Source organism: Mytilus trossulus, chromosome 11 (genome assembly GCF_036588685.1).
Source record: "Mytilus trossulus isolate FHL-02 chromosome 11, PNRI_Mtr1.1.1.hap1, whole genome shotgun sequence".
In the NCBI taxonomy this organism is placed as follows: domain Eukaryota; kingdom Metazoa; phylum Mollusca; class Bivalvia; order Mytilida; family Mytilidae; genus Mytilus; species Mytilus trossulus.
The window spans coordinates 20,339,548-20,400,495 of NC_086383.1; the positions used below are offsets into that span (position 1 = coordinate 20,339,548).

General features: G+C 32.9%; 2 protein-coding genes across 3 annotated transcripts; one reads left to right on the forward strand and one right to left on the reverse strand.

The window, feature by feature from the left end:
• Window positions 1-3,296: 3,296 nt before the first annotated feature.
• LOC134689823 (uncharacterized) lies at window positions 3,297-5,771 on the reverse strand. The gene has a single exon (XM_063549789.1). The coding sequence runs from the start codon at window positions 5,769-5,771 to the stop codon at window positions 3,297-3,299; it is 2,475 nt and encodes an 824-aa protein (XP_063405859.1).
• Window positions 5,772-11,118: 5,347 nt separating this feature from the next.
• LOC134690835 (proton-coupled zinc antiporter SLC30A2-like) lies at window positions 11,119-54,818 on the forward strand. Of its 2 annotated transcripts, XM_063550940.1 has the most exons (10): window positions 11,119-11,264; window positions 22,733-22,762; window positions 31,069-31,106; window positions 35,996-36,103; window positions 43,841-43,987; window positions 45,932-46,085; window positions 47,853-48,096; window positions 49,332-49,437; window positions 50,886-51,020; window positions 51,713-54,818. In XM_063550940.1, exons 1-10 carry the CDS (start codon window positions 11,149-11,151, stop codon window positions 51,856-51,858), a joined length of 1,224 nt encoding a protein of 407 aa, XP_063407010.1. In that variant the 5' UTR covers window positions 11,119-11,148; the 3' UTR covers window positions 51,859-54,818. The 2 variants fall into 2 exon arrangements, with proteins under 2 accessions (XP_063407010.1, XP_063407011.1); XM_063550941.1 differs by lacking the exon at window positions 22,733-22,762.
• The last annotated feature ends 6,130 nt before the right edge of the window (window positions 54,819-60,948 follow it).

Sequence of the window (60,948 nt, forward strand, 5' to 3'; positions counted from 1 at the left end):
TTATGTTGAGGAAGTTAAACCATTTTGACAGACATATTTTTTTGTTCGGATTTGTTCCGCGTTTTGAAAATTAAACAATTTTTTCAAAGATTCTGACCTAGAATTTTCATTAAATGTATTTCACGATCCGTTACCAGAGCTTTCACGATCGTCGCTCAATACTTGACCGCCATTAGATATTCTTTCACGATAATTTCTCTCGATAAACCGAATGACACCCGTGTATAATATCAATTTTTAAATTCTTCATTTATCTACTTTCACATCACCTAGTTTATAGTACATTCTAAAACTTGAATTTGAGCGTTGCTAATAACTTATTCAGTCAAAATGTTTTACAATAAGTGACTGTGTTAAAAGAGTATGTTAGAAATCCTTTATCGGATGTACTATGCCGAAATTTATTATAGACTCTCGGTTTAATTTTCGCGGGAAACTGGTACTTACGACTTCGTCATTTGCACAAGAACCAGTTTGTTGTCATTAGAAGAAAAAAAATGAGCGAGTCCGACAGTCTCCTGCCAAGAGTTACAGTAAGGACATCTCACAGATGTAGCTCTGTAGGAGTTGATAGCCTCACAGAAAGTGAACGTAAATTCATTGAACAGTCCAGGTAAATATGAATGATTTTACTTCACGTTTCGGAACGTTGAACAAACGACAGCAATGCATAGCAATGCAGCATGCATGTTCATTATGCAGTCATGTTATAATTATACTGCGCAACCACAAGTTGCCTAGCTGTTTAATGTTTGAAGTGAGTTTAAAGAACTGTGCGTAGAATAATTTTGTTGATGCAATGCCAAAATTGTTAATAGAATCCAATTTTGAATATTAAATTAATCATATGACCTGGGTCTGATGACACATATATAATTTGTGTCACTTCTTTTTCTTTATACTTTCCTCCACTGTCTGGAGTACCATATCCTATAGTCACAACCTCTATTTTACCCTAGAGGTCCTGACATTTTATTTATTATACTTTAGGGGTCCTGACATTTTTACTTATTATACTTTAGGGCAGGGGCTGATCTAGAGGGGGGTCTGGGGGTGGGGTGGGGGTTGGAACCCCCCTTTTTTCACGAGCAATGCATTTGATTGGGGACATATAGTTGGACCCCCCCCCCCCCCCCTTTTGTCCTAGGTTAAGAACCCCCCCTTTTTAAAATGACTGGATCCACCCCTGTTTAGGGGTCCTGACATTTTATTTATTTTGCTGTTGGGTCCCCCTCCATAAAACATGTCAAACTGTAAAAGGACGAGTATTATGATATTTTATTAATTTTTCCACTTTTAACCTTGGTTTACTTGGTATAGATATTGAGAATTTGAGATTAAGATTTTTTTTGTGACAAAAAACTTGGGGCGTTCTATATGATGCTTTCTTTGCATACTTGACATTAGCATGATTTAAAATAGGGCCTAAATAATTGTACATTGTACATGATATATAAAAGCCCACTTTTTTTCCGTTCTCTTAGATTTGCCTCAACCAAATGTTAGGAAACTTATACATAATACTTATTACCAAAAAACTAAAGATCACAGACAATTTTGGGTAGCATCCCTTTAACATGTTTAATCAATATTCATAAATGTACTATTATAACTTTATATGATACATGTATTCAAGCAAGGGTATCAGCTGTGTCCCATGGACACATTCCGCATTTATTTTTCTCTATCTATATATGTTCTAATTATATAATTATGATATATCATGCAAGAAGACAAGATATGCATACACATGTCCAGTGTATATAATACATGTATACCTTAAACCAACTAATGAGTTATAAATATGAGTAGACAATACCAAGAATATGAATAATCACATATGCATTGTAAATATAAAAAAGAAGATGTGGTTTGATTGCCAATGAGACAACTATCCACAAAAGACCAAAATGACACAGACATTAACAACTATTTGAACTAGATCTTACAAAGATTTATATTTTTGTTAAAATAATTGTTTCTCCAATAGCTCTTTGCACCCATGACAGCTGTTTATTCGGGACAATTATATAATTTTTAATGTAAACTTTCTTGTACCAACGTACATGACTTTTAGAACGCACCTACGCATGTGAGATTTCCGCGGGGTTTTGGTGAATGTAAACACAAAGATACTACTTATACTACCAATATAGCTTCTAGCTTTGTTAACCATGAATTAAGTTTAATGTAAACAGTAGTAAATGTATGTTTGTCTCTTGTTATTTGCACTGGATTTTTTGACAAATACAATTTTTAGGTGTCATCACAATATTCGTATATATTATAACCAGACTTAAAAAGAATTTCTTGTAGCTACATTCAGATGGAGATTTTATTAAAGAGGTCCTGCATTATTAAGTCATTGTGCTTCTGAAGGTTATCGAAATGATAGTTTTAAACATATACTCAAATTAAAATACGTCGGATATCTTTTTTAAAGATAGTTCTTGTTTGCTTTTTAGATTCTTCAATTAATTACCTATCAATAATTACTAGTGTTATGGAAAGGTACATTTTGTATTTATTTTGAAACTGAGCAGCAAACATCAGATTCCTTAAAATATCTACTGATGTGAATTGTATCATATGAGAAGAGTTCTTAAAAAAAAGGTTTTGCATTATTGTCTATGTGTGTCTTTAATTTCAGTTGCATGCTAAACGAAAGATCGTCATCTATTATGATTATCTCCTTGTAAACACAAATTCTGCGTTAACACTATATATATATATATATCATCGGCTTTGTTCCTCTCGTAAGTTCCCGGTCATTTGCCGTAATTTTATAATAGCGAACTTGTGCAAAATTCGTTCATAATCATCATAATGATCTGTGGTATTGAATGTTATGATAAAATTGAAAATGGAAATGGGGATGAACCGATGTCTGAAAGAGACAACAACCCGACTAAAAAGCAGAAAAAAACAAGTTGAAGGCATCAATGGGTCTTCAATACAGCGAGAAATTCTCGTCCCCAGAGGCGTTACCGTCTTTAGCTGGCCCTGTTGAATAATCTAAGTAAATCATGCGTTGTGTTTTCTATACGTTTAATCGTTGTGATAGCTAATGCCTATAATATAACGTCACACAGTATAGCGTTATGGTAACAACGTTACCATAACGTAATGTTAGTACTTCGCGTATTTTCCGACATTCTGGGGGCCGACAAAAGTGAAAATTTTATATGAAAATATTAAAAAATGTAAATTCACAATATAGATAAATAAATATTTAAAATTAATGTCCATCTCAAATAAAATAATCTTCCTTAACCTTAAATAAACACAATTAAAGTTTATTTCTTGGTCCATTCGTGGATGTTTTTTTTGGCACACACGGCGGCTTCACGAAACGGTAATCGTCTTTGTATGTTACTAGTTCCCGGTTGTTGAGTTTCACGTGTTTCCTTTGGGTGAATATTGTCACATATCTCTAAGGGATATAATTTGACGATCGGTCGAGAAAACCGTCCGGATTTTGTTCTCACTTCGGCTGCTCTTGTAAGTCCATCATTTCCAGTTATTAAAGAATCAACGACTCCAATTGTCCATTTGTTTCTTGGATACTTGTCTTCATGGATTTGAACAACATCTCCCACTTTAATTGTCTGGTCGTTATCTCCTGTTCGGGTGTGGTATTCACGTAGCGACGTAAGATATTCTGATTTCCATCGCGACCAAAATTGGTCAATTACGAAAGTTTGTAGTTCAGCACGCTTAGAAATGTCGCTTCTGTCTATGAAACTTGTATTTTCGTCGATGTCTTGTCGTGGATACGGTGTAGTTGTAATCCTTCTCCCATAAAGCAGGTGCGATGGTGTCAAAGGTTCCTGATCCTCTATGTCGGTGGATACATACGTTAAAGGCCGATCGTTCAACACGGCTTCAATTTCGGTGACTATTGTTTGTAAATCCTCCAATGTAATGTACGATCTTCCAAGAACTTTTCGTAAGCACATTTTTGTTAGTCCTATTAAACGCTCCCACCAACCACCATACCAGGGAGCTCGTTTTATTATGAATTTCCAAGTCGTTCCACAGACGGATAACGCATCATTTAAGGTTTCAGATTTGGTTAGTCTCTCTAAAGTCTCGGATGCGGCCATGTATGTTGACGCATTGTCAGATATCATCACTCTCGGCAAAGACTTGCGGCTTGTAAATCTTCTGAACGCTTGTAAAAAAGATCTTTCTTTAAGATCTGTGACGACCTCTAAATGCACTGCGCGGGTTGACGCACATGTAAATAAGCATATGAATACTTTGCTCCCTTGTCCGTTATTGTCTTTAACATATAACGCTCCAGTAAAATCAACACCTGTGACGGTAAACGGTGGTGCTTCCATTAGTCTTGTCTTTGGTAGAGGTGGAGGATCTGGCGCACTGTACGGTTTTCCGGTTACTTTACGACAAGTAACGCATTTACGAAGAACTTTTTTCACTTGTTGACGTATTTTAGGTATCCAATAATTTTGGCGAATCTCGGTGACTGTGGCTAATACTCCTGAATGTTTTAAATTCTTATGAACTTCCGATATAAGCAATTCAGTGAAATGATAATTATTTGGTAATAAACACGGAAATCTTGAATTTTCACTAATTGGAGCATTATGAATTCTCCCGCGGCAACGAATAATTTCTTTCTCATCTATATATAGTCGTAATTGTCGAATTAAAGTATTGGGTGTGTTCGATTGCGACTTCAAAGTCCTGATTTCTTTATCAAATGAAATACTCTGAGCACTTATTATCCATTTTTCTGTTGTATCTTGTAGTTCCTCGCATGTGATAAATTTGCTCTGTATTCTCTGTGAGCGTGATTTGCGGCAATTCGCTATGAATCGGTAAATCCACGAACTAACACGTAGTATCTTTGTTAATGTACTGTATCTCATAATATCCAGTATGCAATGAATGCCATGTGTATTATTCCCTTCAATTGTATTTGTACCTTTCTCCTCTTGATCTATATTCGTTAAAAGAATGCATGTATTAGGTGTCCACTGCGGCCAAGATTTTGAACAATTGATCCATTCCGGTCCATTAAACCACAGTTTAGCATCTGCTAGTTGTGAAGCGCTGATCCCTCTTGTCAATAGGTCTGCAGGGTTGTCATTCGTTGGACAATATTTCCACTCTGAATCCTGTGTTAAACATTTAATTTCTGTAATTCTGTTATGAAGGAATTTTTTCAAATGTTTAGTCGTTGTTAACCAGTGTAAAACTATTTGACTGTCCGACCAATACGTGACTTTGTTTATTGATAGAGCTGATTTTACGTGTGCTGCAATTCTAGCTCCTATCACAGCGGCCATTAGTTCTAATTGTGGTAATGTCAAAGTCTTTATAGGTGCAACACGGCTCTTAGCAAATACTATTGTTGACTGATGTCGATTTGTAATATAAACAGCTGATCCGTAGGCTCTCTGGCTGGCATCAACGAAAACATGTAACTGTGTTGATTCATCTGTACTCTTAGTTAAAATCTGTCTCGTTAACTCTGTGTTTGTTGAAAATTCTAAGTCTCTAGCTAATTCCATCCACTGTTGTTGTACGGTTAACGGTAGTGGTTCATCCCACTCAAATTTGTCTTTCCAGAGGTCTTGCATTAAGATTTTGGCCCTAACGGACACTGGCGAAAGTAATCCCATAGGATCGTAGATTCGAGATGATTGACTCAGTATTTCACGTTTTGTAATGTTTGGTTCCTTTATATCTGTTACATTAACTTTATGAAAAGAAATTGTATCCTTTTCAGTGTTCCATATCATTCCTAGTATTTTTACCGTTATGTTCTTTTCGGCTAAATTTTCGGTTTTTGCAATTTCAGTTAAATCACTGCAATTTGAGCTCCAAGATCGCAAATTGAATCCTCCCTTTGACATGACATTTCTCGCATCCTTGAAATATGCAATGGCTTCGTCATAAGTCTCAACGCTTGACAGAATATTGTCTACATGGATTTGAACAACATCTCCCACTTTAATTGTCTGGTCGTTATCTCCTGTTCGGGTGTGGTATTCACGTAGCGACGTAAGATATTCTGATTTCCATCGCGACCAAAATTGGTCAATTACGAAAGTTTGTAGTTCAGCACGCTTAGAAATGTCGCTTCTGTCTATGAAACTTGTATTTTCGTCGATGTCTTGTCGTGGATACGGTGTAGTTGTAATCCTTCTCCCATAAAGCAGGTGCGATGGTGTCAAAGGTTCCTGATCCTCTATGTCGGTGGATACATACGTTAAAGGCCGATCGTTCAACACGGCTTCAATTTCGGTGACTATTGTTTGTAAATCCTCCAATGTAATGTACGATCTTCCAAGAACTTTTCGATCTCTGTCTCCTCCAATTGATGGGATGAAATGACGTTTAAAAGAACTGTAGATCTTGAATGCTGGCTGATATTTCCAATAGTTGGTCCTGATAACAGATATCCTATCTTTGACTGTACAGCGGTGGGTCCTTTTCCTCTTATGATTTTGTCCTCAATAATTTCCCAGTAATAATCCGCTCCTATTAGTAGGTCGATCTCAAAACGCTCTCCACTGTGTACAGAATGTGCAAGTTTAAGTCCTCTCAAATGTGGCAGGCTCCTTGTAGTATGTGAAATACTGTTATGAATCGGGACGGCAATTTCCGGCACAATGAGTGTGTTTATACGCACATTTTCTCCCGTGTCGGTCTGTAATTGTATTGTTGCAGTTTCCAAGTTACGAACTTTCTGAGATAAATCTCCGAACGCAGACAGTTGAATGCTGACTTTCCCCGTTGTTTTAATTTCAAGTTTATCGGCTAATTTCTGAGTGATAAAGGAACGTTGCGCTCCTTCGTCAAATAAGATGTTACATTCTGTTTTTACGTCGTTATATATAACTGGTGCAGTTGCTGTTTTTAGGAGAATGTCGGGACTTACTTGTGATGCATGCAATACACTAGTTGTGTCTGATGTTTCAACCACGTTGATAGCTGTCTGCTGTATTTTCGGCTCCTGCTTCGTATCTGTAATGACCTCTTTCCCTTTACATATGCTTGTATGATGCATTCCATTACAATTTTTACACCGTTTTGTAGACTTACATGCGGCCACCCGGTGTGACCCTAAACAGTTAAAACATAGCTGTTTCTGTTTTACTATTTGATTTCTAGCGTTTGCGTCTGTTACTTCAGAGCACTCCGTTGGATAGTGCTGACCTGAACAAAAAATACATGTATGCGTATTTACCTTCTTCCCCTCAACAAAACCGTGTACTAGTTCAGTGCCGATAGACGTCAACACTAAACTCCGAAAAATATAATGAACTAAAATTCAATATCATACAAGACTAATAATGGCCAGAAGCTCCTGACTTAGGATAGGAGCAAAAAAAGCGGTGGGGTTAAACAACCATCCCTCTATACCTCTAGCCAATGTAGAAAAAACAAACACACAGTAATACGCACTGGAAAACTCAGTATTTCATTTTAGTGGCTATATTTTACTTGCGCGTTAGTCAAACTACCTTTGCAAACAAAGAAAAAATTATTAGATTTATGACAAATTGGCAACAAATATTAATCCCTTTCCACTTTGCAGGTAGCGGCATTAAACGTCTCTTTTCAAAATCTACAAGGGTGTCTTTAAATAACGTGCAAGACTGGGATATCATGGCTCTCTCTTAACACGGGTCAATCATTCATCGTCCCCTTCCGAAGGACAGTCATCGTTTCTCAAGACCATACTCGCAAATGGTGTCAAAGGAGAGCTGAAAAATCAGTCCCTGACCATTTTCTCTCCGGAACGGGGATCGAACCAGTAACTCGTTTGTGTTAGTAGTCTTACCACCATACTGGCCACGGCTCTCCTGATAATTTTCACCTTTTTGATATTTATGTACGTTTCGGCAATATATATATTTTATCGACATGTTGTTGGTTTTCCTATGGGTACCTATTGCACCTATGAATAGCATACTTGTTCTTGTACAGTCTTCTGTTATGAATCATTGTTCATGACCCAGTAAAGCACTGTCTAAATTGCACTCAACTGTTAATTGATAATTCCGACATCACACAAAAGCTCATAAAAGGTTATTTAACGGCCGCATTGGCGGATCCAGGGGGGGGGGTCCGGGGGTTGGAATGGGAGCATATAGCTGGAACCCCCCTTTAAAATGGCTGGATCCGCGCCTGACCCGGCAAAGTTTAAGCAGATTATTGCCAGCCGTAAACTTTTAACTTTCTCTTTCTTTCAAGTTGAATTGAGACCAAATTAAGTAATACCAATACAATAAAAGGTAAATGTCAGCCTTTTCTTGTCATATCTTAAAGATCAAATATCTCGAAAAAGAGCTCGATGAACTACCAATATTTTTAAGCTTATTTTGCTCTGTCGGCTTATGATCGCTTATGATCGCAGTTATAACACGGGTGTCATTCGGTTTATCGAGAGAAATGAGCGTGAAAGAATATTTAACGGCGGTCAAGTATTGAGCGACGATCGTGAAAGTTCTGGTAACGGATCGTGAAAGACATTTAATCGAGAAGACATATGAAAGGTCAATACATATTCTAATTTAATTAATTACACAGACAAATTTACGACACAATTAAACTGTCTGTCAAAATGGTTCAACATTATGATCGGTATGTGGGAATATCCAGTTTTAAAAGTACATAGTTATTACAAAACAACAAAAGGCAGATTGCTTCTCGACATTTCAATGACATAAAAAATGTAAACAAACATGATTTTTTCACAAATTCGACTAGAAAACCTACTTTAATACGAAAAAGGGCATTCTTTTTAAATTAATCAAATGGTTCTTATAGTTATTTTGTATAAACATAATCTGAAACTTGGTAAATAAAGAACTATTTACACAAAAATAGATTTTTTGTATCGTGAAAGATCATGTACCGCATTTGTGAAGATCGTGAAAAGGGTCGTGAAAGATCTGATGCTACGAAGACGTTCAAATTATTCTTCAATTATACCATAGTTAATATTTGTTATTAGTATTGAGAAAAGCTATATAGTTCAACATCCTCAATAGTTTTAAGTATTTATATAAAAATATTTTCAGAAAATAAAATGTAAAATGGTTGAATGATTGTAGGATGAAGCTTTCTACTGTCATGTGAAGTACTCACTTATCACGAGTTATAGGATACCCACATTTTGTATATTGTAAAGAATATGTCTGTCAGACAGGATTCACCTGACCCCGAATTTGCCTTATTTCATGGATGAAGATTCATTTTTGTGGTCAAGTCCGTATCGCGGATTCGTTAAGCTTTAGGATAACTGTCTGTTGTTATGATTGTGAGGTATATATTTTCGACTTCTGCAAGGTTTCAAATAACATCGAACTCATTATAATGCATCATTCGGCAATGCTCGTTTTATGTTTTCTAGCCTTTGGATATATACCTGTATGCTATAGCGCTATGATATTTCGTGTATGGTGTACATGTCTGTTTGCATGTTTCATATATGACCATGATGACGCCAATTGTATTTGCTATATTGAATGATAGTAAGATGTCTATGTCTGGCTGTTGGTCAGGGTATATATACTTTTGACCTTATGTTTCGAATTAATTGGCCAAGCATAACTTTTATATTTATCCGTTTCTAAGGCACTGTAAGGATCGAAACACATTTATTTGGTCTACGGGATATTTGTAGAGATTTGTATGTCATGGTTCATCTGACATTGCACTCTTTTTAAGAAACATTGACAATCATAATTAAAAAAAAATGATGTGGTATGATAACCAAAAGGGACAACTATCCACAAGAGACCAAAGTGACTCAACGGCCTTCAACAAAAATACATGAAGTGCATTTGACACTATTAGTAAAACCCTTGATATTATAGACGTCCCATAAATGGAATATCATTAGTTAATCAGACGAGACATTACAGCATTTGCGCTCTGGTATTCTATAGTCTGTAGTATATAGTTAAATCAATCCACATCTGCGTTGTATATACAGAACTTAAGAAAGTACTGTTGCACAAAATCTTGGTTATCATTCAATCTCAAATTACTCATGAAAGATGCTGTTTTGCTGTATCTGTTTGTTTGATGGATATCATTTTGGTTTAAACGTTGCATATCCATATTATTGGCTAAATAGTGTCGGTGTGCCTGAATTGCACTTGACCGATTCTCAGAGCTGAATCTTTCAAACCTATTTAGAAATGTTTTAGTTGTTGTTTTCTTAACTTTCGAGGTAAAGTGTTGAATAAAAAAAATAGTTTTAATGTTCATCCTTTTCAAAATAGTTAAGGCTTCAACCAGTTGCAGGTTTATCAAATGGTAAAAGAAATACTGATTTCTGATATTTAGTAATAAGTCTAGTCACGCATTATCTTTCACGATAAAAATAATGCGTTGCCTGATCTTTCACGATCAAGTTTGATGGATATTCAACAAATTCAAGGTTTTCATATACAAATTAATGCTTTTAAGAAAAGAACACACCTTAATTTTACTGTACTATCAGATACACTAAAGATTAAATTTCAAATATATCACGATGAACTGAAATATGACCATTATTGTAACAAAAAGCGTGTTATTTGTAATTAATTTCATAGACATGCATTGCGCCTCTTGTGTTTTTTCATAAAGTACTGCATATTTTCTCTTTCTTATTTCACAGTTATGTTGAGGAAGTTAAACCATTTTGACAGACATATTTTTTTGTTCGGATTTGTTCCGCGTTTTGAAAATTAAACAATTTTTTCAAAGATTCTGACCTAGAATTTTCATTAAATGTATTTCACGATCCGTTACCAGAGCTTTCACGATCGTCGCTCAATACTTGACCGCCATTAGATATTCTTTCACGATAATTTCTCTCGATAAACCGAATGACACCCGTGTATAATATCAATTTTTAAATTCTTCATTTATCTACTTTCACATCACCTAGTTTATAGTACATTCTAAAACTTGAATTTGAGCGTTGCTAATAACTTATTCAGTCAAAATGTTTTACAATAAGTGACTGTGTTAAAAGAGTATGTTAGAAATCCTTTATCGGATGTACTATGCCGAAATTTATTATAGACTCTCGGTTTAATTTTCGCGGGAAACTGGTACTTACGACTTCGTCATTTGCACAAGAACCAGTTTGTTGTCATTAGAAGAAAAAAAATGAGCGAGTCCGACAGTCTCCTGCCAAGAGTTACAGTAAGGACATCTCACAGATGTAGCTCTGTAGGAGTTGATAGCCTCACAGAAAGTGAACGTAAATTCATTGAACAGTCCAGGTAAATATGAATGATTTTACTTCACGTTTCGGAACGTTGAACAAACGACAGCAATGCATAGCAATGCAGCATGCATGTTCATTATGCAGTCATGTTATAATTATACTGCGCAACCACAAGTTGCCTAGCTGTTTAATGTTTGAAGTGAGTTTAAAGAACTGTGCGTAGAATAATTTTGTTGATGCAATGCCAAAATTGTTAATAGAATCCAATTTTGAATATTAAATTAATCATATGACCTGGGTCTGATGACACATATATAATTTGTGTCACTTCTTTTTCTTTATACTTTCCTCCACTGTCTGGAGTACCATATCCTATAGTCACAACCTCTATTTTACCCTAGAGGTCCTGACATTTTATTTATTATACTTTAGGGGTCCTGACATTTTTACTTATTATACTTTAGGGCAGGGGCTGATCTAGAGGGGGGTCTGGGGGTGGGGTGGGGGTTGGAACCCCCCTTTTTTCACGAGCAATGCATTTGATTGGGGACATATAGTTGGACCCCCCCCCCCCTTTTGTCCTAGGTTAAGAACCCCCCCTTTTTAAAATGACTGGATCCACCCCTGTTTAGGGGTCCTGACATTTTATTTATTTTGCTGTTGGGTCCCCCTCCATAAAACATGTCAAACTGTAAAAGGACGAGTATTATGATATTTTATTAATTTTTCCACTTTTAACCTTGGTTTACTTGGTATAGATATTGAGAATTTGAGATTAAGATTTTTTTTGTGACAAAAAACTTGGGGCGTTCTATATGATGCTTTCTTTGCATACTTGACATTAGCATGATTTAAAATAGGGCCTAAATAATTGTACATTGTACATGATATATAAAAGCCCACTTTTTTTCCGTTCTCTTAGATTTGCCTCAACCAAATGTTAGGAAACTTATACATAATACTTATTACCAAAAAACTAAAGATCACAGACAATTTTGGGTAGCATCCCTTTAACATGTTTAATCAATATTCATAAATGTACTATTATAACTTTATATGATACATGTATTCAAGCAAGGGTATCAGCTGTGTCCCATGGACACATTCCGCATTTATTTTTCTCTATCTATATATGTTCTAATTATATAATTATGATATATCATGCAAGAAGACAAGATATGCATACACATGTCCAGTGTATATAATACATGTATACCTTAAACCAACTAATGAGTTATAAATATGAGTAGACAATACCAAGAATATGAATAATCACATATGCATTGTAAATATAAAAAAGAAGATGTGGTTTGATTGCCAATGAGACAACTATCCACAAAAGACCAAAATGACACAGACATTAACAACTATAGGTCACTGTACCGCCTTCAACAATGAGCAAAGCCCATTAGGCATAGTCAGCTATAAAAGGGCTATAAGACAATGTAAAACAATTCAAACGAGAAAACTAACAGCCTTATTTATGTAAAAAAAAATGAACGAAAAACAAATAAACAACCACTAAATTACAGGCTCCTGACTTGGGACAGGCACATTCATGAATAAAGTGGCAGGGTGTACACTACATCTGAGAATAGGCAGAATTCGCTTTGTCTTCAAATTCCTACTGAAAGTGGGTGTGGGCACCACTCAGGTAAACATAATATCTGGCTACCCATTTGAGTGGGCAGCTTATTTCTCTTTGTTGAATTAAAAGACTTGCAAGTACAATCAATCGTAAAAAGCAAATAAGATTATTCTATAAATCTAATATGACGGCCTATTATCGTCAACCAGTATAATCATAATATATCTACCTTGAGCGCAAACACAGTAATACACAAAAACAGCTGTTCCCCGTTAAGAGTAAGACCAACTTATATATATCTTACATTAATTTGTAGGATCCTTTACTATAGATAATTTAGCTGATCTGTAACAATAACATCTTCATGCCTTATATATCATGTACTGTAGTACGCCGCTAGATTAAAACTGACGTGGAAAGGTAACACATGGCCAGCGAAAGCTCTTTTTTTGAGAGCCCAGGTAGTCGTGTGGTCTAGCGGGACGGCTGCAGTGCAGGCGATTTGGTGTCACGATATCACAGTAGCATGGGTTCGAATCCCGGCGAGGGAAGAACCAAAAATTTGTGAAAGCAAATTTACAGATCTAACATTGTTGGGTTGATGTTTAGACGAGTTGTATATATATATATATATATACTACCAGATATTCTCAGTTTTCGACATCCCCTCAGTTAACGTAGGCCAAGATTCATATAAAATGTATTTATCTCTATCATGTCTATTCTACAGCAAAATATGCAATTCAGTCCATTTCAATTTGTTTTTCATGGAAAAACAGCATAAAACTAAAATTCTGTGAAATAGTGTTATTTTCTTTGCATGGCAACAAAACAAGGTGATGTAGCAAATCAAAACAAAAAAATCAAATGTAAATACAGGGCGTTTTAAACTGCTTTGTGTACACTTAATTCAGAACAAATAAAATTCTATTGAAAGAAAATATATCATGTATATGAGAGAAAAATGCGATTAAAAAAATAGTCTCTGAATTATATAATAATATGAGGCAGGCATTACACATGGGGACCAAGTCTGTATGAATTATTTTTTTGTAACTTAATAAATATTTGTTTATATATATATAAAAAAGAAAGAAACGGAAATACTGTAACATTTCCGATTTTGGTTCTGTTGTTAGGGATTTTAGTTATGACGTTATTTAAGTTATGACGTCTATAACAAGATGGTATTTTGCTATAAGTTTATTAACGTTCCTAGACCGATGTGTCCAATACAATAAAATACACAAGTATATATACAGAATATAAACAGCGTCAAGGTTTCTATTAATTTGACCATCATAGTCTTAAATCAAAAGATGCAGGGATGAATATCTATTAAGTTGACTCTAATTGACATGTTTTGACCAACCTGGAAATTGATGTTCGAAGAATACACGTATGTCCAGTGTTATAACTAATTGTTATTGCTATATGTCACCACCTGGTCTGCATGTAAACATGTTATATGCAACCCAGCGGTCAATTGAACAACCTTTTACAAGGTCATGTTTTTCTTAATAGATATTCCCCTGTATTTATTTTATTCAATTTAATAAACATTTTGAGAATATATAATCATCAATATAAATATAAATATATTTTATATATATTTATATATATATTTTTAGCCTATCATATTGTCACATTCCTCCCTTTCTTAAGAAATATAATTTATATTTTAGTTAAAATCGGTGACAATATGAATGCTTGCAATTTTCCTAAAAACAACAAAAATATTCATAAATAAAATCATATCAAAAGTTCAACAACATCTAAATGTTCAGCAATGTATAGTTCATACAATTCTTGTGTGAATAACTAAGTTCGTAACATCAACTATCGGAACTTCTTATTTCCAGAAAAAGGCGCAACCATCAATTACGGACCGTCTTCATAACCCCGACTCCAGTGAACTGCTCCTCTGATCGTCGTTGTCAACTCCAACAATCCATCTGTTTATCTGCAACGCCAATTCCCGTCATTTAGAAGTTCTGCAACCATTCCAACTTCATGTGATCCACCATCCGTCCTTCATGTGATCCACCATCCGTCCTTCATGTGATCCACCATCCGTCCTTCATGTGATCCACCATCCGTCCTTCATGTGATCCACCATTCGTTGTTGATTTACTCCTAACTGACCTAGCTTACCTACTCTGTTAATTCAGAGTCCCTGACTAGGTTGCTCAGTTATCACCGGCTGAAACATTACAGGAAAATCTACCTGTGATGCTGTAGAACGATTCCCTCTACCAATAAAAAGTTATGTGATCGTATAGTTTTATGTACATCTTAACGTCTGCGTTGTGTCCAATGATCAAAGCCAATATCCAATACTGGATAATGATTCTTAGTGGCTGGTTCTCAGTAATGGTGCAGAAGCTATTTTAACATCTCTGTAGGCAGTACCATCGCCCTCAACATCAGTTGACACCATTTGATCGCCACCAAGGTATCGTGTGACTATTTGAATCTCTCTATTACTAAATTCTCTTGGCTAAACACCTATTATTAAACTTAAGAATATATTAATAACAAAATATCTATAAATATAGCATTAACATAAATCAATGCATTCACTAAATTTTATAGTTCAAAGTCGTCCTCAAGTTTTAACTGCTACAATTTTGAAAAAATAAAGTATCGATATGTTATCTATTTAAAATAAGAATAAAAAATTTAAACTCAAATACAAAAACAATAAACTAATAAGATAAACTTTTCTCTAGTATTAGTACTGAAAAATTGTTTAATAAAGGTTTGACATTCAACCAACACTTTCCTTCCTTTTTCATAAACAAAGCTGTGATTCAGAGATTACTGATATTTATAGGATTTCTAAACAATCAAAATTTTTCAGTAGTCCATCTGAAGCGAGAATTAGAATGATTAATCAAAACAAAATTATTTTATATACACATATATTTATTTCAAAACAATTAATCATCACGAAGCCTACGTCTACGACATGTTAGTCGTTCATTTTATTAAGATAACTAGAAATGTTTGAGAGAAAACTTAAAATTAATTCGTCTTTCTTTTCAGACTTTTTAACAGTTCGTTTAGTTTTCTTTGGTATTCTTACTTCATCAACAGACATTTTTTGACTGCGTTCTGAATTGTACCCATCGGAACTATTATTATCCGACATTTCGCTTGAACCGGAAGTGACAGAAGATTTGTCTTCCTCGTTTTCACATCGGTTTCTATTTGCTATTTTTTGTTTAAGTTCAGCGAGTGGAATATCATCCTCGTCGGAAGATGTTTCTCGTTCTTGTCGGTAACGATTTATGAGTCTTTCTCGTGGATTAGCAACCGGAAGTTCACTATCACTACCGTCACTATCATCGGGAGGTACAACATAATTTGTTTTCCTTAATTGCCTACCTTCTAGATTTGTGGGAATAACCCATTCATCAATCTTAGCTTTTTTAAGGTGTTCTAAATGGACTTTCTTAGCGACAGACCCATCTAATTGGTTTTTAAGGACAAATGTTACCGGAGAAGTTTTTTCAATGATTCTGTAATAAGGTTTCCACTTAGTATCTAATTTACTTTTTCTTAAATGATTTTTGAAATATACCGGATCCCCAATTTCTAAATTAATTTCTTGTCTATTTTTATCTGCGTTTTGTTTTTGTTTTTCTTTAGACTTTTTCAAATTTCTGTGAACTAAAATGAATGATTTGTGTTGTTGTTCTAACAAAATCTTGTGCGGATCTTCACCTACATACTTTCTTCTAGGTTTCAACAGGTTATCAATTGGAAGAACTGGGTCTCTATTGTATAAAAGAAAAAATGGAGAAAATTTAGTTGATTCATTTTTTTGAAATCTAATAGCTGCTATTGTTTGATTTAAGCATACGTCCCAAGTAGACGCATCACTTTGCAATTTCTTTGCCATGACGTCATGAAGCGTCCTGTGAAATCTTTCTACTTTCGCGTTTCCCTGTGGATGATAAAAAGAAGTTGTTATGTGACTGATATTTAATTCTTTTAAAGTTTCTTCAAATATTTTAGAGGTGAATTCACCGCCATTGTCTGACACTATAACTAAAGGTACAGAAAAGTTTGGGATTATTTCCTCAATTAATAAATGAACAACATTTTCCGAAGTTTTATTTGGAACAGGAAAAGCCAAAGGCCACCCACTGTAATGACAAACAAAGCTAACAATATACTTATTTCCTGACAATGATGTAGGATAAGGTCCAGATAAATCTACCCCTATCTTAGCAAATGGAAATGGTGGTATATCAGATATCTGTAATAAAGGTTTTGTTTTACCTGCACTTTGAGATTGACAAATAACACAGGAATTAATATAGGAATTAAGTTCTTTATATAACTTTGGCCAAAAATATTTTTGCCTAATTGAATCGTGACATTTGTCAATTCCTAAATGACTTAGATTATCATGATAACTTTTGATGACCTCATTTCGTAATTGTAATGGAATATAAAGCCTTAACTTTAAATCATCATCAGGGTGAGAAATGTAATAAAGTATATCATTGATAATAATATGTTTATTATCAACACTTTTTGAAGCCTTACCAGTGTTTATTTGATTAATAATTTCCGAAAGTTCTATGTCTAAAGATTGTTCAATTTTCATGTCATAACCAGGAATCGTGCATTCCTTAACGCTAAGTTGATCATCTTCTTTATAGTCACAACTTGCAAAATCTTTTGGATTGAACTCATTTGAATTCAAAGTATTGATTTGAAAAGCCTTGTCACTTATATCTACTTCAATTGTTTCACTTTGATTTTGATTGCCTTCTTGACCCGGAGGTCTTCTTGAAAGATAGTCAGCAATAGTATTATCAGTCCCCGCTAGCCATTCAATCTTACAATTGTAACTTGCAATCCCTAAAGCCCAAAGCTGTAATTTTTTGTTACATTGTGGCGAAAGCAATAAGTACTTTAAAGGCTTGTGGTCAGTTCTGATAATAAATTCAGCTCCATGAAGATAATGATCTAATTTTTGTAATGCATAATGAATGCTAAAGGCTTCTTTTTCAATAGTAGACCACCTAGTCTGTGTATCTGATAATTTATGAGATAAAAAGTAAATAGGTTTTTCTTTTCTTAAACATGATAAATGAGTCTCTTCTTCTTCGCAAGGTTGCGTAAGACATGCACCTATGGTATCATTAGAAGCGTCAGTATATAAAACATAAGGTTTCTTCAAATCTGGATATGCTAATAAAGGAGTTACAGTTAAACTATCTTTCAAAAAATCAAAAGCTCTTTGACACTCATCATCCCATTGAAATTTAGCATATTTTTTAGTTAAAGCAACTAAAGGTATAGAAATCTTTGAAAAATTAGGGATAAATCGTCTATAGTATGAACACGCCCCTATAAAACTTCTTACCTCCTTAACAGTAACAGGGTTTGGTAATGTTTTTATTGCCTCAACTTTGGCATCGTCCGGTTTTACACCGTCGATATTGATTTTAAAACCTAGATAATTAGTTTCTTCCTGCAAAAATTGACATTTCTTTAATTTCAATTTCAAATTATGTTGTCTCAATCTGTCAAATACTTGTTGAATGTGATCAAAATGTTCTTCTAAAGTTTCAGAAAATATCAAAATATCGTCAATATAAGAGATAGCAAAACTTAGATCTTGTAAAACTATTTCCATCAATTGACTAAATACAGCAGGACTATTTTGCAATCCAAATGGCATAACATTAAATTCAAAAAGTCCCTTATGACAAACAAATGCTGTTTTTGATTTATCTTCTTCCGCCATCTTAATTTGCCAGAAGCCTGCCCTTAAATCAATTAATGTGTAAAACTTGGCAGCCCCTAAAAGTGTCAATATATCATCGATAACCGGAAGTGGATATCGGATTGCTAAAGTAGAAGAATTCAGGGATCTGAAATCTATGCAGAAACGTGTAGTTTTATCTTTCTTATCAACTAAAACAACTGGTGAGGAATAGTTACTGTTTGATCTTCTTATAATGTTTGCTTCTAACATGTCAGTTATTGCTTTATTGACTATTTCTCTTTTGTGTAATGGAGTTCGATAAGGTTTCAATTGAACCGGAGGATTATCCCCTGTATCTATTCTCATTTTCACAGTGTCAGTTTGACCTAATTCAGTATCCTTGAAAGCAAAAACATCTCTATTGTTATTTAACATTTGTAACACCCGACCCCTATGAACATCAGGCACATTAAGATCAGTTTCAAAAACATTTTCAATTTCAGAGTGCTCTTGAGTAGATTCAAGTGAGACAACATTTTCTTCTAAAACTGGTGAAGCCCTTCCTATTGCTATGCCCCTTCTAAACTTATAAGTTTTATTCGTAGTATTTACTATAAGAACTGGCATATGACGTTTTTCATTAAAGTTTGCAACTGAATTAGCAACCATTAACCCTGGTTGATAACTCAAATGCCCCTTAGTAATTGGTGAAATTTCAAAAGATTTAGAACTTGAAGTTGTATAATTTTTATTACCTTTTACATAACAGATATTACTTGTCTGAGGTTTAATTACAGTGGTTTGAGCAAGCCTAACAATTGAAGCTATATGAATATCTTCCACTAGTGGTACATAAGTTTTATTTATCCTTAAACATCCCAAATCAAAATAAACTCTAACACCAAATTTTACTAACCAATCACGACCCAAAATTGCATTTCTGTTCATGTCAGATACTACATAAAAGGTATGATTCATTTTACCCTTTCATGTTAAAGTCTAAATTTATACTTCCTAAAACATTTAAAGAAGCCCCATTAACTCCTTGTAAATTGACTTTCTTTTTTTCTAATTTTGGTAATCCCTTAATTGAATTGTAAATCTTATTATGCAATAAAGATACTGAAGCTCCACTGTCAATTAAACTTCTAACTTTCATATGTGCAATTTTAATCAAACAAGAATTTGGATTTCCCGCTAAATTAATTTCAAATGTTTCTACTTGTTCAGATTCATTTTCAATTTTGCTTTCTGATACATTTTTAAATGATTTTCGTTCTTGATAAGTTTCAATATTTCTAGTTTGTATATTTGAATTTCGCGCTCTAACCTTTTTATTTCCGCTGAATTTTGAATTTCGCGCCATTTTTTCTTTGTTTACTTCCGGTTTTGATTTGAAATTTCGCGCCATTTTTTCTTTGTTTGCTTCCGGTTTTGAATTACGATTGTTAGATCTTTTATAATAATTTTTATTCCAGTGATAGGTAGAATTGTTAGAACATGCATTGTTAAAGTCTGTTGATTTGTTATTTATTTTTTTAAACCATGATTCATATATATTATATACAGGTTTTGTATATCCATAATTAATTTTTCTCTCAAACATCTTATTTCCCTTAATTCCCTTAAAAGTCTCCCTATTGGCTTCAGCATAAAGAGACCGCCCTAGTTTAAATTTTCCCTTGGTTTCCTAAATTGTTCATTTGATCTTGCTCTACAATTTCTTTCATAATGACCTGGTTTACCACAGTTCCAACAGAAGAATGTTCTTCTTTGTTGTCCTGTTATTAAGTCAGACTTGTTTTGTACAGAATTAAACCTTCTAGGATATGTATTTGCATTATGCCTTATCGTGTTGTCATTAAAATTGTGTTGTACTGAATTAAACCTTCTAGGATTTGTATTTGCATTATTACTTATCGTATTGTCATTAGAATTGCCTCGGGGTACATGTAATTCGGCACGCGAACTTACTACATTTACATGAAATTTCGGTTTATCCCTGCAATATTTTGCCTTATGGCCGAATCTGTTGCAATTGTTACATTTCACACCTATTTCTCGGTAATGCGATATGTCCATTGGTGTTATATTACGCTCATTACCGTTATTTTTTTTCAAATCAAATTTTCTTCGTAATTGTGTTTCAGCCATTGCCGAATTTACTGCTTGAGCCAAAGTTTGTGGATTTTCACGCATTATTTTCATTCTCAAATAATCCTGATACAACCCATTTATGAAAAAGTTAACTAATTGAAGTTGAACTATTGGTTGATTGATATCTTGTCCTCTAAAAGCATCTGTTGCCAAAGTTAAAATTCGTTCTCCAAATATTGGAACATTTTCGCCAATTTTTTGATTAACCTTATTCAGAAGTTCAAATGCATATGATGCATCAGGAATATGCCCATAACGAAAATTCAATTGAGTTTTTAGATTTTCCCAATTATTATTCTCCTGATCGGTTTCTCTTAACCACCTAGCAATGAAATCACTTACTGGCCCTACAGATGTTTGATAACATATCATTTTACAATCATTTGGACTTACATTTGTAATCATTGCATATTTTTCTATTGAACGAATCCATTGAGAAAATATTTCTGAATTTGAACCATCAAAACCTTCTACTATCGTATTGACACCGTTTGCAGTTAACTTTTGAGTAAGACTTTGAACTTGTGTTGCTAAATTTTGAAAAACTAACCCTACATTAAATTCTTGTTCAGCCATTTTTGAGAATATAATAATTAAGATTATCAAATAAAATATCACACGTACCTTAGTATTTCAGAATTCGTCCTGGCACGGTTCACCAAAAAGAGTCTTATAACAAGATGGTATTTTGCTATAAGTTTATTAACGTTCCTAGACCGATGTGTCCAATACAATAAAATACACAAGTATATATACAGAATATAAACAGCGTCAAGGTTTCTATTAATTTGACCATCATAGTCTTAAATCAAAAGATGCAGGGATGAATATCTATTAAGTTGACTCTAATTGACATGTTTTGACCAACCTGGAAATTGATGTTCGAAGAATACACGTATGTCCAGTGTTATAACTAATTGTTATTGCTATATGTCACCACCTGGTCTGCATGTAAACATGTTATATGCAACCCAGCGGTCAATTGAACAACCTTTTACAAGGTCATGTTTTTCTTAATAGATATTCCCCTGTATTTATTTTATTCAATTTAATAAACATTTTGAGAATATATAATCATCAATATAAATATAAATATATTTTATATATATTTATATATATATTTTTAGCCTATCATATTGTCACACGTCATATGTAATGTAAACAAAAAACATTATCATCAGGTAAAGTTTTTTCATATCAAGGAATTATTAAAAATGAAATTGGTATTGTGTTCCTTCCTATTTTATACTAGACTGATAAATATATATTTTACTCACAGTTTCTTACAAACGAAACGGGAAAAAGGAATTACATTGTAGATTTCTGCGCAGATGTGGGAATTCAAAACATGACATAAAAAAAATTGAATGATTTTGAGTTCATTAGTACAATGAAAATTTTGGGAAAATTTCCCGATTTTTATAAATTTTTATTGTTTTTTCTACTGTTATTGGGGACTTCGTCCCCATATTAATTACTAATAATATCCAATTGGGTAAAACAGAACAGGGAAAACAGTATTGTATACATAGGAGCTTTCACGGTTAACAAAATTACCGAATTTGTCTTATTAGAATCGAAATAATTTATGGCAGCCATAGATTTGTTTTCAGTTAACAATTATTTCTTAAGTAATCAATATTTTTATAAATAAGAGAATATAGCCAGAGTGGGCACAGGCATGACAGGTGGACTGTCAACTGTGCACAGTGCAGGTGAAAAAAAGCAAAATCAAAAAGTGATGTTGAATAAATGTAAATCCTCCATCTAGAACTTCTCTTCTAACACATATGTCTAAATAATTAAATTTTGTTTAGAAAATAACAAAAAAATGAATCACAACAAAGAGAGAAAAGGTTAAACTTGAAATAAAATAAAACATGAAATAAAATAATACATGAAATAAAATAAAACATGACATGCATGAAATAAAATAATACATGAAATAAAATAAAACATGAAATAAATACATTGTACCTGCAAAAATCAGTTGGTTTAATTTTACAGTAATTGTCTGTGTATAAACATATTTGCTATATTGATAAAGGAATGACCAAGAACTTCAAGTACAACTGAGGTAAAATATTAACAATTGCTTAAGTTTGTATTCCTAACCTCAGCAAATAAGATGTCCCATTTGTATTCCTAGCCTCAGCAAATAAGATGTCCTGTGTGTATTCCTAGCCTCAACATAAAAGATATCCTGTTTATATTCCTTGCCTCAGCAAATATGATGTTCTGTTTGTATTCCTAGCCTCAACAAATAAGATGTCCTGTTTGTATTCCTAGCCTCAACAAAAAAGATATCCTGTTTATATTCCTTGCCTCAGCAAATATGATGTTCTGTTTGTATTCCTAGCCTCAGCAAATAAGATGTCCTGTTTGTATTCCAAGCCTCAGCCAATAAGATGTTCTGTTTGTATTCCTAGCCTCAGCAAATAAGATGTCCTGTTTGTATTTCTTGCCTCATAAAATAAGATGTTCTGTTTATATTCCTAGCCTCAGTTAATAAGATGTCCCATTTGTATTCCTAGCCTCAGTCAATAAAATGTCCCATTTGTATTCCTAGCCTCAGCAAATAATATGTCCTGTTTGTATTCCTAGCCTTAGCAAATAAGATATCCTGTATGTATTCCTAGCCTCAGTCAATAAAATGTCCCATTTGTATTCCTTGCGTCAGCAAATAAGATATCCTGTTTATATTCCTTGCCTCAGCAAATAATATGTCCTGTTTGTATTCCTAGCCTCAGTAAATAAGATATCCTGTTTGTATTCCTAACCTCAGCCAATAAGATGTTCTGTTTGTATTCCTTGCCTCAGCAAATAAGATGTCCTGTTTGTATTCCAAGCCTGGGCAAATAAGATGTCCTGTTTGTTTTCCTAGCCTCAGCAAATAAGATTTCCTGTTTGTATTCCTAGCCTCAGCCAATAAGATGTCCTGTTTGTTTTCCTAGCCTCAGCAAATAAGATGTCCTGTTTGTTTTCCTAGCCTCAGCAAATAAGATGTCCCGTTTGTATTCCTTGCCTCAGCAAATAAGATGTCCTGTTTGTATTCCTAGCCTCAGCAAATAAGATGTCCTGTTTGTTTTCCTAGCCTCAGCAAATAAGATGTCCTGTTTGTATTCCTAGCCTCAGCCAATAAGATGTCCTGTTTGTATTCCTTGCCTCAACAAATTAGATGTCCTGTTTGTATTCCAAGCCAGAGATGGGTCCGATTACTTTCAATGTAATTGATTAAATTACAATTACTTTGTCATTTGTACGATTAAATTAAATTAATGATTACATCATTTCTGAAAGTGTCTGATTAAATTAATGATTACATTGGCAAAGTAATCATGATTACATCTGATTACAATGAATTAAAAAAACAAACATTTTGCATGATGTGAATGAATAAACGTTTAATATATATATAAGATCATATAACTATATCATTTTTTAAAAAGTATTGTGTTTGCTATATTATAAAATGATAACTTCAAACTTCATCTATTTAATAAACCTCAAAAGTTCACTTCATACATTCATGAACATTATGTCACTGGTTATGTTGACCCATTGAACTTTATCATCATTATTCTCTGATTTATTTTGACTTCAATTGAATATAGCTTTATAAAACGCGTTTGCTGTTTGTCTTCTGACCTATTCTATATTTGTTTCAAGATGCAGTTTATGGGAGTTAAAATATGGATGAAATAAAGTTACCAGTTTAATCAAATAGTAAACAAAATACAGTAGTGCTAAAAATCATTGCATTTTACATGTCCAGTCCAAATACATACAAAAATTTGCTTATTCTAAACAAGATATTTGTCCAACTTTTAATTAATTTTGTGCTAATTGGATAAATCATCACATGTTTGATTTATCTTTTACCATATATTGTCCTACAGCTATACTCAATTGGAAGGTGCAATAAAAACAAACCTTAATTGGTTTCCTACCTGTCAATTCAAAGTTGACAAAAATAACAACATTAACAAAAGATTATAATTAAGGGTTAAAGAAAAGTATTACTTGAATATAACAGTTATCAAATATATATGTACATCTTTAAATTGTGAATATATATGTACAATATCTTTTACTAAGGCCAGAAACATATAATTCTATTATGTGTCTCTTTTTATGCTATTGATGACTTTTCAATACTGTAACAGTTTATCTTTTACTGAAGTATACAAACCAATTGTCATGCTTTATAAAAAAAAAGTAAACCAAGCTATCTTTAACTTGTTGAATATAAATTGAATAAGAATAACAACAAGTTTCCTTAATATTGACCATAAACATGTACACAGTTTAAGATTTTTCATTGTAATCAGAATGTAATCATAAAGTAATCAGGATTACAGGGTATTTTGAAAAGTAATTGATTAAATTAAATTACATGTAATCAGATTTTTGGCTGATTAATGATTACAATGATTACTTGAAAAATTGTAATCAATTACAGCTGATTAACGATTACAATTACAATTACCCCAACTCTTTTCCAAGCCTCAGCCAATAAGATGTCCTGTTTGTATTCCTAGCCTCAGCAAATAAGATGTCCTGTGTGTATTCCTAGCCTCAGCATAAAAGATATCCTGTTTATATTCCTTGCCTCAGCAAATATGATGTTCTGTTTGTATTCCTAGCCTCAACAAATAAGATGTCCTGTTTGTATTCCTAGCCTCAGCAAATAAGATGTCCTGTGTGTATTCCTAGCCTCAACAAAAAAAATATCCTGTTTATATTCCTTGCCTCAGCAAATATGATGTTCTGTTTGTATTCCTAGCCTCAGCAAATAAGATGTCCTGTTTGTATTCCAAACCTCAGCCAATAAGATGTTCTGTTTGTATTCCTAGCCCCAGCAAATAAGATGTCCTGTTTGTATACCTGGCCTCAGCAAATAAGATGTCCTGTTTGTATTCCTTGCCTCAACAAATAAGATGTTCTGTTTGTATTCCTAACCTCATCCAATAAGATGTCCTGTTTGTATTCCTTGCCTCAACAAATTAGATGTCCTGTTTGTATTCCAAGCCTGGGCAAATAAGATGTCCTGTTTGTATACCTAGCCTCCACAAATAAGATGTTCTGTTTGTATTCCTAGCCTCAGCAAATAAGATGTCCTGTTTGTATTCCTAGCCTCAGCAAATAAGATGTCCTGTTTGTATTCCAAACCTCAGCCAATAAGATGTTCTGTTTGTATTCCTAGCCTCAGCAAATAAGATGTCCTGTTTGTATTTCTTGCCTCATCAAATAAGATGTTCTGTTTATATTCCTAGCCTCAGTTAATAATATGTCCCATTTGTATTCCTAGCCTCAGTCAATAAATGTCCCATTTGTATTCCTAGCCTCAGCAAATAATATGTCCTGTTTGTATTCCTAGCCTTAGCAAATAAGATATCCTGTATGTATTCCTAGCCTCAGTCAATAAAATGTCCCATTTGTATTCCTTGCCTCAACAAATAAGATATCCTGTTTATATTCCTTGCCTCAGCAAATAATATGTCCTGTTTGTATTCCTAGCCTCAGTAAATAAGATATCCTGTTTGTATTCCTAACCTCAGCCAATAAGATGTTCTGTTTGTATTCCTTGCCTCAGCAAATAAGATGTCCTGTTTGTATTCCTAGCCTCAGCAAATAAGATGTCCTGTTTGTTTTCCTAGCCTCAGCAAATAAGATGTCCTGTTTGTATTCCTAGCCTCAGCAAATAAGATGTCCTGTTTGTATTCCTAGCCTCAGCAAATAAGATGTCCTGTTTGTATTCCTAGCTTCAGCAAATAAGATGTCCTGTTTGTATTCCTAGCCTCAGCAAAATTGTTCTATTTGTATTCCTAGCCTCAGCAAATAAGATGTGCTGTTTAATTTGTATTCCTAGCCTCAGCAAATAAGATGTGCTGTTTAATTTGTATTCCTAGCCTCAGCAAATAAGATGTCCTGTTTGTATTCCTAGCCTCATCAAATAAGATGTCCTGTTTGTATTCCTAGCCTCAGCAAATAAGATGTCCTGTTTGTATTTCTAGCCTCAGTTAATAAGTTGTTCTATTTGTATTCCTAGCCTCAGCAAATAAGATGTCCTGTTTGTATTCCTAGCCTGAGCAAATAAGATGTCCTGTTTGTATTCCTAGCCTGAGCAAATAAGATGTCCTGTTTGTATTCCTTGCCTCAGCAAATAAGTTGTCCTGTTTGTATTCCTAGCCTCAGCAAATAAGATGTTCTGTTTGTATTCCTTGCCTCAGCAAATAAGATGTCCTGTTTGTATTCCTAGCCTCAGCAAATAAGATGTCCTGTTTGTATTCCTAGCCTCAGCAAATAAGATGTCCTGTTTGTATTCCTAGTGATAGCAAATAAGATGTCCTGTTTGTATTCCTAGCCCCAGCAAATAAGATGTCCTGTTTGTATTCCTAGCCTCAGCCAATAAGATGTCCTGTTTGTATTCCTAGCCTTAGCGAATACGTTGTCCTGTTTGTTTTCCTAGCCTCAACAAATAATATGTCCTGTTTGTATTCCTAGCCTCAGCAAATAAGATGACCTGTTTGTATTCCTAGCCTCAGCAAATAAGATGTCCTGTTTGTTTTCCTAGCCTCAACAAATAAGATGTCCTGTTTGTTTTCCTAGCCTCAACAAATAAGATGTCCAGACTCCTGTTTGTTTTCCTAGCTTCAGCAAATAAGATGTCCTGTTTGTTTTCCTAGCCTCAACAAATAAGATGTCCTGTTTGTTTTCCTAGCTTCAGCAAATATAATATACCAGCACTGCACATCAGTATGTATCATATGTCATGATATTACCAGAGTCTGATTTAGGGGGGGCAGGAGGCCGGGCCCCCCTTTTTTTGGGGGAAAAAATGTTGCGTATATAGGGAATCACTGAAGCCTGACTGGAGTTGGCCCCCACTTAGGCAGTCAGTGGGCCCCCACTTATGAAAATTTCTAGATCCACCAATGATTACACTTGCATGTTACAAGGAGGAAATTTTACAATCAATGACTTGATTATCTTTAAGCATAAAATATAATAGTTGAATTTAATACACATTTACCATGTCTACAGGGTACACTATTTACTTGGTGGATTTGTATAATTTTTACCACTACATAGCTAGAGGGTGATACAATATTTTTACACTGTATATATGATATACAAATACTGGTTAATTTTTAATTAAAAACATGATCATGATGATACATCTACTTGTAGACTGTTTTCAATGTCACAAACTAGTCAAAACTTTTACTAAATTTTATCATCAGTAAAAGGACATCATTCGTAAATATAGCTCAACCTGCAGACTTCTTTCACGTTTAGGTATTTCACATCCAATTTTTTATGGAAATATTATTTATAAAGCACAAAAATGTCAGTATTCACTTCATAAACTAACAAAACCGACTTATCAAGAAGGAATATAGTAACCATTCTGTTGTCAGGTCATTAAAGATTGCTTATTTTGGCGTTACTATTGATTCACTTATAGGGTCTTTGCAACTGAACTTAACACATTTATTAAAAAACCAGTACCGGTAGTTGGCATGACACGGGTTATGTTCTTCTAATATATGTTATGATGGTATGATACTAAACCCCTAACGGGAAGAATTGTGCCTGATACTCATATAATGAAATCATAATCTTTCAATCAGTTTAACTGAAGTCTGGAGCTGGCATGTCAGTTAACTGCTAGTAGTCTGTTGTTATTTATGTATTATTGTCATTTTGTTTATTTTCTTTGGTAACATCTTCTGACATCAGACTCAGACTTCTCTTGAATTGAGTTTTAAATGTGCATATTGTTATGCATTTACTTTCTACATTGGCTAGAGGTATAGGGGATGGGTTGAGATCTCATAAACATGTTTAACCCCGCTGCATTTTTGCGCCTGTCCCAAGTCAGGAGCCTCTGTCCTTTGTTAGTCTTGTTTTTTTTAATTTTAGTTTCTTGTGTACAATTTGGAAATTAGTATTGCGTTCATTATTACTGACCTAGTATATATTTGTTAAGGGGCCAGCTGAAGGACGCCTCTGGGTGCGGGAATTTCTCGCTACATTGAAGACCTGTTGGTGACCTTCTGCTGTTGTTTTTTATATGGTCGGGATGTTGTCTCTTTGACACATTCCCCATTTCCATTCTCAATTGTATTGTTGTGAATATTATATATAGAATTTAATTATTTTACTGTTGAAAGTTGATAAATATCATTTTGGATCATTGCACAGGATCAATGGAATTTTTTGTTGAGTTTTTAGCTCACCTGGCCTAAAAGGGTAATATCTATCAGCCCTGAAATTTTCAGATGAATTAAACAACCCATTGTTGGGTTGTTGCCACTTAATTGGTAATTTTAAGGAAATTTTGCAGTTTTTGGTCATTATCTTGAATAATATTATAGATAAAGATAAACTGTAACAGCAAAAATGATCAGCAAAGTAAGATCTACAAATAAGTTAATATGACCAAAATGTCAATTGACCCCTTAAGGGGTTATTGTCCTTTAATGACAATTTTTCACAATTTGTTCATCATATTTGCCAACTTTAAAAAATCTTCTCCTCTAAAACTACTCAACCAAATTCAACCAAACTTCAACTGAATGATTAGTAGGGTGTATAAAATAAAGTTTGTGCTTTATTTTTTTATTTCAACAAAAAACATGGCCGTCATGGCTAAAAATAGAACACAGGGTAAAATGCAGTTTTTGGCTTATATCTCAAAAACTCCAGCATTTAGAGCAAATAAGACAAGAAGTTAAAGTATTTATTAGGTCAAGGTCTACTGGTCCTGAAATTTTCAGCCGAATTGGATAACTGGTTTTTCAGGTATAATGCCCTTGAATTGATGATTTTAAAGAAATTTTGCAGTTTTTGGTTATTATCTTGAATATTATTATAGATACGGATATACTGTTAATAGCAAAAATGTTAAGCAAAGTAAGATCTACAAATAAGTCAGTTTGACCAAAATTGTCAATTGACCCCTTAAGGAGTTATTGCCCTTTAAAGACTTTTTTCGCAATTTGTTCATCATGTTGACTTACTTTAAAAAATCTTCTCCTTTCAAACTGCTGTATCAATTTCAGCCAAACTTAGGCTAAATGAGTTTCAGAGTATCTAGTATAAATTTTATATTTCATTTCCTTGTATAGCTCCTATGGCTAAAATAGAACATAGGAGAAAATGATTTTTTTTTTGCTTTTGAAGTAAAAAGGACGATTCAAAGAACATTTAAATAAATTGAAAAGCCAAAATAATCATTGATGAGAGATTTAACCAAAAAAATTAAGGTGAGCGATCAATGTTTTATTTTTAGATTATACATCGACTATGTACATGATGTAGATCAACCGTTATAATAAAATTGAGAATGGAAATGGGGAAGGTGTCAAAGAGACAACAACCTGACCATAGAAAAAAAACACAACAGCAGAAGGTCACCAACAGGTCTTCAATGTAGCAAAAAATTTCCGCACCCGCAGGCGTCCTTCACCTGGCCCCTAAACAAATATATACTAGTTCAGTGATAATGAACGCCATACTAATTTCCAAATTGTACACAAGAAACTTGGTCGGGTTGTTGTCTCTTTGACACATTCCCCATTTCCATTCTCAATTTTATGTCACAGTTTGACATAGCGAAAATAGCAACATCATTACCTCCCCTGTAACTGTATCGTATGCCCTTAATCTGTGTGTCAAATTTGAAATCTTCCTGAGGTATGAAAAACTTGTACCAAGTGTAGGAGAAATAGGATTATTTTGGTTAGAAGTCAAATGTACTGTAGAATGTTTAACACAAACATCAACTTTTTTTCACTATTGAATTATGTCCCTTTGTCATTCAGAATGCAGATTTTTGACTCAAGTCTTATTTTATAAAATGGGAATTTTGAACAGATTTTATCTTAACTTTTGTGTAATTGTTGGGAGTCCAAAAGTGCATCTATATTAAATAACAAATGGACTTCAAATAATATTAATTAATAACTGAAAAAGGTATAATCAGAGATTCATTCGGTTGTGAATAATAGACGTATTTACACTTGTATGCAAATTTGTCCGCCATTACGTAAAATCACACAGGTTCCCGTAAACTTTGACATCATAATTTAAAATATTTGACGTCACAATTTAAAAGTAATTGTTGCTTGACGTCAAAAGGTGATTCGGAGTAGATCTAAGGTCATTCGGAGGCAAGATTCAGCAAAAAACCAAAAGTGTGAATACGTTTATTAGAACTTTATATATTATTGAGTTCTGCATTTACTAGTTAATATTCCTGTGGACATGAATTTTTTGTGGAGTCTGAGATTTTTTTATCATGTTTATTATATATATATATATATGTAATGATTTTAGTCATGTTAATAAATCCTTTTTTGATCATATTTACAGTTTGTCATTGCCATCTGGAAGTGTGTCGGAGAGTGGAGGTCAGTAAAAACTTTATCAGTATTTCTTTTCTTTTTGTCAAAGTAAACATATTTATACTCCTGCTTCAAAAAAGTGGGTATACTGTTATACCAGTCTGGCATGTCTGACTGTCTGTCTGCCCATCCGTCTGATTAATATTTTTCGTGGCATCCTTCTTAGGAACTTCATCATAAGGATTCTGAAATTTGGTTCCAGGGTTTTTATGCCCCATTTATGGGCATAATGGTATCTGGTATGTGCGTCCATGCATCTGTACGTTCATCTGTCCGTCCTTCTGTCCGTGCGTCCCTCTTCAGGTTAAAGTTTTGGATCAAGTTTTTTGGAGGTAGTTTTTATATGATCTTTCTAATTTTAATACCAAATTAGAGATATTCCCCCATTTTCACAGTCCACTGAACATAGAAAATGATAGTGCGGTTGGGGAATCTATGTACTGGGGACACATTCTTGTTATTAGTCAGCTATACATATGACGTATTTTAAGATTCATCAGTCAACATCTTCCTGTTTACTGAACACTCGTTATTTTTTTCACCATTGAAATTATCAAGTTGTGGTGGGATAGCATCGCAGTGAGCAGTAGCTCTCATTTTAAGTTGTTTATTACTGTTAATTCCTGCAATAGTAATTATAAAGAGGCTGTCCAAGTAAATACCAGGCAAATCCTATGATATGGGTGCCACAACATAATTTTTTTCCCACTGAATTTTTGGTTCCAATTCAATGTTTATATCATACAAAGGATACATATGTCAAAGATATTTTTGAATCAACAGTGGATGGCTCAGAAAATGATTTTAAAGTTAACTCAATTCCCAACAAATTTTTGTACAAAATGAAGAGTTATCTCCCCTTTTCAATGATTTTTCAGTGCTTTTTATGTATTTTTTTTCTCTTTATTTATTGGGGTTAATAAAAAACAAAATTTAACTTTGAGATAGAATGAATTTGTGATATGAAATAGATGAAAAAATTTTGAAAACAAAATATATCATGTGCCATCCACTGCCTGTTTTTTTCATGGACACCCTCTTAATCTTACAGTTATTCATTCTTCAAAATTTGCAATGATAAATGGGTGGAATCAGAAAAAATGAAGATTTTAACATATTGGGGCATATTGTTTGCCCCATTATATTTAGGAAAGTAAATTAAATGTCAAACCAACAAGTTCAATACCAGCTAATTTGCAGCCAAATTTCATTTAGATATCTTGTACCAGCCAAAAGTTTTATTAAAAAAACATGTCAAATTTGTCAGGAGTGTGACGCTTTTTGTGTGACAGGATTTTTTTTTAATAATTTACATGTTGAGTAAAAATTATTATGATGAATGCATGTATATGAAGATGGTTTATAATCATTCTTCAATACTAGGTTTTGTAGATTATAGATTGGTGTTATCATTGCACAAATGTTATGTAAATAAATATACATTATGAAAAGGTATGTACCAAAAATTAATATTGGCAAAATTTGATAATTTCTAAATTAAAGTGTTATGGTTGTATTTTAAAGGAGTATTTGTGTGTAAAACTGGTAAGTATTTATTGTATACATGTATAAGCTATCCATAAAAGGCTATACAGACATCCTGAGGTGCATAATTCACATATTGGATTAACTTCTATACAAGCACCCAAAAATGTCAGGAGTGTGACAACTGTCTTTAAACATGTACCAAATTTATATAATGCTTTTCATCTTACATTGTTATTTATTTTTCAGAAGCACCTGTTCCATAGAGAAGAAAAACATTTATTGCAGCTGTGATAATCTATATGTTGAATCTACACACTTGATTTTTAGATGTCAGGAGTGTGACACCTTTTTTATACATTCAATGACATTGTTTAAATTTTAATTACATATTAAAAAAAATGATCCATTGTTACTTGGTGTCAAAATTTTGATAGAAGAAGGTATGTAAATACAAAATTTAAACAATATATGTCATTGAATGTATAAAAAAAGTGTCACACTCCTGACATCTAAAAATCAAGTGTGTAGATTCAACATATAGATTATCACAGCTGCACTAAATGTTTTTCTTCTCTATGGAACAGGTGCTTCTGAAAAATAAATAACAATGTAAGATGAAAAGCATTATATAAATTTGACAGTTGTCACACTCCTGACATTTTTGGGTGCTTTTATAGAAGTTAATCCAATATGTGAATTATGCACCTCAGGATGTCTGTATAGCCTTTTATGGATAGCTTATACATGTATACAATAAATACTTACCAGTTTTACACACAAATACTCCTTTAAAATACAACCATAACACTTTAATTTAGAAATTATCAAATTTTGCCAATATTAATTTTTGGTACATACCTTTTCACAATGTATATTTATTTACATAATATTTGTGCAATGATAACACCAATCTATAATCTACAAAACCTAGTATTGAAGAATGATTATAAACCATCTTCATGTACATGCATTCATCATAATAATTTTTACTCAACATGTAAATTATTAAAAAAAAATCCTGTCACACAAAAAGCGTCACACTCCTGACAAATTTGACATGTTTTTTTAATAAAACTTTTGGCTGGTACAAGATATCTAAATGAAATTTGGCTGCAAGTTAGCTGGTATTGAACTTGTTGGTTTGACATTTAATTTACTTTCCTAAATATAATGGGGGAAACAATATGCCCCAATATGTTAAAATCTTCTTTTTTCTGATTCCACCCTTATGTTGATTAAAAAAAAAAGAGAACATATTCTATATATTCAATAATTTCATGAAATTTCGATAGAATTGCCTTCTGGTTTTTGATACTTTTCTTCCTACATGTGATAAATGCATTCATATTATATATTTTTTGATATATATGATATGTGTCAAATATGTCAGGAGTGTGACAAAATCCCAGAAATGGATGCTTTTCTAAAAAGATGATTACTTTAAAAGTGTAGCCTATATTGGTATATTTTTTTTTGCTGATTGTTACCAAAAGTTGCGTCTTTAATGGAAAGGTGTTTTTGTTAATATTCTTAAGTAAATTTTTTCTGTATTTAAACTTTTATAACCAGGTCATTCATAATCTGCCATACATAAAGTGCTAAAACAGGATTTTTTTCAAATTGATGGCGATAATGTATAGAGAATTTGGTATCCAAATGTTCCTTAATCAACCTGGCATTAATAGGAAATATGTTTATGCTTTTAATGTATTCTTAATTGATGTAAATCCTGTGTATATGTTTAGTTGTATTTGTTCAAATTACTGATTTTGTTAGTTATTAAAAGTTAAAATTATTCTTAATGTCTTAATGCTTTGTCTGGACACTTAAGTTTCTTAAAATAAATGATATGGTGAAGGTGGTGAGACAAATCCTGAACCCCAAAAAATATGTTTATTTTTGACCATGCTCGTCACACTTTTGCCTCATTTTTTCTGATTCCACCCAAATACACTAAATAATTTCTGAATTTACAAAATCTTTTTATCAATCAACCTAAACAGGAAAATGTTGCCAGATTCAATATTTGATGATGATTTATGAAAAAAAAACAAATATGATCCTCAAATAATTTAATCCTTCTCTGTCCATTTTTCTTCCATACATATATATGCATTAATACAGCCATCTTAGGTCAGAGGAATAAAATGACTGAACTCTTTGGGTTAACATTAAGTAACCAGTAAAAATTACAAAATGAAGAAATAAGTAACACCTTCGCAAAAAACATGAAAAAAGGAAAAAGATGAAAAGAAAAACATGTCTGCAAAACACTACACATAATACAAAAGGTCTAGCAACACAAGCCCAACAAAATTTGGGACAGATGATCAGATCTCAGAATTTCCAGACAGCTCCATGTGTCATCTGTTACAATTTAATTAAAAACCGATCTTTCATCGCTCCCATTTTCTGATATATGGCGTGGGAGATCTAACGAAACCCTCTTATAGGTCACATGTGAGTGAACTGGAAGTTATGAATTTATAATGATATGCAAACGTGTTGGCGACCTATTAATAAGCCAAGTTTATAAATTATTTGGACTGACGATTTTTTCCTAAATGAAATGAGTTACATGCCTTTACATCAGGATAAACTTTCAAGATCGTAGAACACTCATTTTCATTGGCCTAAAATGACACACCTACAAGGTCACTTACATGTTTCGTAAGATCTCCCACACAACATATCAGAAAATGGGAGCAATGGGAGAGGTCAGTTTTTATTTAGATTGCATCTGTTATGGTCTAGTCTCTCTGCAAGTACACATTTGATTATAAGTCTCACTTAGTAATGTCACAAGCACTGATATTCAGGTTGCTATGGAACAGTTGTAGGTCCTTTTGATAATATTTGACAATTTGGGAGACTATGGTCCACAATAATCAAAAAATATAACAATGACCATTAGAGTTCTGCAGCTAATTAACATTCAGGTAGATCTTGATGATATTCTGATTTAAAAGTAAAGTACCCTATGAAAAATAAAATTTTGTTTTGATTAATCCACCAGTTAATTAAATTACTGAGGAATATTTACAGTATGATAGTTCAAGGTCACATTATAAGACAAGTCCTGTTTAGGCAGACTTTTTTTAAGACTGAAAATTAAGGAAATTTTGCACTTAATTTTATATTAACATAAAATTGAGAATGGAAATGGGGAATATGTCAAGGAGACAACAACCTGACTAAAGAGCAGACAACATGTATTGTGAAATATTGATTGGTATATTGTATTATTAAAAGTCACATTTTCAGTATTATTTTTCTAGCAGCCTTTTTGAAATTAATTTTGTTGTTAACTAATTCACTTGTAATTTAAAAATCACAATAAAAAACCACATTATTTTAGAATTTTATGAATTTTACTAATTTCAGAATATATAACAATTCTATTACAGAACATTGTCATGCATTACGTAGTACAGCTGGTGTAGACAAAAAAGCCAGGAACAGATTGATTCTAGCCAGTGTGCTGTGCCTCATATTTATGGTGGCAGAAATTATAGGTAAGATTTTATAGTTTGAGTGTGGATCTAAGTTCCAGAAACAAATCATTTTATAAATCAGGGAAAAGGAGGGAAGGTCCCGGAGGTTTGACCCCCTTTTTTTAGCTCACCTGGCCCGAAGGGCCAAGTGAGCTTTTCTCACCACTTGGCGTCCGTCGTCCGTCGTCGTCGTCGTCCGTCGTCGTCCGTCGTCGTCGTCGTTAACAATTTACATTTTGAACTTCTTCTAGAGAACCACTGAATGGAATGGAACCAAACATGGCATGAATGTTCCTTATGAGGTGCTGACCAAGTGTTGTTACTTTGTAGCCGATCCATCATCCAAGATGGCCGCCAGCGGGGGACTTAGTTTAACATAGGACACTATGGGAAATGCATACAAATGACTTCTTTTAGAGAACCATTGAATGGAATGAAACTAAACATGGCATGAATGTTCCTTATGAGGTGCTGACCAAGTTTTGTTACTTTGTTGCCGATCCATCATCCAAGATGGCCGCCAGCCGGGGACTTAGTTTAACATAGGACCCTATGGGAAATGCATACAAATGACTTCTTTTAGAGAACCACTGAATGGAATAAAACCAAACATAGCATGAATTATCCTAATGGGGTGCTGACCAAGTGTTGTTACTTTGTAGCCGATCCATCATCCAAGATGGCCGCCAGCGGGGGACTTAGTTTAACATAGGACCCTATGGGAAATGCATACAAATGACTTCTTCTAGAGAACCACTAAATGGAATGAAACCAAACATAGCATGAATATTCATTCCTTATGGAGTGCTGACCAAGTGTTGTTACTTTGTAGCCGATCCATTATCCAAGATGGCCACCAGCGGGGACTTAGTTTAACATAGCACCCTATTGGAAATGCATACAAATGACTTCTTTTAGTGAACCACTGAATGGAATGAAACCAAACATGGCATGAATGTTCCTTATGTGGTGCTGACCAAGTGTTGTTACTTTGTAGCCGATCCATCATCAAAGATGGCCGCCAGCAGGGGACTTAGTTTAACACAGGACCCTATGGGAAATGCATACAAATGACTTCTTTTAGAGAACCACTGAATGGAATAAAACCAAACATAGCATGAATGTTCCTTATGGGGTGCTGACCAAGTGTTGTTACTTTGTAGCCGATCCATCATCCAAGATGGCCGCCAGCGGGGGACTTAGTTTAACATAGGACCCTATGGGAAATGCATACAAATGACTTCTTTTAGAGAACCACTGAATGGAATGTAACCAAACATGGCATGAATGTTCCTTATGAGGTGCTGACCAAGTGTTGTTACTTTGTTGCTGATCCATCATCCAAGATAGCCGCCAGCCGGGGACTTAGTTTAACATAGGACCCTATGGGAAATGCATACAAATGACTTCTTTTAGAGAACCACTGAATGGAATAAAACCAAACATAGCATGAATGTTCCTTATGGGATGCTGACCAAGTGTTGTTACTTTTTAGCCGATCCATCATCCAAGATGGCCGCCAGCGGGGGACTTAGTTTAACATAGGACCCTATGGGAAATGCATACAAATGACTTCTTCTAGAGAACCACTAAATGGAATGAAACCAAACATAGCATGAATGTTCCTTATGGAGTGCTGACCAAGTGTTGTTACTTTGTAGCTGATCCATTATCCAAGAAGGCAGCCAGCGGGGGACTTAGTTTAACATAGGACCCTATTGGAAATGCATACAAATCACTTCTTCTAGTGAACCACTGAATGCAATGAAACCAAACATGGCATGAATGTTCCTTATGTGGTGCTGACCAAGTGTTGTTACTTTGTAGCTGATCCATCATCCAAGATGGCCGCCAGCGTGGGACTTAGTTTAACATAGGACCCTATGGGAAATGCATACAAATGACTTCTTTTAGAGAACCACTGAATGGAATGAAATCAAACATGGCATGAATGTTCCTAATGTGGTGCTGACCAAGTGTTGTTACTTTGTAGCCGATCCATTATCCAAGATTGCCGCCAGCGGGGGACTTAGTTTAACATAGGACCCTATAAGGAAATGCATACAAATGACTTCTTTTAGAGAACCACTGAATGGAATAAAACCAAACATTGCATGAATGTTCCTTATGAGGTGCTGACCAAGTGTTGTTACTTTGTAGCTGATCCATCATCCAAGATGGCCGCCAGCAGGGAACTTAGTTTAACATAGGACCCTATGGGAAATGCATACAAATGACTTCTTTTAGAGAACCACTGAATGGAATAAAACCAAACATGGCATGAATGTTCCTTATGAGGTGCTGACCAAGTGTTGTTACTTTGTAGCCGATCCGTCATCCAAGATGGCCGCCAGTGGGGGACTTTTGAATGAAATTAAACATGTTCCTTTTCTTATAAATGAGGTTGTGTTGTCACTTTTAGCCAAATTTTATATTTTTTTATATGATTTCAAAAACCCAAGTAGAATCAGGTGAGCGATACAGGCTCTTGAGAGCCTCTAGTTTAGATAATCAATGCATTTCAACTGGGACATTTGGTTTGAAACCTTCTCCACCCAACCCCCACCCACCCCTGATTTCTATTTTTGATGTTTTATAAGGTGGCTAGAAGTTAAGCAATCATATCTGATGTTGCTCACCTACTGACAGACTTTACAGTTTTCACTGATTTCTATTTTAATACGACCGCAAATTTTGAAAAAAAATTTCGTCGTATATTGCTATCACGTTGGCGTCGTCGTCGTTGTCGTCGTCGTCGTCCGAATACTTTTAGTTTTCGCACTCTAACTTTAGTAAAAGTGAATAGAAATCTATGAAATTTTAACACAAGGTTTATGACCATAAAAGGAAGGTTGGTATTGATTTTGGGAGTTTTGGTCCCAACATTTTAGGAATTAGGGGCCAAAAAGGGCCCAAATAAGCATTTTCTTGGTTTTCGCACTATAACTTTAGTTTAAGTTAATAGAAATCTATGAAATTTTGACACAAGGTTGATGACCACAAAAGAAAGGTTGGGATTGATTTTGGGAGTTTTGGTTTTAACAGTTTAGGAATTAGGGGCCAAAAAAGGGCCCAAATAAGCATTATTCTGGGGTTTCGCACAATAACTTTAGTTTAAGTAAATAGAAATCAATGAAATTTAAACATAATGTTTATGACCACAAAAGGAAGATTGGTATAGATTTTGGGAGTTTAGGTCCCAACAGTTTAGGAATTAGGGGCCAAAAAGGGACCCAAATAAGCATTTTTCTTGGTTTTCGCACCATAACGTTAGTATAAGTAAATAGAAATCTATGAAATTTAAACACAAGGTTAATGACCATAAAAGGAAAGTTGGTATTGATTTTGGGAGTTTTGGTCCCAACAGTTTAGGAAAAAGGGGCCCAAAGGGTCCAAAATTAGACTTTGTTTGATTTCATCAAAATTGAATAATTGGGGTTCTTTGATATGCCGAATCTTACTGTGTATGTAGATTCTTAACTTTTGGTCCCGTTTTCAAATTGGTCTACATTAAGGTCCAAAGGGTCCAAAATTAAACTTAGTTTGATTTTAACAAAAATTAAATCCTTGGGGTTCTTTGATATGCTGAATCTAAAAATGTACTTAGATTTTTTATTATTGGCCCAGTTTTCAAGTTGGCCCAAATCGGGGTCCAAAATTAAACTTTTTTGATTTCATCAAAAATTGAATAAATGGGGTTCTTTGATATGCCAAATCTAACTGTGTATGTAGATTCTTCATTTTTGGGCCCGTTTTCAAATTGGCCTACATTAAGGTCCAAAGAGTCCAAAATTAAACTAAGTTTGATTTTAACAAAAATTAAATTCTTGGGCCTCTTTGATATGCTGAATCTAAACATGTACTTAGATTTTTGATTATGGGCCCAGTTTTCAAGTTGGTCCAAATCAGGATCTAAAATTATTATATTAAGTATTGTGGAATAGCAAGTCTTTTCAATTGCACAGTATTGTGCAATGGCAAGAAATATCTAATTTCACAATATTGTGAAATAGCAAATTTTTTTTCAATTAGAGTTATCTTTCTTTGTCCAAAATAGTAAGCAAGAAATATCTTATTGCAAAATTTTTTTTTGATTGGAGTTATCTTTCTTTGTCCAGAATCAACTTAAATCTTTGTTATATACAATATACAATGTATATTCACTTTTTACTACCAACTGATAAATTTAAATAATCTTTACCATTCAGTGATAACAAGCAGTTTTTTTACATTTTATTTAGTTTATTTTATGATGTATTTAAATGAGTAGTTATTGTTGCAAACTCCATTAGAATATTTTAATTGAGATTAGTTTTGGAATAAGGGAAAGGGGGATGTGATTAAAAAATTGAGTTCAATTTTTCTCATTTGAAATTTCATAAATAAAAAGAAAATTTCTTCAAACATTATTTTGAGAGGATTGATATTGAACAGCATAGTGAATTGCTCTTAGAGAAAACAAAATTTTTAAGTTCATTAGAACACATTCATTCTGTGTCAGAAACCTATGCTGTGTCAACTATTTAATCACAATCCAAATTTAGAGCTGAATCCAGCTTGAATGTTGTGTCCATACTTGCCCCAACCGTTCAGGGTTCAACCTCTGCGGTCGTATAAAGCTACGCCCTGCGAAGCATCTGGTTGATGTTTTATATTAAGGTGGCTAGAAGTTAAGCAATCATATCTGATGTCACTCACCTCCTGACAGAATTTGCCAGTTTTTTCACTGATTTCAATTTTTGATGTTTTATAAGGTGGCTAGAAGTTTAACAATCATATCTGATGTCGCTCACCTGCTGACAGACTTTTACAGTTTTCACTGATTTCTATTTTTGATGTTTTATAAGGTGGCTAGAAGTTAAGCAATCATATCTGATGTCGCTCACCTGCTAACAGACTTTTACAGTTTTCACTGATTTTTATTGTCAAGCCTTCGACTTTAGTCGAAAAAGCGAGACTAAGCGATCCTACATTCCGGTGTCGTCTGCGGCGTCAACAAATATTCACTCTGTGGTTAAAGTTTTTGAAATTTTAATAACTTTCTTAAACTATACTGGATTTCTACCAAACTTTGACAGAAGTTTGTTTATGATCATAAGATTGTATCCAGAAGTAAATTTTGTAAAAATAAAATTCCATTTTTTCTGTATTTTACTATAAATGGACTTAGTTTTTTCTGCAGGGAAACAAAACATTCACTCTGTGGTTAAAGTTTTTAGAATTTTAATAACTTTCTTAAACTATGCTGGGTTTGTACCAAACTTGGACAGAAGCTTGTTTATGATCATTAGATAGTATCCATAAGTAAATTTTGTAAAAAAAAAAATCTATTTTTTCCATATTTTACTTTTAAATTGACTTAGTTTTTCTGTGGGGAACCATTATATTCACTCTGCAGTTAAAGTTTTAAAAATTTTAATTACTTTCTTAAAATATCCTGGGTTTGTACCAAACTTTGACAGAAGCTTATATATTTATGATCATAAGATTGTATCCAGAAGTAAAGTTTGTAAACAGATTACTCTGTTTTTTTCTGTAATTTACTTTTAAATGGACTTAGATTTTCTTACAATCATAAAATAGTAACAAGAGGAATATTTATTTTTATTGATTTTTTCCTCATTGTTGTTGAGCCTGCGATTTATAGCAAAAATAGGCTAGACACTGGGTTCCGCGGAACCCTTCCAATTTTTATACGACCGCAAATTTTGAAAAAAATTTTGTCGTATATTGCTATCACGTTGGCGTCATCGTCGTCGTCGTCGTCGTCGTCGTCCGAATACTTTTAGTTTTCGCACTCTAACTTTAGTAAAAGTGAATAGAAATCTATGAAATTTTAACACAAGGTTTATGACCATAAAAGGAAGGCTGGTATTGATTTTGGGAGTTTTGGTCCCAACATTTTAGGAATTACGGGCCAAAAAGGGCCCAAATAAGCATTTTCTTGGTTTTTCGCACTATAACTTTAGTTTAAGTTAATAGAAATCTATGAAATTTTGACACAAGGTTTATGACCACAAAAGAAAGGTTGGGATTGATTTTGGGAGTTTTGGTATCAATAGTTTAGGAATTAGGGGCCAAAAAAGGGCCCAAATAAGCATTATTCTTGGTTTTCACACAATAACTTTAGTTAAAGTAAATAGAAATCAATGAAATTTAAACACAATGTTTATGACCACAAAAGGAAGGTTGGTATTGATTTTGGGAGTTTCGGTCCCAACAGTTTAGGAATTAGGGGCCAAAAAGGGACCCAAATAAGCATTTTTCTTGGTTTTCGCACCATAGCGTTAGTATAAGTAAGTAGAAATCTATGAAATTTAAACACAAGGTTTATGACTATAAAAAGGAAGGTTGGTATTGATTTTGGGAGTTTTGGTCCCAACAGTTAAAAAGGGGCCCAAAGGGTCCAAAAATTAAACTTTTTTTGATTTCATCAAAATTGAATAATTGGGGTTCTTTAATATGCCGAATCTAACTGTGTATGTATATTCTTAATTTTTGGTCCCGTTTTCAAATTGGTCTACATTAAGGTCCAAAGGGTCCAAAATTAAACTTAGTTTGATTTTAACAAAAATTGAAACCTTGGGGTTCTTTGATATGCTGAATCTAAAAATGTACTTAGATTTTTGATTATTGGCCCAGTTTTCAAGTTGGCCCAAATCGAGGTCCAAAATTAAACATTGTTTGATTTCATCAAAAATTGAATAATTGGGGTTCTTTGATATGCCAAATCTAACTGTGTATGTAGATTCTTAATTTTTGGTCCAGTTTTATATTGGTCTAAATTAAAGTGCAAAGGGTCCAAAATTAAACTAAGTTTGATTTTAACAAAAATTAAATTCTTGGTCCTCTTTGATATGCTGAATCTAAACATGTACTTAGATTTTTGATTATGGGCCCAGTTTTCAAGTTGGTCCAAATCAGGATCTAAAATTATTATATTAAGTATTGTGCAATAGCAAGTCTTTTCAATTGCACAGTATTGTGCAATGGCAAGAAATATCTAATTTCACAATATTGTGAAATAGCAATTTTTTTTTTAATTAAGAGTTATCTTTCTTTGTCCAGTATAGTAAGCAAGAAATATCTGCAAGATTTTTTTTAATTGGAGTTATCTTTCTTTGTCCAGAATCAACTTAAATCTTTGTTATATACAATATACAATGTATATTCACTTTTTACTACCAACTGATAAATTTAAATAATCTTTACCATTCATTGATAACAAGCAGTTTTTTTACATCTTAATATTTTATGATGTATTTAAATGAGTAGTAATTGTTGCAAACTCCATTAGAGTATTTTAATTGAAAATAGTTTTGGAATAAGGGAAAGGGGGATGTGATTTAAAAATTGGGTTCAATTTTTCTCATTTGAAATTTCATAAATAAAAAGAAAATTTCTTCAAACATTTTTTGAGAGGATTAATATTCAACAGCATAGTGAATTGCTCTAAGAGAAAACAAAAATTTTAAGTTCATTTGAATACATTCATTCTGTGTCAGAAACCTATGCTGTGTCAACTATTTAATCACAATCCAAATTTAGAGCGGAATCCAGCCTGAATGTTGTGTCCATACTTGCCCCAAACGTTCAGGGTTCAACCTCTGCGGTCGTATAAAGCTACGCCCTGCGGAGCATCTGGTTTTTTGATGTTTTATAAGGTGGCTAGAAGTTTAGCAATCATATCTGATGTCGCTCATCTGGTGACAGACTTTAACAGTTTATTACTGATTTCTATTTTTAATGTTTTATAAGGTGGAGTAATAGCTGGAAGTTTAGCAATCATATCCGATGCCGCTCACCTGTTGACAGACTTTGCCAGTTTTATGGTGAGCTTGTTAGCCTTGCTGCTTGCCTCGAGACAACCAACCAAGAAACTTAGCTTTGGGTGGTATAGAGCAGGTAACTCATTTTTATTTGGTTTTTTAAATTGATATTTTATAGTGTGTCTTTTTTTTATGTTGTGATGTTACACTATTCATTCTACTGTGGATTCATTTATTTTTGTGGGTATCAATTTTTGTGGATAGAGAAAAAAAGACGTTTCGTGGTATACCTAAATAAGTGGATCGCTGATTACAAAAGAAAAAAATCAGATACGTAATTCGTGGATTTCGTTTTGATTTAGGAGATCATATAACCTCCTTGGTTTGATCAATAATAAAACAAACAAAAAAGAAGGAATTCATTCAAAAAGTTTTGAATTGTCAAATCCTCGTTTGGTCATTTTAGATTTAAGTGTTCATTGAAAACTGAGATTACAATAATGGACATAGACAACTAATTATTTATTTGTTCTACAATTTATAAATGTTTGTTGGGATTCTATAAGGTAATCAAAACTTTATGATTGAAAGCTCATTTCCCTAATCACGATAAAATAAACAGTCATATAAGTAGAAGGTGTGAAAATAAATGTTCCTGTCATAAACAATATTACCTACGGGCAATATCCCCGTACTTAATCCTATTGATTTTTAATCACTGGTAAACCAAACTATGACACAGTAATTAACAACTTGCAGTTATTTTCCATGAACAGCTGTAATAAATTTTAAAAATAAAATTACCACTGATATTCGAAATATTTATTATTGATTTAATTAAAATACTTGTATCTTCTTTCAAAAAAAACACCCGTGTTATGTTACAATGTTTATCACTAGTCAACACTATACTAGAACTGCATAACATAACCGGAAATAAACATCCGACTCCATACACATTTATCAGGATTATTCTTCGTTGAATTCTTAAATTCGTGGTTCGCTGTGACCCACGAAACCCACGAAAATTGGTATACCACGAATAAAAATGAATCCACTGTATAAGATGTATAAAGCTAACCATTAAATGTAAAAGTATGGTCTTCAAAATGGAGCCTTTGCTCACACCAAACAGCAAGCTATAAAGGGCTCCAAAATTACTATTGTAAAACCATTCAAACAGGAAAACCAATTGTCTAATCTATATTCAAAAACGAGAAACATTTATGAACCACATCAACAAACAAAAACCAATGAACATCAGGTTGCTGACTTAGGACATGTGCAAACAAATGCAGTAGGTTTAAACCGTTTAATAGGTACCAACCTTCACCCTTACCTGAACCAATAGTATAACATCACAACATAGAAAGACACACTATTATTTATCAATTGAAATGGCTCAACTCAATCAAAGACATATGAACATACACTGAAAGAACAAATTTGGTCTATGACTCAATGTATATACAAAATCAATAATGAGATAATAAACAATTTCAGTAAATTAACCATAACCTTGAACAAAATGCTACCATTGAATGATTATAACCTTGAACAAAATGCTACCATTGAATGATTATAACCTTGAACAAAATGCTACCATTGAATGATTATAACCTTGAACAAAATGCTACCATTGAATGATTATAACCTTGAACAAAATGCTACCATAGAATGATGTTAACCTGGAACAAAATGCTACCATTGAATGATTATAACCTTGAACAAAATGCTACCATAGAATGATGTTAACCTTGAACAAAATGCTACCATTGAATGATGTTAACCTTGAACAAAATGCTACCATTGAATGATTATAACCTTGAAAAAAATGCTACCATAGAATGATGTTAACCTTGAACAAGGTAAATGAAAATAATATTGTATAGTAAGGCCAAAAATAAAATACATGTGTTCAACTAATGGCTGAAAAAAATAGGGTAGGTAGGTAGGCAATTTCATTGTATTTTGCAAACATATTTAAGCTTGTTAATACTAGTCAGTTTATAAATTTCCTTGTTAATTTTTAGATTTTTTTAATTATTTTTCTAAAATATTCTTTCTTTTTGGTTTTTAGAAATTTTAGGTGCATTATCGTCTATATTAATGCTGTGGGTGTTAACTGGTATCGTAGTTTATATGGCCATCAAAAGGTTGATATCTAATGATTATGATATTAATGCTACAGTGATGTTAATAATAGCTTCCTGTGGCGTGGCATTTAATTTATTGTAAGTATTCTGTAAAAAACACACTGTTTTGTAGAAAGATATTAACGAGGATGTGGTTTGTGTGCCATTGAGATAACTCTCCATCCAAATCACAATTTGTAAAAGTTAATAGTTTTAGATCAAAGTACAGCCTTCAACAATGGAGCCTTGGCTCATACCAAACAGCAAGCTATAAAGACCAGAAAAATTATTAGCCTAAAACCATTCAAACAGAAATACCAACCGTTTGATCTATATAAAAACAAGAAACACCTATGACCAGCATCAACAAACAACAACCGCTGAGCATCAGGTTCCTACTTGGTTGTCACTGAATCCAATAGAAATTAGATAAATACATATAGTTTTCTTGTATTTCCCTTCCTCTGTACATATACCCACACAATATATGAAAGATTGTGCCTTATTTCCACTTAATGCATACCTTAGCAAAGGAATCCTCTTAAATTGATGTTTTAATGTATTTTAAAGCATGGGGTTAACCCTACATTTGCACAGCCAAAGTCATGGAGAAATTTCTCATTCCCATGATTCACCTGCACGACAGAATTATAAAACTATAAATAACACAAAGGAATCCACTAAAATTGATGTTTTAATGTATTTTTAGTATGGGGTTAAGCCTACATCAGCACAGCCATAGTCATGGAGGAATTTCTCATTCCCATGATTCACCTGCATGACAGAATTATAAAGCTATAAATAACACCAAGGAATCCTCTAAAATTGATGTTTTTGTCGAGCCTTCGACTTTAGTCGAAAAAGCGAGACTAAGCGATCCTACATTCCGTCGTCGTCGGCGGCGTCCACAAATATTCACTCTGTGGTTAAAGTTTTTGAAATTTTAATAACTTTCTTAAACCATACTGGATTTGTACCAAACTTGGACAGAAGCTTGTTTATGATCATAAGATAGTATCCAGAAGTAAATTTTGTGAAAATAAAATTCCATTTTTTCCGTATTTTACTTATAAATGGACTTAGTTTTTCTGCGGGAAAACATTACATTCACTCTGTGGTTAAAGTTTTTGAAATTTTAATATCTTTCTTAAACTATCCTGGATTTCTACCAAACTTGGACAGAAGCTTGTTTATGATCATTAGATAGTATCCAGAAGTAAATTTTGTAAAAATGAAATTCTGTTTTTTTCCTATTTTACTTATAAATGGACTTAGTTTTTCTGCGGGAAAACATTACATTCACTCTGTGGTTAAAGTTTTTAGAATTTTAATAACTTTCTTAAACTATTCTTGGATTGTACCAAACTTGGACAGAAGCTTGTTTATGATCATAAGATAGTATTCAGAAGTAAATTTTGTAAAACGATAAATCCATTTTTTCCGTATTCTACTTTAAATAGACTTAGATTTTCTGCCTGCAATATTAACTCTGTGGGTATACTATTTTTGATTTGTACCAAAGTTGGACAGAAGCTTGTTTATGATCAAAAGCTAGTATCTAGAAAGAAATTTTGTTTATATTTTGTACCTGTGTATCTGTATTTTACTTATAAATGGACTTAGTTTTTCTTCCAGTTAACATTACATCCAGTCTGCAGTTAAAGTTTTTAAAATATTTATTAGATTCATAAACTATTCTGGATTTTTACCAAACTTGGACCGATTCTTCTTACAATCAAAAGATAGTATCAAGCAGAATATTTTTATTGATTTTTTCCCTCGATTTTGTTGAGCCTGGAATTTACAGCAAAAGTAGGCGAGACACTGGGTTCCGCGGAACCCTTACAAATTTTTATGTATTTTTAGCATGGGGTTAACTCTACATCAGCACAGCCATAGCCATGGAGGAATTTCTCATTCCCATGATTCACCTGCACGACAGAATTATAAAACTATAAATAACCAGGATGTAGAAGACAGTGACCATAGCAACCACAGTGGCCATTCTCACCAAAGTAATATAAATGTACGAGCAGCATTCATCCATGTGATGGGAGATCTTATACAAAGTGTTGGCGTACTGATAGCCGCCATTATGATATATTTTAAGGTATAAGAGAGAAAAGTATAGAAGTTATGGATTTAAATTGATCAATATTTCTTACAATATGCAAGATGTAATTTATATGGTTTCACACTTCATAGTGATGTAAGGATTTTTACTACTCTGTTTTCAATTTTTGAAGCTTAATAAAAGACTTATACATCGATAGTATTTGAATTAAGGAACTAGATATTTTATGCATTTAACATTGGCACATTTTTTCTTTCAAAAACAATGAACAAATAACAAGGGTTTTATAAGATCATGAAGATTTTTAAGTATGGCTTTTTAAACTAGATGTAATAAAATTATGAAAAGAAAAGTAGGGGTTTAAGCAGGCAAAATGTTTAACTGTGCTACACGAATAAACCAAGAGGATTCCAAAAATCTACCAAAAATTCAAAAACAAGGGGAGAAAAAATATTTAGAAACTTAAAAAGTATCAGTAAAACAGTGAGGGATGGGTATACATTGTTAAAAAATGCAAAAATAAGGAAATAGTCTCCATCAATAAAGCAGGCAAAATATTTTAGCATGCGCTCTCTTGTTTTTGTATTTTTAGCTTATCCAATAAATGTTTTAGATGTAGGTTATAATGGTTATTTTAGAATATGCATTATTGGAACCGTAATGAAAGTTGGCAATTCTTTTTAATGGCCGCCACAACTCTCAGAGTTGTTGGTGCCAGCCATATAGTTTTACCCTTGTCAGAAATTACGTAATTCCTTCATTCCCAAACAAAACATTATACAGAGTTATTTTCTTAAAACGCCTTCAGATATTGGGCTGAATTTTGGTATGTGAGTTAACCATGATGAGTTACAGATCGACTAAAAGTTTTGTTCCGCTCTGCTAATTTTTACCTTAATTACAGGCTTTGGACTTTGATAAATTGTTGAAAATCACAGTTATGCAGACTTTTTCTCTAAATGCTTTCAGATATTGGGCTGATTTTTGGTTTGTGAGTTTCTCATGATGAGTTACAGATCAAGTTTAAGTTTCATTTGGCTCTGCTAATTTTTGCCAAAATTAAGGGTTTACAACTTTGAAATTTCAAAATCACAGTTATACACTCTTTTTTTCTATACGCCTCCAGATTTTGAGCTGATTTATGATATTTGAGACTACCATCATGTTTGTGTCCACATGTGTTATAGAAATTGCAGAATTTACAACTTTTTGAGACGGGGCCATTCGTGTTGCTGGGCTGTTCTGAAAATTGTTGATATTTCTATTTTTAGCCTGAATGGAAGATGGCTGATCCAATATGCACATTCCTTTTCTCTATAATTGTCATGGTGACTACAATCACTGTTGTCAGAGATATTTTAGTAGTACTAATGGAAGGTAGGTTATTTATAGAACATCATTTTTAGACCGTAAAAAAAATCACTCTTTCAATTGATAAAAACTTGCCTATTAACAAATACTGTCCTTCATTATTAAATTTCAATTTTATTAAGACATTTTGGAAAAAAATTAAAAAAAATTAATAAGTGCTATATGGATTCATTAATATTCGTTGGATACCAATTTTCGTGGATTTCGTGGGAACAGGGGAACCACAAATTTAAATGTTCAACGAATTACAAATTTCCTAAAGGAATGTATGCACACTTTGCTAAAACCATGAAATTAAATATCCACGAATATGCAAGTTTTCTTCAAACCACAAAAATTGGTACCCACGAAAATAAATGAATCCACAGTTTCTACTGTGGATGAAATTATTTTCTTGTGTACCAATTTTCATAGATTGAGGAAAACTTGCATTTTTGTGTATATGGCTAAGTCTGCATCATTCCTTTAAAAAAAATATTAATTCATTGAACATTTTAATTTATGATTCCTATGTACACACAAAATCCACAAAAAATGATTTTCAACCAATATTAATGAATCTTAAGTGTTTGAACATTTATAGTCTTAACCTGCTGTAAAAGTCACTACCCAGGTCGTGTAAGGCTGTAGTAATACCTATGGATTTAGGGTAACAATATCAAAGTAATGTGACCAATAGTTGTTAATTTCTGTGTCATTTGGTTATTTGTGGAGAGTTGTCTCATTGGCAATCATACCACATCTTCTTTTTTGTATTTTTGATAAGGTTGTTTTTCTCCTGTGACAAGAGTAAACTTTATTACTGGTAAATTAAGTGGTTTGGTAATTTTTTTTTGGGTATACATCATTTAGACAGCAAATCAATGACTTATCAAGTGATTCATTACAAAAAAATGTTTTTAGGTAAAAATTGCATAAAATGCCATCAAAACCTTATGAGACTGACTTGATATCTTAATGTTCCAATGCTTATCACTATCTTTTTTGATACACAAAATATAGTGCACTGATTATAACATTCCCTACATCTTATCAATAAACATTTCCAGAAATTTCTCGATGTTATATATGCTCAGATTTTTAAGACACAAAATGATGTTTCACTTGTCAAGAAAATTACAGATCTTTTGTAAGGTGAAGGAATCTAATAAATGTTCTAAAAACAGAATGATGTCATTTCTAAAATGATCTTAAAAATTTTGGAGTTAATTTCCTTTGTTTAAAATTTCTGTTACATCAACCACAACCAATGCAATATTTCATTCTAAAGCATACTGATTAATTGAAGCAATCTTAACTGTTTATTGCTTGCAAGCACTTTGGATAAAAAAATAAAAAATAAAAACTATTTTAAAGATGAATATAAAAAAGAAAATTCACCTAAATAGATCTGTCAATCACACTGTCACAGAAATTATATTTGCCTAATTATGTAGTATATATTTTTGTTTTAGGTACACCCAGAAGTTTAAATTTTGTTGAAGTTCAGGGAAGTTTTTATAGCATTCCAGGAGTAAAGGATCTACATGACTTAAGGATGTGGTCCCTATCACTCAATAAAATAGCATTATCCGTTCATATAGCTGTTGGTATGTATGTTCACTTTATGGATCTACATAATTTCTTTATCACTGTATAAAATATGGTAAAATAAAAATTAGAATGGAAATAGGGAATATGTCAAAGAGACAACAACCCAACCAAAGAGCAGATAACAGCAAAAGGAACAGCAGTAAAATCTTACATACAGAGGTGGGCTTCAGCTGGTCCTTAAATAAGAATATATATTTGTTTATTGAAAATGGACATCATAATCTTTTTATGCAGCTGTGAGAATGTATGGTTGGTTTTTTTTAAGGACAACCATAGCCCCGACCTACAATCTATAATGTTCTTTAACAAAAGTAGCCATGGTTAATGTTGAATCCATAGACACAAACATTTTGGCATTAAATAATGCTAAACAAAATATGAATTATGGAAAAAATGCATCAAAACTGACTTTTCAACACAAATAATACAATATTAAGCATTAAGGGGTAACAACTTTGTAATTTATAATATGTATTGTATTGAAGTAATTTTCTATGCCAAATTTGTTTTATCGGACAAAAAGTAAACCCATTAGGAACCTACTCATTTTCATGTGTATGATACAGATTTTAGACAACAAATTTAGTTGTTTTTCGTTAAGAAATTGTGAGCTAACTTCATAAAGGCAATTAGAATTAAAGGAGAATTTATTGAGAATTATATTTTAAGAACAATTGGTATTTTGTAGATCAAGATGCAGACCCATTAAAAGTATTAAAATTAGCATCAGCCATGGTACAAAAAAAGTATGGTATAGCAGAGACGACGATTCAAGTAGAAGAATACATTAATGAGATGGAGAACTGTACACATTGTAAAGACTTGCCAGATTAAGATACAGTTTTATACTGCGATTAATAATGTTCTTGTGGAAGGTGCTGGCATGTCATTTAACATGGGTTATCTCCCATTTTCTAGAGTTCTTACAAATGTATTTGGGTTGTCTCCCATTTTCAAGAGTTGTGAAATGGGTTATCTCCCTTTGGAATTGTAAAATTAATTATCTCCCATTATTCAAAGTTGTGAAATAGTAATTTCTTATTTTTAAGACAGTTTGTATCAATTTTTTAAATCTTATATCTGGGTTTTGATAAAAAATGAACGTCAAAATTGGGATTGAATTGGGTCAAGTTTCCACATGACTAAACCCTGGAAAAAAATCATTCACTCTTGTAATTCTTTAACTTTGTATTATTTTTATCCACGATTAGATGGAAATAATGTTAAATAACATGTTTCGTGTGTGTAACCTCAATTCAAGCATCCATTTCGTTTATAATTGTAACAAAAGTAGCCCAATGAACACATATTATTGAAAAAATAACACTGCCACAATCAGAAGTTTATGTAACCAATCATATTAATGGATTACTAATTATGCAAATCATGTAAGAACTATTTGCATATATTTACATGTTAAATGATTGAACTGTAGACAAAGATGGGAATAAACTTTAGCCCATGTTAAATGACATACTGAAATACACTGTATGTTACAGTGCTCAAATATAGCAATTATTATGATACTCTATTTATACACAGAAATTATTGAGTGCATTTATTATTGCAATTTTTAAAGTATGGACAAAAATGGAAGATGAGTTTTTGTGATTTCTGGAAAATCTGCATAATGATACATGTAAACTGATAAAACTGAATGTATGTTCTAATCAAAGTGATACTCACCTTGCAATAATTTCTGAATTAAGTATTTTCTATGAATATGCATTATGAGAGATATTCTTTTCAAAAATAAGTTGTGATTATATTTTTTTTTATTATTTATTACCATTTTACCTACCACTGTTAATTTTTGTTGAATTATGTAGTGCTATTTCAAATATTCAGAAGAGAATGTGGGCACAGATTCAATAATAGAATACTAAAATATCAGACATTTATTGTTAAAAAAATTCTGGAGTTCAAAGGTCATCTACCAAACCATATGTAGCTGATTATATATTGTAATCAGATATAATAAGTAAAATATATTTAATAAACAGATAGACCCTTATTTTATTTCACCATTGTTTGGTCTTGTGTTTACCTACCGTATTTGTTATATATAAATTTTTTAACTGTATATTTATAATGACTTGTTTATTTTAAAACAATCATTTATTACTTCAAAAACAGTCATATAATTTTTTAGGGTAAACTGCCAATGTGTATACTGTTATTATTCATTATTTTAAAAAATCTATCTTAAGTTGGGTGTTTTCACCATGTTTAAATTTCACAATTTCTAGGACCAAACTTTTTGATGAGGTTATATTATTCGTTGATCAAACTTACCTTAAATACTTGTATTATCTGGATTGGCCAACAAGACTTTTTTTATTGTTGCAATTAAATTATACAAGTTTCTTGGATCACTACCAGTTACCAGATAGAAGCTAAGATTTTAAATTGTTTGTTCTTCATTTGAATATCATACTGAGGAGACTGTAGGGTGAAGCCACATGTTTGGACCCTTGAATTTGAAGATTGAAAAGAATAATATATTTTGAATGGAGTTGCTAGAATTTTCTTGAATGATTCACACTTTTTGTATTGCAAGTGAACCTTTGTAAATTGCCAAAATAGCTTCATTTTTAGATCTAGTTATTAATGTTTAGATAAAAGCCAAGCCTGTACCCAATAAGATATGTTGCTTCAATATGTTTTTTTAGAAAGAAGTTAAAATTAATAAAATGTCTATTTGGGTACATTTAAGGAAATATTTCTATGCAATATACTGAGATATATAAGTTACAAAATGATGTGTATGTGTATTGTCATGTTTGTTAAGTAAACTAAACAAGTTCATGGTACATGAATATAGCTTTTTTGAAAATATCAATGATATCACTGTTAAAAGTATAATGTCATAATCAAAGTTATCTTCCATTATTCATAGTTGTAGTTGTACCAACACTAATAATAGACTCATATATTCAGAAGTGCCTTTCATAGGTTAAAACAATGAAAAGTTTAACTCTGAGTTCCCTCTGAAAATAATGCAACCTTGCCCTTCAGTACTAACAAGCACTCTGATTTTCAATGTGGTTTTATTATTTGTCCTCTATGAAGGTTGATCAGATATTTTGTCTATGTGATGCTGCAAAAGGGATAAGAATGTACTGCACAAAAATATATCACTTGTAAAAAGTAAAATCACAAAAATACTTAACTCAGAGGAAAATCAATTAGGAAAGTCCATAATCACATGGCAAAATCAAATAACAAAACGCATCAAAAACGAATGGACAAGAACTGTCATATTCCTGACTTGGTACAGGCATTTTCAAATGTAGAAAATGGTGGATTAAACCTTGGTTAAACATGGTGGAGAAATGGGTATTGATTTTTAAAAATTTTATAGTTAAGGGAAGAGTTTCATAAATATAAAGCCAGCCTAAAAGATTTCTTTAAACTTTGTCATTAGGAGTCTTGTGAAATTTTTTTATTAGGGGTCTTGTGAAATTTTGTCCTCAAACAACAGTAATATTATACAATTGTTTTACAGACGCCAATAGCTGGTCTAGTGGCCATTTACTTATTCCTTTATGCCTCACTTAGGGGCATTATGTTTTGTATCTGTGCATCCCTTTATTCATTTGTCCATTAGTGCACATGTACCTTATAATATGATCTCTTGAATTTTACACTCCACTGAACATATAAAATGTTAATGCGAGTGAGGCATCTGTGTACTAGGGACACATTTTTGTTAAATTATAAATAAATGTTTTCGTGTATTTTGAAGGAAAAATTAAAAGGTACGGTACGTTCATTTTTCCTCAAATATGAGAGAAACAAATTATTCAAGAGGCCAATAATTTAATTTATTTTTTGTATTTATTTATTTATACATGTATTTTGAAGAAAGATTAAAAGATACTTTAATTATTCTTCAAAATGTAATAAATAAACTGTCATTGACAAAACGTGGGCATAGGTTATAATGATTATCAAATATAACTGCCTGTTGATTAATTGCTCATTATGATATTATATTTAACAAGAAATTTTTTAATTTAGTCTTGCTTTGTTTTCTGCTGAAATGATTAATGAAAATGTATATGCATATTTTGTACTTATAACATTAAAATTTGTTATTATTTTCATCACAGTGAATAGTGTTGACTGATTTATTGTCTGGCCTAAAAAATTGTGAAGGCAGACATGGGTGTTCTGTTTTTGGCAGTTGAATCATCAATATCCTATTAGTTTGTGTTAAGTTCAGTTTGAAGGGAACTCATGACTTAGGTCAATGATATTTTTGTCTGCGTTATTAATAGGTATTGTCTCATCTCATTTCTATTGAAATTAACATAAAAAAAGATGTGATATGATTGCCAATGAAACACCTCTCAACAAGAGACCAAAATGACACAGAAAGTAACAACTATAAGTCACCATACGGCCTTCAACAATGAACAAAGTCCATACCGCATAGTCAGCTATAATAGGCCCCGAAATGACAATGTTAAACAATTCAAACGAGAAAATTAACTGCCTAATTTATGAAGAAGAAAAAAAGACGAAAAAAAAAATGTTACACATAAACAAACGACAACCACTGAATTACAGGCTCCTGACTTGGGACAGGCACATACATATAGAATATGGCCGGGTTAAACATGTTAGTAGGATCTCACCACTCCCCCTAACCTGGGACAGTGGTGTAACTGTACAACATAATAAATGACTATTAAAATCAGTTGAAAAAGGCTCAACTCAACAGATGGATAAACATACAAGTGTTGTCCCCTCACTCATGAAATATTGACTTTTGCATAGATTACCTTATTAAATATGTGATCACTTCAATAAATGAGTAACCACTAATGGTGAGTAAACAATATTTGCAATGCAGAAAAACTTTGCAAAAACATATGCACTCCTCATTTCCCTGGAGATCATTATTCCTGCACTTTCAGATATGGTTCATTTACTCTGAATGTTTAAATGCCTAATTGACATTTCAAAGTAAATGCATTGTTATTTTATTCTCAACATTTGCATTTTTCTATCAAATTACATTCAGGCAAGACATGTCTCCAGTTAATTTCTTCTAATTGTTAATTTGTCAATCTTTTATCTGTTAAATAGAAAAATTAAATTGAGATTGGAAATGGGTAATGTGTCAAAGCGACAACAACTCGACCATAGAGCAGACAACAGCCGAATGCTACCGATGGGTCTTTAATGTAGCAAGAAACTCCAGCACCCGGATGCTGGCCCCTATACAAATATGCATACTAGTTCAGTGATAATGGACGTCATACTTAACCAGATTAACAAAGACCAGAGGCTCCTTATTCTTGGACAGGTGCAAAATTGCGGCGGGGTTAAACATGTTTTTTGAGATCTCCACTCTCCCCCTATACCTCTAGCAAATGTAGAAAATAAACGCACAACAATACGCACAGTTAATGATTGAAATCTACGACAAGATCCAGTGTTTTTATTTATATATAGTTAATGCATTTATTTTCCAGTAACACGAATGATTTTCAAATAGCTTCAACTTTTAGTTATTCAAACCTTATCACGCCAAATCATGAGCACAATGAGAAGGAAAAGGAAATTTAAAAGTACCATTATACATAGATGTAGGACGATGTGGTATGAGTGCCAATCAGAAAAATCGGAATCCAAGTAACGACTTGTAAATGAACCACTATAGGTTCAAATACATCCTTCAACACAGAGCTTTAAATCTTGACTCACACTGAACAGCAAGCTATAAAGGGACAAAAAAAATACCAGTGTAAAACCATTCACAAGGGAAACCCAACATTATAATATTTAAAATAAAACGAGAAACACTTAAAAACATCATCAACAAACGACATCTAACGAACTTCAGGTTCCTGATTTAGGACACGTGTAAAAAAAGGCAGCTGGTTTAAACCTGGGAACGTGTAAATAGGTACCAAGCCTTCACCCTTACCCGAAACAATAGTATAACATGACAATATAGAAAGAAATATCCATTGAAATGGCTTCCCTCGATCAAATGACATTAACACAAGTGAACATACACTTAATACATCAATTTTATCTATGACACAATGTAAATACACTATCAATAAAATAAGGCATGAATAATTATAAATACAACAGTAGTATACCGATGTGAAATGTAAAATTATTTCAGAAAGCAAAGTTTATTTGTAGATTGGAAAGTTAATCAATAAAGTCTAGGTTGCATTCCAAAAATCATTTATATGTTAGAACATGTGACTTTTAACAAAACATTTTTAAACAGATATATCATCCTATATGACCGAGAGAGCAAAATGAAATAAAACCAAAACATAATCACCCAATACTACAACAAATAAAGGCAACAGTAGTATACCGCTGTTCAAAAGTCATTAATCGATTTAGAGAAAACGAATCATGGTTACAAACTAAAATCGAGGGAAACACTTCAAGCATATGAGGAAAACAACAAAACAACAGTAACCCTAAAGTGTCACGGAAACAAACGACAATGCAACACACATAGAAACGAACTATAATATAACAATTACCATAGTCCTGACTTGGTACAGGACATTTTAAGAAACAAATGGTGGGTTGAACCTGATTTTGTGGCTAGCCAACCATTGCGCTTTATGGCAATGTTAAATATACTGCTAAAATGGCAACATTACATGACAGGAATACAGTACAGATAAATGAACAAGTAAATTAATTTGAAAATATTGTTATTGAATAATGTTTACTTTTTCATTATATAGATATAACATACCTTATGTGTATCTCATCACACCTTCGAATTGTTCCTACAGTCGGCCAAAAAGAAGTATTTGATAATATAGTTCTTTTGTTTTCTTTTATAAATTAAAATAAAACTGAAACACCATCAACATAGAAAGTATGAAGTATGCGTATAATTTCAGATTTAAATGTATTAACTTGAATGTACTACGTACCTTTTTTCGGTTATACATGGCACAAAGTAAAATAAAAAAAAGGATCAGAAAAAGCGAAAAACAATCTAAGAGGGAAAGTCTTCCTTGAACAACAGCTTGCTATTGAAGGCAGTACTTTGGTCTTTAATGGTTTATTTGTGGCAGTGGCTATTTTACCGGCTCCGGCAAACTTGAGCTATATATATATGTATATATACAACTCGTCTAAACATCAACCCAACAATGTTAGATCTGTAAATTTACAGATTGAAGGCCGTACGGTGACCTATAATTGTTACTGTTTGTGTCATTTTGGTCTTTTGTGGATAGTCGTCTCATTGACAATCATACCACATCTTTTTACATAATTTTATGTTCCGTTTTGTTTTGGTTTTAAATCAAAGATGAGTTACAACCTTGTACACAATCTTCATGACGTGCTTGTTATCTTGTATACTTTTATCGCATATTTGATAGCTTTAGATTGGATATAGAGACACATATAAAGAAAAATATGATACTCTCTTAAAGAGCTTCAATAAGTAATATAATGAATAGTCAGTATAGAACATATGTTCAATTTCATTGAAATTAGAATGAAAAGGATGTTTAACTGTAAGTCATGCACACGGACGTGACGGTTTTTTTTCCTCGTGTATTCTTTTATTTTATATTTGAATTGACTTTGTATTGGATCTGGAGATACGCAGAAAGACATAAATCAGTTAAAGTCATATGAAACGAGTGAGTGGTGAAAAATAATGTTTGTCCAATTCTTGAACCAATGCATGTATACATCATAAACCTATTCCTCTTCATTTTATAGTAAACAAATCACAAAAAGCATGGGTATTGAGTAGTCCAAATAATTATGACGTCTTGAAAGGGTATGATTTTTTTTTCTTTGACGCCTTACATCAAGCGTCAAAGAAAAATATATATTTGGACTAGGGTATTGAGCACGTGTTTAACATGTATAACAAGTTGCTTTCTTTAAAAAAAGAAATGCAATCGTAAACCCAAATGTTTGTTTTATATTTAAATTTATATTAGATAATTTTTTAATAAAGATATATTGTCTTATATTACTTTTGTTGTGCATAAGAATTAGAAACTGACATTGCCTGTTTACTTAATGTAATACCGGCTTCACACATCCACGTATAGATCCGACGTACGTCGGCCGTGGTAAAAAAAATCATGCACGCTACCAATACGCTAGTAATTTTGTTGCATTCAACCTGTCAATCATATCTGTATCGTGTGCACAACGAGCTTAAAGCGTGTATTGGGTGTGTGTAAAGCGTACCTAAGCGATTCTCCTAGTCTTTCTACATTCCCAACTGCAGGTCTGTTTATGTGTGAATGTTTGTCAATTAGTCTGTCACATTTGCCCGTCTGTTTACATGTTTACCAGTCCGTCTATGTCCACTGGTTCGTCTACATGTTCACTAGCTTTGAAATAGCTTTCGGTAAGTGCGATTATTTCAGTGATTTGTGTCTATAGTTTTTATGTAAGTGATTATTGTGCACCGTACCCATATTTTTAGGGACGCGAATTGCAACTGATATTTTACAGTTTTTTCTTGCGATGTGTTGTCCTTAACGTTTGGTTCATTTGGGAGGGTTGGGTTTATGGCCACCACATTGTTTATGTGCCAATGTCCATTCTAAAGCCAGGAACATGTAGTACATTGGTTGTTGTTCATAATTCATGTCGGTCAAGTTTTTTTCGTAAATTATTTTGTTATCAATAAGGCTGTTTAGTTTTGTTTGATTTTTGTTTGAATCTTAATGGTCGGGGCATTTAATAGCCGACTAAATAGTGTTTTGTTTTTTTTCATTTTTGGAGGCCGCTCTGTGGCCTTTAAATTAAGACTTAATACCACGTCATTGTAACTCTGGTTGGTACTTGTATCATTAGTGCAGGACCATGGTCGATCCTATGCACCTTTGAGGCAGGCGGGATATTTTTGTAGATCTTGTACAGCTCAAACTAATGGGAGTAGTTCCTGTACTTCTATGTCTAGTCCCATGTTGCATGGTTGGAGAGGGTGTAATATCTTCTGTAGGTTTAATGAAGATTCACCCGTATCGGACTTCTTTTCCTGAATGAAAGCTTTAAGGCGACGAGTATTTTTGTATGCAATGCGCCCTTAGCGTGTCTCAAACTTATCTGTAGCGTTTTCAACGCTCGTGAAGCGTGTATATTATGTGCGAGCAGTTTACAGGTATACGCTTGACAAACGCTTGAGCTGAATGATTTTTTTTATTTTCCATTAAAATTTTCCGGAAGTAAAAGCGTTCACCAAGCGTATACCTCTGCATTTCGACGTACTTTAAACTTATGGAACGCGGGTTTAAACGCTTGCGAAGCGTTCCTCTGGTGAGCAACTAAGTTACGCATACGATGATACGGACTTTGTTAATTTTCTTTTTTATATTCGATATCTTATCGCCGACCTGGTTAAGTCTGCTAAAAGTGCATGCATGATTCATTTTTAGGTTATCAGTCGTAATTAAAGTAGCACATTTAATTTGTTGTTTCATTGCTTGAAGTATCATTTCTTACATCTGCATGGTCAAATATGTATTTTTTTAAAATAAATTTTAGATTTAGATTTCAGTCACGGTTATTTTTTCCCCCTTCATATATACTTATCAGTCGCATTTTAATGGCGAAAAGGATTCAGAGGTTATTATGTTACCTTCTTGTTTTAAAAAAAAGTAAATAATGTTGCACATTTAAACAAAGAAATGCAATATTAATGAAAATAAATACGGACATAACTTTCATAATTAATTTTAACGTTATTTTCAATAAACGTTTTTTTTTGAAAAATCCTCGTTTTTACACCTATTTGAGGCACGTATTTATGATTATATTTCCATGTCCTTGGTCTATCCTAGACGTAAAATTTCAAAAAGTGCTAATTCTTTTTTTTAAAGATTTTATTTTTAATTGTTCTCGTTCAAAATATTTTTATTTTTTCATATTTAATATCTATTTAAT

Bases quoted from the DNA above. Each gene is read 5' to 3' on its own strand.
- LOC134689823 (XM_063549789.1), bottom strand. From the start codon at position 5,771: ATGATATGGAACACTGAAAAGGATACAATTTCTTTTCATAAAGTTAAT.
- LOC134690835 (XM_063550940.1), top strand. From the start codon at position 11,149: ATGAGCGAGTCCGACAGTCTCCTGCCAAGAGTTACAGTAAGGACATCT. The intron at 48,097-49,331 runs GTATAAGAGAGA...TTCTATTTTTAG, and splicing joins CCATTATGATATATTTTAAG to CCTGAATGGAAGATGGCTGA. The intron at 51,021-51,712 runs GTATGTATGTTC...GGTATTTTGTAG, and splicing joins ATCCGTTCATATAGCTGTTG to ATCAAGATGCAGACCCATTA.